This window comes from Miniopterus natalensis, chromosome 6 (genome assembly GCF_054644295.1).
Source record: "Miniopterus natalensis isolate mMinNat1 chromosome 6, mMinNat1.hap1, whole genome shotgun sequence".
Taxonomy (NCBI): domain Eukaryota; kingdom Metazoa; phylum Chordata; class Mammalia; order Chiroptera; family Miniopteridae; genus Miniopterus; species Miniopterus natalensis.
In genome coordinates this window covers 43758272-43830360 of record NC_142086.1, presented here as the reverse complement: position 1 = coordinate 43830360, position 72089 = coordinate 43758272, and the positions used below count along the sequence as shown (strand labels likewise).

The following is a 72089-nucleotide window of genomic DNA, read 5'->3' as shown; positions in this document are numbered from 1 at the left end:
TGAGACCCAGGTTACTCCATAGTTCACAGATGAAAACGTCCCTGCCATCCTTCCCTCCTCTTTTCACCATATCTGTATCTTTCTCCCTCCCAAATAACATTATTTATTCTTCCATTATAACAGTTTCCTCACTGTGTTAAAATGTCACTGCTCATGCCCTGGCTGGGTGATTCAGTTGGTCGGAGCATCGTCCCATATGCTAAAAGGTTGCGGGTTTGATTCCCTGTCAGGGCACATACTTAGGTGGCAGGTTCGATCCCTAGTCGGGGCCCTTATAGGAGGCAACTGGTCGATGTTTTTTTTTTCCTCTCTCTCCCTTCTTCCCTCTTTTTAAAAAAACCCAATAAAAACATATCCTTGAGTAACGATTTAAAAAAATTTTTTTTAAGTGTCACTACTCATATGGCTGTCCTGTCCTGAGTTCCACAACGGCAGGGAACATGTTTCATTCCCCTTTGCATTCCTGGTACAGTAACAGGTCCAGTAAATGTTATTAAAGTTAATATCGGTCAGCTGATTGCTTATAAGCTAGATATTCTGCTAAGAACTTTAAATGTATTACTTCATTTAATCTATACAATAAACATACGAAGTTTTACAGATGAGGAAACTGAGTTTCAGAGGGATTAGGCTGCTCGCTTAGGGACACACAGCTGGTGACCTTAAAGTTTTAGCAGGATATAGAATTGAATCTGTTTGAATTTCTAGCCAATAATGTTATATGACTATCATTAGAATGTCAGGCAGATATCAGCATACCTTTTTTTTTTTTTTTTTACATAGTTTGGCACTTTTTGAGTAAGCGTCTATACTCTGCCCCTTACTAATTGTGTGATCTTGACTAAATTACTAAAACCTCTCTAAACCTCAATTTCCTCATTTTAACATTTAATGGGGGAAAATAACACCTCATTCACATGGTCATGTAAGGATTCCTAGCCCCATCTCTGCTCATCACAGCAACCATTTATTCCTTCCTACTCTGACCCACGCACTTGCTTCACAGTCCTCCATTCACTCCCTCAATCCTTACCCTCTGAAAATTTGAAACTATTAAACCTTCTAACAGATGAGAAACTGAGGCTTAGAGAAGTAAGTAACCTGTCCAAAGATCCTTTAATCTAAGGAAATGTTTTTCCTAAGGTTCCCAGAACTAAATGGGATTCTCAGATCAATACCTAAGTGGGTAAATGAATCACTCTGTCTGTATGTGTGAAAATATAACGAGAGGCATTAAAGAGACTGGGTTTGGATTTTTTTGTTTTTCTTTTTTACTAACTAGCTTTCTGGGCAATCATGAACACTTAGCAAGCCAGAGAATTCTCTTGGAAACAGAATCTTGAGTGAGCCACTGAGCGGTCACATTCACTTTTTTATTCTCTGTGGTCTAAATTCTCCATGTCCCTCAAATTTCCACCTTCCCCATTGAGCCCTCAATCAAGATACAATCCCTCTCCCCAAGTTCCCTTCCTTCCAGCCTGCAGCTGAAGATCTTGGGATCGTGTCCAACCAGCTTGAAGGGAATAAGATAAATGGCCTCTGCCTTAGGATCTGGCAACCTCAGAAAGTGTCTTTCTGGGTCCACACTTTCAAACACCCTTAGCTTCTCTACTAGCTCTCACCTGCCCTGTTCTTTTTAGTTATTCCTTCCCACATGCTGATGCTGTACTTCCTAGGCCAAGGCTTTAAAAAAGACTCACATGCCTGAAGGTTTCTGTCGGGAACTTAAATGAGCAAAGTAGGCCACGTGGGAAGAGGAGAGCTTATATCCCATCGAAAGTCGAGCAGCCTCTGCCAGATTCACCAGTTGTTACCGCGAGGCAGCGATTTTCAACCGCTGTGCTGCAAGAATTTTTAAAAGATGCAATACCTGACTATTTAGTCAGGGGCACTGACTTCTTTTCCCTTAGGTTGTCAAATAAAAAAATGATAACCGCCAACACGATGATAGCCGTCCAATGTGAATGAATCAAAATTATATCATTTTCTGGTATGCCGCAGAATTTTAGTAATTAGTTTACGTGTGCCATGAGAAAAAAGGTTGAAAATTGCTGCCATAAGGGAATGTGGGGCCAGTGTTGCTAGGTATTCTAATTGCCCAGGGGAGGTGGACATCCAAATTGATGTGACTTCTGCAGACTTTTAAAGTATTGACAACTAATTATAAAGTTCTTTTTAAAAATTATTTTTAAAACCTACTGTCTGTCTGCGTACTATTTTTGATTTACTAGCCTTTAGTTTTCAACCTCTACCCCAGAACAACAGCTCCCTAACTCTTATCTTTATTACTCAGTTGCCAGAGCTTGTTTTAGACCCTGACCCAACACAGCTTTCTCCAACTGCACATCTTTCCATTCACACATTTTTCTTGCTACTAAGAGTAATCTGTTCCTCCCCTGATCTCCGTAATATATAATATAACATGCTTGTTTATAGCTTTGGTCTAGAAGCAGACCGGGGTTTGGAATCCTGGCTCTGTTACCAGCTACGTGACCTGGACAAGTCACTTAACATCTCTAAGATTCAGTTTTCACTTGTGGAAAATGGGGGAACAATAATAGTTCCTACCCCTTGGAGTTGTGAGGATTAAATGAAACAATATTCAATATAATATGGTATATCATAACGCCTGCCATATGGTAAGAAATGTTAGCTAGGGGGAAACCTCCTTCCTTAGCAGCTACTAAATAGGATCTCTATCTGATTCATCTGTATTTTCTCAACATTAAATAAAACGTTATTAAGTAAGTTAATAAACAAACAGTCCCCTCCCTTCTACTCCTGATTCATCAAAACCTGGAATATAATATATTCCTAAACCACTCCATTCACAATGATCTCTCTCTCCTCTAAACCTCTGTTGCACAACACGGGCCAGAGGTAAAAACTGGTGGCCTGGGCCAAATCAACCATCCAGATACTGAAGCATTACGTATGTAAAAATCAGGAGATTTCGCCTGTAAGTCTACCTTTCTGACTTCCCTTGAAAAATAAGACTGAGGTGTGCTGGCCCGCACTCCTGCACACAGGACAACGGAGTGGTGACCAGCAGCGTGGCCAAGGTGGAGTCACTGATGGTGTAATGCAGCCCCACCCTTCACATGTCCTGGGGGGATAAACCCGGGCCTGCGTCACTCCCTTGCTATGGGACAGTCTTCCTAGGGGTTCTAGGTTTGCTACTCCTGACTTAGAGTCTGTACCTCACCGCTCGATTATTTTTAACTTGATTTCACCCTGCTTAGCTGAGAGATGTAAATTCACTGTAGACTTAGCAATGTCAGTCAAAGAAAAACGCCTGATTTCTGTAATCTTATCATTTTTGACATATTTGCTCACTGTCTCTTTTCTACGCATTATTTTCTTTCTAATTTCTTTTTTTAAATTTAATATATCTTTATTGATTTCAGAGAGAGGAAAGGAGAGGGAGAGAGAGAGAGACAGAAACATCAGTGATGAGAGAGTCATTGATCAAGGCCTCAACCCAGGCATCGGACCCGCATCGCCTGGATCCTAGGTCGACGCACAACCGCTGAGCCACACCCGGCTGTGCTTTTCTTTCTAATTTCATAGCCTTTGTTTTCTTCTGTAATTGCAGTCATTATCAACTTCATTTTTAGTGTGCTTCACCACTCACCTATTATGAAACATTTAGATTGCTTCTTATTTTTCATTATATTAAATAATGCTGTAATAAACACTTTTGTGCATACTTCTGTTTCCACACCTATTATTATTTTATTATCTAAATTCCTAAATGTGAAATTATTAGAGCAAGAGGAATGAGCATTTTTTTATAAAGAAAAATGGTAGTTTACATATCTTCTAGAATTAGAAATGCAAATTTGAACACATTAACCTTGATGACTAATGAGCAAAAGTGTCTTTATAAATTAAAAGCAGGCATAACAGACATAAATTATCTAAAGTTCAGAAGGCACTCACATGATCACATCTTGCAGGACAGGATTTTATTTTAATGTTTTGGCACCCTACCCTTACAGAAAATATATTTTAGGTGGCTTTCATTTTATTCACCTTCACCGGGCCTGCGCTTCTCTTACCTATACTTAGGAGTTATACTGCAGCAGCTTCTGGGTTACAAGTAAGAATCTGTTTGCTAGAACTGAATCAGAAAAGGCAAAGCTAAAGAAAATTGAGTCTTAATTTAAAACATAGGAATCCATAAATAAGAGGTGTTGGTGAGGATGTGGAGAAAAGGGAACCCTCGTGAACTGTTGGTGGAAATGCTGGTTGGTGCAGCCACTACAGAAGACAGTATGGAGGGTCCTCAAAAAATAAAAAGCGGAGCTGCCTTATGACCTAGCAATTCCACTTCTAAGTATATATTTGAAGAAAGCCAAAACACTAATTCAAAAGAATATATACACCCCTATGTTCATTACAGTGTTATTTACAATAGTCAATATATGGAAGCAACCCAATTGCCCACCAATAGACAAATGGATAAAAAGTGGTGGTACATATATACAATGGAATATTACTCTGCCATAAAAAAGAATGGAATTTTACCATTTGTGACAGCATGGATGGTGGACCTGGAGGGTATTTTACTAAGTGAAGTAACTCAGTCAGAGAAAGACAAATACCAGATGATTTCATTTATATGTGAACTCTAAAAAACAAAATAAATTAACAAACAAAACTAAAACAGACTCATAGACACAGAGAACAGACTGATGGTTGCCAGAGGGGAGAGGGAGGGGGGACTAGGTGAAAAAGGTGAAGGAATTAAGAAGTAAAAATTGGTAGTACAGAATAGCCATGGGAATGTAAAGTACAGCATAGGAAATATAGTCAACAATATTGTAATAACTACGTATGTTGTCAGATGTGTACTGGAAATATTGGGGGGAACACTTTGTAAAGTATATGATAATCTAATCACTGTGCTGTACATCGAAAATGAATACAAAATAATATTGAATGTAAACTGTAATTGAAAAATAAAATTAAAAACAGAGAGAATAGATTTTAAAGAAAAGAATGTGAAGCCTCAAATATTTTATTTCCACAAGATTTTACATTTATTATAAATTCTTATAACCCTCATGGCATTGGTAAGTACTAATAGCCGCATTTTACAAATGGGAGCACTGAAATACAGGAAGTTGGATAGCTTCCCCAAGATGATACTGCTAATAATATGAAACTACTTAATAATTACTTATTATTTGACAGCAGCCTGACTGACTCAATACTCTGGCACTTATTCAAGACACAATACTGTCTACAGACAAATGGAAAACAGCTACCTTTGTGCTCCTGTGGAACCTCACATACTTCACGGTTATAAAAAAATCATCACATTTGAATATTTACCACTAAACTGAGCTCCTTGAGGACAAATCATATTTACTCATCTTTGGTATATTTGTTTTTTATTTTTAAAAATATGGTTCATTGATTTGAGAGAGAGAGAGTAAGGGGGGGAGAGAGAAACATCAATTGTCTGCCTCCCACACACGCTCCCCCCCCTCCGGGAATTGAGTCTGCAGCCCCAGCACGTGCCCCGATCAGTAACAGAACCGGCAACATTTCAATGCAAAGGTCAAAGCCCAACCAACGAAGCCGCACCTGCCAGGGCTTTGGTGTATTTCTAATGCGTGGCACAGTTCCTGGAACAAATGTGCTGAGTGAACTGAAAAAATTACTAGGACATAGAGAAATAGGCAGTGGCCAGAGTGGGTGTTTATTTGTACAGATGCTTCTTAACTTCGATGGGGTTATGTTCTTTTTTTTTTTTTTCTAGTCATTCTGATAGGTGTGTAGTGATATCTCAGTGGCTTTAATTTTAATTCCCATAGTGGCTAATGACACTGAGCATCTTTTCATGTACTTATTTGTCATCTGTACCTACATATCCTCTTTGGAGAAATGTCTTTTTATATCTTTTGCCCATTTTTGAATTGGATCACTTACTTGTTTGTTTACTATTTAATTTGACAAGTTAAAATATATAATTGGTGTTTGTTTAATATCTAATGAGAATGAATTTTTTGGTCATTTGTTTTAGTTTTAAAATTATTAACTGCATTGGATTGCTTTTGTCATTTTATAATTGTTTTATATTCCCAATTTGACTATTAAAAGTACATGCTGTCCATTTCTTCTGTATTCTTCACAGCGCCTTAGATAAAGATTTATTGTTTAGTTGGTTGAAAATAGTTGTAAGATGGGGGTGATGATCTAGGTTTGTCTTTTGGGTATTTACTCCAGGTTTTAGCCCATGGTAGTTTCTGGTTGGTACTAATTGGTTTACTTGATTAAGTAGTCATTCTTTTTATTTTTACTAGGTCCTTTATTAGATCTTTCAGTCAAATCTGATTAATTTGATCCCCTAATATAGAACTGGACATTTGGGTTATTTGGCCAATGACATCCCTGAGACTACAGAAATAAAATTTTAGACTCATTTTGAGTTCAAAGCTTTCTAAGAAAATGCTTTAATACTTCTCCATTTCAATTCTATAGTTTTCTTCCTGCTTATTGAAGTAAATTATAGGTGATGCCCAAAATTTCACTCAGACTTGTTTTCTTCTTTACATCACCAGATTCACCATGGGTTTCATCTCTGAGAAGCCTCGAATGACAACTTTCTATGGTTTAACAAAGCAGAGTGGAATCTGTGTTCATACCAAAACCCCAACATGTAAAATGACAACTGCAAGAATACTTTTCTTCCTGAAATTCTTTCCAAACCAGTTTTGAGTGGAATAAGAAGTATTGACCTTTCTCTCCTGTGTTTAGCTATTAAGTTAAAGGAGACTCCAGGTCCAGCTGACTCAAGTTCTTTCCGTTTGGCTCTTTATGGACAGTGGAGGTGAGTTCGGTCCATTGAGGAAGTCCCCTGTCATCAGCAAATGTCTTGCAGAAGTGGTGTATTTGCTGTCTCTATGTTCTCAGCTCTCTGAGATCTACTCTGCTTAACTGGGAGTGCTCTACAAAGGTCACGGAAAGCCTCAAGACTGACATTTTCAGTCATTCTCCTACTTCGCCTTTCTGCAGAATTTGACCCTGTGACTACCCTCAGCTTTGTGAAACATATTTCTCCTCTTTACTTAGGTAACCTAACCCTTTTTGGACACTCTCCCCTCCCATGTCTGAGACATTTATTCAATTTCTTTCTCTGGCTGTATGTGCTCTTACCAAGGTATTATGCACATTCACCAAATGTATTAGTTTATTAGGGATTGTGGATGAAAAAGGGCACCATAATAAATCTAACGGAAAGTAACCTCACAGAGTGATCTGATCAAAAATTCCTAACTGGGAAGGTCCCAGGCATATAACTTCTTTAGTCAAAGGTTTATCTTTGCCTTAAGCAAATCCTGTCCATTGTTTTAGTGCATCTAGGTTAACATACCATTGAAATGCTACTTTTTCAGATCCTTCAGAAGTGTAATCACCCTCAAGAGAGCACATAATCTTGTTAGCTATCTTGTAATCCAATCTCTGCCTGGTTTTCTCTCACCTGCATATAATCTTCCCTATGTTCCCTCCTTAATTCCAAGTGCATGAAAGAAACTGCAAAACTGTCACTCTTGGGAGCATTTGCGATCTTGCTTCCCAGCGACTGTCGTCAGTTTGGCCCAAATAAACTGACAAAAATTCTCTACAGGTTTGAACATTCTTATGTTGACAGGATGTAATAACAAAGTACCACAAACTGAGTGGCTGAAAGAACAGAAATGTATTGTCTCACAGTTGTGGAAGCCAGAGGTCTGAAATGAAAATATGGGCAGTGGTGATTCCTCCTGAGGGCTGTGAGGGAAGGACCTGTTCCAGGCCTCTTTCTTTGGTTTGTAGATGGCCATCCTCTCCATGTCTGTTCACATCACCTTGCCTCTGCGTGTGTTTCTGTATCCAGATTTCCCCTTCCTTATGGGCACACCAGTTATCTTGGATTAGGGCCCACCCTGATGACCTCATTTGAACGTGATTACCTCCAAACATGATCACATTGTGAGGCACTGGGGGAGTTAAGACCTCAACATGAATCTTGAGGAGACACAATTCAGCCTTTAACACTGAGTCCCTAGAGTCACGTTTTCTGCTGTATCTCATGTGCTCAACGTAGAAGTTTGGTAAATAATATAATTTGTCTTTCCATGGACACACCCTCCTCTTTCTGTCATCTCTCTCCTGCGTTGCTCCAACCTCTGTAGTCCCTCCTTGGTGTCTGTTTTAGACTCTTCATCTTCACCTTAAATATCAAAGTTTAACAGGTTCCATCCTTGGCTTCTTCTCACTCCACCATCTCTCCCTAGTGATCTCCCCCACAACAGGAATTTCAACTATGGGCTGTGCATGTGCTGAAGACTCTTAATGTCTGCGCCAGCCCATACGTGTTTCTTGAGCTTTGTCCTGTATGTTCCCTTGTCTACTGACACATCACCATTCAGCTGTTCCACAGGATCTCAAATTCAGTATGCTAAAAAATGAACTCAACTTCACCCTTCTCTTTCCTCCAGCCCAAACCCAATCTATTTCCTATATAGCCCTCATTTTGTGAAGGATGCCACTGGGTACTTAGATCTCTCCTCCCAAGCTCCACATCTGTCAAAACCAAAATCCTGTCAACTCTAGTGATTAAAAATCTCCTAAATGCATCCTCTCCTCTCTGATCCCACCATAACTGTCCTGGTTTCATGTCCTTAACATACCTCCTTGAATTATTACAATAGTTTTCTAAATAATCTCCTTGTCACCCCAAATCAGTTCTGCACTCTGCTACCAGAGGAATTTTTTAAAGCAAATTTAATCATTATCTTTTCTTGTTAATGACTCTTTGAACTTAGGCTGTGGCTTTAGGATAATCACAACTGGATGCCTGGGCTCTGGTGGCTCCTTGTCCTGGTCCCTCCCAGTTTCTGCCTCATCCTCTTATATTACTATCTGTAAGGCATCTTCTTGCAGCTTTAGTTGCAATTCCCCCCATGCACCCTATTTTGTCTATTTAATTACCCAGACCTTGGGTCTTTAAATCATGTTGACCCCCGCCCCCTATGAAGCCCACAGCTGATGGTCTACAAAAGTATCGGAGTCATCTCTTTTCTCCTGCACTAGCTCTTTGCTCCAGGCTTTACCTCTGTGCCTAACCTGGCCCTTAGCTTCCCTGGCTGCACCCTCCTCTCCAGCATTTGGTTTCCCACTGTGATCAGAGTCATTGCCTTGAGGTGGCTGGCCTTGTACCTGGACTCTGTTTCAGGTCAGCTCCTCTTGGAGCCAGCCTGGGATTGTCCTGACGAGCTCAGAGGGTATTAAACACCTGCTCTAAGAAAACCTTCCTGAATTCTAGTCCTTATTTTGCCTTCAAGTAGTTGTGTGATCTTGGATAAATTACTTTTCCTCTATTTCTAAATCTTAACAGTAACAGTAGTAAAAACAACTAATAATAATTACTGAGTACTTATCAGAACAAGGTTCTAAGCACTTTACACGGATTATCTCATTAAAATCTCACAACCACTTTATGACAAGTCACAACTATCCCCATTATACAGATAAGAAACGGGATTACAATTGTCAAGCAACTCGTCCAAGGTCGTATAGCTACAAGGTGGGAGAATTGGGATCCAAATCTCAGCACTCAGGTTCCAAAGTGTAGCCACTAACCACTACACTGTTCTTCCTCCCAGTGTGCAACTCATACTAGAGCCATGCTATCACATCCGTAAAATAAAGGAATGAGAGCTCTGGTCTCTTCCATATAGAACATTCTGTGAAAACAGGCCTATTATAGGGTCTAGTGAATTATGGGTAAAGTAGGTATAGTTGAAGAGGAGTCAAGAGACAAAAAGTTAAGCATAAAAGGCCAGAGCCCTAACCATGAAATTTTACAAATTATAAGTTATTGGTTTCTTTTCCTTGGATATCTAATTTTTTTTTTCTACAGGCAGATGTAATCCAAGATTAAGAACACAAAGTAGAAAATAGAAAACATCTATATTTCTGATTAACATTGTGTGTATACAGGTATCATGTACAGGGGTGGACAAAAGTAGGTTTATGGTTGTTCATATGGAAAATAATGCAATGATAAATAATAGTACAAGAATAAACTCTGTTTCACAGATTCACAACTGTAAACCTACTTTTGCCCCACCCTGTATAAAAGTACTAGCACTGCATATTCTGCTAAATTTGTTCTTAAGTTAAACGCATCAAAAATTGTTCTACAATAGAATTTTTAATGATTGTATGGTATTCCATTATGGATGTTCCCTAATTAACCTTGTTTAGAAACTCAAGTTGTTCCCAAGAGTTTCCCTATTAGAAACAATGGCAAGAAAAACATCCACATCACTAAAACTTTACAAAAATATGACTATGTCCTTACAATCAATTCCTAAAAGTTGAACCGCTTGACTAAAAGGAAATATATGTTTTAAGGATTTTTGATATGTATCACCAGATTATTGTCCAGAAAGATGTTATAATTTCTCCCTCCTTAGAATCATGTAGGATTTTTGCTTGCTTGCTCTCTTTTTAAACAAAATATTTGCCACTTTGATAAAAGAAAAATAATATTTCACTGTTCTAATTTGCATTTTTAAATTTCAGATAAGACTCAACATTATTTATTGGCCATTTATATTCTAAAATGTCCTGCCCATAATCAGTTTTCGGGCACTTTGAAACAAAGAGGATCTAGACAGTGGCCTGTGGTTCTACAGACATCTGCAGGCAGTATTAACATAATTAAGTGGTACAACTTCTATGGCTCCACAAAAGTAAAAATTCTGAAAAAAAAAAGTGCATACATGTGTCAAAATTCCACTGGAGGGTAAAGGAATCTTTACTTGGAAATTAAATTCTAATCAACCGAAATAAAAGCAGCGAAGCTGTTTCCCAAACCAGTGAGCACTGGGTAGATGAGGGTTGCTTCGATTTTCAAAGAACAGTAGTAAATAATGACTGACCCCAGCTCCCATGAGCCAAGAGAAGGGTGGGCGTGACCCTTCCGGTAAGTGACGGCCATAGGGGACTGCCAGGGCATGGAGAAATCTTGCGGTGTGCAAACAAGCCGCAAGAAAGGTTTTAGCTCTGCTTCTCAGGGGCAGTGTGAGCTTCAGCCTCCTCAGCCAGTTAATCTCATTCATAAAACACAGTGATGATATTATCTGCTTGAGAGTCATAGCAAAGATTAAAATTCAGTAAAATAACAGTAAAATACACAGCACATTAAGCATGCTCAATGCCCAGTAGTTAATTGCATTACTCTACTTTTTCCACCACCTCAGCCTACTTAGACTCTCCCATGGCCTGTTTGTGACTCATTATCTGGCTTCTGGTTTTTTTTGGTGTTTTTTTTTTACAACTCTTCTTCCCCTTCCTTTTCCTTAGCATGTCCCTTTCTATCTTCTCTATCTCATTTTTTATCTCATTCCCCCATCCCCAGGCCAAACTGACCTCGGTGTACACAAAATATGCTCCCTATTATTCGTCACGCCTATTCAGACAGTTTAAAATTTCGTGATTCTTAAAATCAACAACTGCAACATTGAAATATTTGAAAAACAAATTTACAAAATTAACATTAACCACTTTAAAAAAAACCAACAAGCAATACAACTTTGGGCAGCTCGATAATTCCCTCCTTCAACTGGCAGTCAAATGTCTCGGGTAGAGATTTTTTAAAAAGCTTCCCTCCCTTGGAGCTATGGAATCACCCTAGAGTGGATGCTCCAGAAAGGGAAGAATGGTTTTGGAACTTAAGCTACAGTTTCAAAGCATCGACCGTTCTTTCTCCCTGGTGTTTCTACTTTTGGCTTCTGCTTAAATGTGTTCTGAACACATATTAGCATTCTTGGGCAGGAAAGACAGAAAACAACACCATCCTCAACCTCAGCCTGCCGCTGAGGTCACTTGACTCAAAATTGCCTTTCAAAGTCTAATAAGAATGATCACTCACCATCCGAGATCCATCTTGCCTGTGTCCACCGCTGGGCAACGTCTGGGAATGACCCCACTGGTCGGTCTGTCTGTCTGTCTGGGCTAGTCCCTGTTACAGTGGAAGGAGGAGCAATCTCTTCCACCCCTGAGAAAGTCTTCCTTCTCAATGACTGTATATATACCGTGTAACTTTCTTTAATGAAGGCTGTTCCTCTTTTCTGTTTTGTCAGATTCTGCTGACACTTGTGGAAGACATTAACCCTTTCTTTGCATTTGAATCGTTGACCAAGGTCTAAATACATGCTTAAAAAATAACTAGTGGCTTGAGTTCCAGACGCATTAAGATGAGGCAGACTAAAAATATTCCCTCTTGAAATTTCCTCAAAAAGCCTAGAAAATAAGATAATTAAAAAGAGGGGGAGGGGGGAAATCTCTGTATCTATAAAATAGAATAAAAGAACATTCTATAGATTTTGGTAAGACAATAAAAAGTGTGACTTATTATGCATGTGGGTTGGGAGTGAGTAGCTTTCCCTTGGCGATTTCCACCACCAAGATGATGAAAGATTTTAATGAACTTTGAGGGCAAGGAGGTGAGAGCTGCTCAACCAAGGATGGCAAACAAAAGCTACTGCTCTTATTATTTCATTCCTATTATAGCCAAAGATTAAAATCGCCAAAGAGACGATTCCTCAAATAGAAGCCTTAAAAAAGACAGTATCTTAAAATTAAGAGATGTATTTGTGAGAGAAACAAAATTCATGAAGCAGAAACAATTACCAGAAGAAAAGAAATCTCCCCATATGAGCTATAAAAGGGCACTATTAGGGAACTCAGAGGGTTCATATTGTCAAAAAATTTATGAAAATGAATTTTTATTCAGATAAATATTGTGAACATTTAAAATTCCAAAGACAAAAAGAGCTAAAATCAAAATTAAACTGTAGAATGACTGCAGAGAAAGATAAAACAGCTTGGCTTCTTAACTCTATCAGAAAACCACAAAACAATATCTATAGAGCTTTGGGGTAGCATTCTCCACCCAGATAAGATTCCAGTTAAATGTAAAGTCAATAGAAATATGTTACCAAGGGGACATATGAATCTGGGGGCATACAATTCAGTCCACAACAAATACTTTTAGTTTCTATTAAGACTATCTCTCTCTCTCTCTCTCTCTCTCTTTTTTTTTTACAGAGTTTCAGATTTGCAAGATGAAAAGGTTCAGGAAATTGGCACACAACAATGTGAATATACTTCACGTTTCTCAGCTGTACATTTTAAAATGGCTATGGTGGTAAATTTCATGTTATGCATTTTTTATCACAGAAAATAATTAATTAAAAACCTTTTGTGCATCAAAGGATGTAATCAACAGAGTGAAAAGGCACCCCACAGAATGGGTGAAAAAATATATATATATTTTAGGTTCCCAAGCTCTTTACAGGTATTGAATTTTATTTTTTATTATTATTATTTTAAAAGTTTCTTTATCTTTATTGTTGAAAATATTACAGATGTCCCACTGTATGGGAGAACATATTTGCCGATGACATCTGATAAAGGGTTACTATCCAAAATATATAAGGAACTCATACAACTTAATAAAAGGAAGACAAAGAATCCAATTAAAAAATGGGCAAAGTACCTAAATAGACACTTCTCCAAAGAGGACATACAAATGGCTAAGAGACATATGAAAAAATGCTCAACGTTGCTAATCACCAGGGAGATGCAAATTAAAACCACAATGAGGTATCACTTCACACATGTCAGAACGGCTGCCATCAACAAGTAAACGAACTACAAGTGCTGGCGAGGGTGTGGAGAAAGGGGAGCCCTGGTACACTGCTGGTGGGAATGCAGACTGGTGCAGCCACTGTGGAAAACAGTATGGAGGTTCCTCAAAAAGTTAAAAATTGACTTGCCATTTGACCTAGTGATCCCACTTCTAGGAATATATCCTAAGAAACCCAAAACACCAATCACAAAGAACTTATGCACCCCTATGTTCATAGCAGTACAATTTACAATAGCTAAGATCTGGAAACAGCCCAAGTGCCCATCACTAGAGGAGCAGATAAAATAGCTGTGGGATGTTTATACCATGGAATACTACGCAGCTGTAAAAAAGTAGGATCTTTTATCCAGCATGGAGGGAACTGGAGGGTATTATGCTAAGTGAAAGAAGCCAGTCAGAGAAAGACAAGTACCACATGCTCTCACTTATACGTGGAATGTAATAAACAAAATAAACTGATGAACAAAATGGATCCAGAGATATAGAAACATGGAACAGACTAAGGGATTTCAGAGGGAAGGTGGGAAAGGGGGAGTGGGTGGGGAGAGATCAATCAAAGAACTTATATGTTTATAAGCATAACCCATGGACACAGACATTGGTTTGGGGAAGGCCTGGAGGTGGGGTGGATGCGGGGTGGAGGGGACCAATGGGGGGGTAAAACGACTATCTCTTTTTGTTACTTTTTTCCAAAATCTCCAAAAGTCATAGTTATTATTCTTTTTACTTACACTCTGGAGTAATTTTGTTATACTTAAAAATAAGTCTGTCTTTAACTAAGTATGTTAAGAACTCAGTCGCCTGGCCGGGCGTGGCTCAGCGGTTGACCGTCGACCTAGGATCCTAGGCGATCGGGGTTCGATTCCCGGTCAGGGCACATGCCCGGTTGCGGGCTCGATCAATGTCTCTCTCATCATTGCTGTTTCTATCTCTCTCTGTCCACCTCCTTTCCTCTCTCTGAAATCAATAAATATATATTAAAAAAAAAAAAAGAACTCAGTAAATTTTAGAATTGTGCTATTTTCACCATCTATTTTACTTTTACAAGTTATAAGACAATACATTGTTATTATTTTGTTTTAAACAGTTAGTTATCTTTTAGCACAATAGATTTTACTTTCTTTCATTTATTTCATTTCATTTACTCCATTATTCCATTTTAATTTTTGTGTATATCCAATTTTCTGACCTATTTCACATTTTTGTACCTGAAGATTTTTGTTTGTTTGTTTTTACATTTCTTGGAAAGTATGTATACTGGCAGTGAATTTCATAAGTATTTATCTGAAAAAGTATTCTCCATCATTTAGGAAAAATATTTTTGCTGAGCAAAGAATTTGGGTTGACAGTTTTCTTTCAGCACTTTAAATATGTCACTACATTTTCTAATTACTTGTGTGGTTTCTGGGAGGTGGGAAGCCTGCTGTAATTTGTACGCTGATCCTTCTGTATGTAATTTTTTTCTGTGTATATTTTTAAAATTTTCTCTTTTTCTTGTTATTTTCTCTAGCAGTTTGAATATTGGTATGAACTGAATTATGTCCCCCCAAAGTTCATATGTTGAAGTCCCAATCCCAAGTACCTCAGAATGTGACTTATTTGGAGATACAGCCTTTAAAGAGGTGATTAAATTAAAATGAGGCTGTTAAGGTGGCCCCTAATCCAGTATGACTGGTATCCTTATAAGAAGAGGAAGAGACACTGTGTATGACATCCATGGACAGAAGGATGACCATGTGAAGAGACAGCAAGAGGGCAGCCATCTTCGATGCCTCAGAGAAAATCAACCCTGCCAGCACCTTGATCTTTAACTTGCAGTCTTCAAAACTGTGAAATATACATTTCTGCTGTTTAAGCCACCCAGTCTATGGGATTTTGTTATGGTAGCCTTAGCAAACTAATACAAATATGATATGCCTAGGACTAGGGTTATTGTTTTGTTTTGTTTTTTGGTATTTATCCTTCATGATATTTTCTGAGCTTCTTAGATCTGTGGTTTGAGTTATAACATTAATTTTAGAAAATTCTTGGCCATTATCTCTTCAAATATTGTTTCTGTCTCATATTCTTTCTCTCTGCTCCATCTGGGATTCCAATTACATGTATATTATACCATTTGAGATTTTCCATCAGCTTTTGGTTGCTCTGTTCTGTTTTTTTCCACATTTTATTTTTTCTCTTCCTTACCAGTTTATGCAATTTTTATTGACTTATTTTCAAGTTCCATGATTCTTTTGCTGTGTCAAGTCTACTGATGGGCCTCTTTAAGGTATTTTTCATCTCTGTTAGCAAATTTTTTTTGTTAGCATTTCTACTTGATTCTTTCTTATAGTTGACATTTCTCTGCTGAAATTATCTGTCTGATCCTGCATGTTGCCTAACTTTTCCATTAGATCCTTTAACATCTTAATTATAATTATTTTAAATTCCTTGTAAGATAGTTTCAACACCTGTGGCATACTTTTGCCTCATTCTGATCATGCTTTGTCTCTTCAGATTTTTATTTCTGTTGCCATATTGTTGTATGTGACCCCCCCCCTCATATGTTGAGGCCTTTTTGGAGAAGGAGCCTTTGGGAGATAATTGGGTTTAGATGAAGCCATGAGGGTGGGGCCTTCATAATGGGATTAGTGCTCATTTGAGAATAGACACCTAGAGAACTTTATTTCTCTCTCCACCTTATGAAGACTTGAGAAGATCACCATCTGAAAGCCAGGTAGAGAGCTCTCATCAGAACCCAACCATTCTGGCACACTGAAAACACTGATCTTGAACTTCCCAGCCTTCAGAACTATGAGAAATAAACTTATGCTGTTTAAGCCACCCAGTCTATGGTATTTTTTTATGGTAGCCTGAGCAGACTAAGACAATTTCACTATTTTTTGGCCAAAATCAGATGTGTTATAAAAGATAATAGATACTGAGGTAAATATATTTTATCCTTAAAGATAACCATGCCTTTCCTTCTGCTAGGCCTTTAGTAATGTTGGGTATTTGCGTTAATTTTTGTGTGGAGTTGAGTTGGGTTTGAAGTTTCTTGTTGCTATAATTAACCTTAGTGCACCACAGGCTTCAACTTTCTCCAGTGATACCTTGAGTGGACTATTTTTCAGAGTGTTTCTCTCAGTATCTGCTCTACACTTGGCTTCATGTCTCTGCTTTGTTTCTAGTCTTCCCTTTGAACTTCTCCCCAGGAAGAATCTGTCTTTTGAAGCTTCCCTAGCTGTATTTCATTCTTATTTTTACTTGATGGTTATTAGAGTAGTTATGGCAGTGGGGGTGAGGAAGTCATAGTTCTCTGATCTTCTAATTGCTTCAGTTTTAGTCAGATGTTGTCAACCTGCTTCTTGTGGGCCTTTACTAGTGTTCCTACCCCTCCTCCAGATCTGGTGCTGAGCCAGAACTTATTCCCAGGAGTAAATTTTTTTTCTTGATTTCTTCCCATAGTGTCAATGGGCTCACACCAAAGCCCTAAGGGTACAGTTTTTGTTTGTTTCCATTATCCCTGCACATTAGGCTTTTTGTTCCATAGGGGAGATAGAATAGATGGGTTTGGGCAGAGTTCTAGCAGCAACTTTTAGTCCCCCTCAGCCAGCCATCCCTGTGAGGAAAATTCCACAGGATTTTCTCCAATTTCTCCTTGTGAACTCCTGGTGAGGTTCTCACAGAAAAACCCTGCAAAAAGGTGCAAAACCCAAGGGCTGCACTGTATAACACTAGCCCACACTCAGCCTTTAGGAATTCATTACAATATTCCAGTTGATTCTTGTTATTGGATTGTATGGCATCTGGAGGCATCTGCCTCAGGTAACGGAATGCTCTGATCTTGTTTTTCCATATAGGATCTTGCTGTTCCCTAAATTTTGGGTTACATTTTTGTCCTGTGATAGAAATTCTCTTAAGGAGTCAAGAATCTACATTAGTTTGCAGTTTGCCTAGCACTTTCTTATTGTAAGGGTGAGAATAATTCTCTTTATTGCTCTCTACATCTCTGAGGTAAAACCAGAATTAATCTCTATAATTTTTCATATGCAATTTTTGGGACTCAACAAAAATAACCAGACACACAATTTTGTTGAAAAGAAAGTCAACATACAAAATCGACTGAATATCTATATACCAGCCACAAACAATAATAAAAAATTTTAATGATACAATTTACCATCAAACTATATTAATACCTAAAAAGAAAACAATGATGATGTGTGAAATTTTTACCCTGCTCCCCCCAAAACAAAACAAAAAAATTACTGAGAGAAAGTGAAGAATATAAAAATACAAGGAGGTATATACTAAGTTCAAAAATTGGAAGGCTCAATAATATGGAAATGGCAATCCCCCTCCAAATTGATCTATCAATGTAAGGCAATCCTAATTCAGATCCTACCAGATTTTTGTGGAAATTAGCAAGCTGATTATAAAATGTGTGTGGAAATGCAAAAGACTAAGAAAAATCAAGGCATTCTTGAAGAAGAAAATGATGTGGAAGGACTTGCTCTAGTAGATATCAAGACTTGTTATAAAGCTATAATAATTAAATGAGTGTGGTACTTGCAAATGAATAGACCAATGGAAGAGAATAGAAAATCCAGAATCAGATATACACATGGATGTACACTTGACTTTTGGAAAAGCTGACACAGCTGAGTAGAGAAAGCATTTTCTTTCTTTCTTTCTTTTTTTTTTTTTTTAATATATCTTTATTGATTTCAGAGAAAGGAAAGGAGAGGGGGAGAGAAAGATAGAAACATCAATGATGAGAGAGTCATTGATCGAGCCCGCAACCCGGGCATGTGCCCTGACCGGGAATTGAACCCCTATCACCTGAATCCCAGGTCGACGCTCAACTGTTGAGCCATGCCCGGCCCGGCAGGAATTCATTTTCAATAATTGGAATTATGAAAAAAAAGTGAAACTTAACTCTCTATTTCACACCTTAGTTTTATGTGGATTGTAGATCAAATTTGAAAAGGAAAACATAATGCTCCTGGGGGACGATAGAGGAGAATATCTTCATAACCCTAGGGAAGGCAAGTATTCCTTAAATAAAACATTTAAACCTTAAGGATATTAAAGGAAAAGATTATTAACTTAACTTCATATAAATAATGAAAATATCTATTTACCAAACAATATTATTGAAAGAGTAAAAAGGCAAGTCACAAATTGGGAGAAGATATTTTTAACTATATAACCACAAAAAGGGCCACACCCAGAACACATGAGAAACTCCTACAAATCAATAAGAAAAGGATAGGAAACTGAACAGAAAAATAAGCAAAAGATTCCATCGAAGCCAAGAAAAGGGTATCCAGAAGTCCAATTAAGATATGAAAAAGTGTTCAACTTCATTAGTCATCAGAGAAATGCAAATTAAACCACAATGCAATACTGTTACATATCCACCAGTAAAACTATAACTGAAAAGGCTGTCAATTTCAAATATTGCCAAGGATGCAGAACAATTAAAGTTTTCATACACTGTGGTGTGTAGGTAAATTTGGAGAATTTGGTATTTTCTACTAAGGTTGGCCATATGCTTACTATACTGGTAATCTATTGGTGCAAAACGGCAATATTGTTCTAGTGGCTTAAAACCGTAAACATATATTCTCTCACTCTGTGTTATTTGACAGTGGCTTATCTGTATGGTTTTCAGCTCGGGTTCTCTTATGAGTTTACAATCAAGATGTTAGCTCCCCTGAAGACTTGACTACAGTTAGAAAATTTCCTCTCAAGATGGCTCATTCACGTGACTATTGGCAGATATTTCCTTACCATGTGAACCTCTCCATAGGACTGAGTGTCCTCATGATAGTGCAGCTGGCTTCTCCGGAGTGGGCAAGGAAGAAGCTATAATGCCTTTTAGGACCTAATCTCGGAGGTAACACTCTCACTTCTGCTGTTCTGTTCATTACAAGTGAGTCACTAAGTTCAGCCTACACTTGAGGGTCATGGATTTAGATTCCCTCTTTGGAAGGGAAGATGGTGAAAGAACGAATGGACAGATATTAAAATTACCACACTAAGCCTGTTGACCAAGCAACTTGCCACTGAGTTACAGAGGCAAAAATGGGTGGGTGTACGGCTCCTCAGACATTTACAAGGATGTTTAGAGCATCATTATTCATAATAGCCAAAGAGTAGAAACAAATCAAATTTCCATCAACAATAAAATGGATTAATAAATTGAGGTATATTCTAAGGATAGAATACTATTCAGAAATAAAAAAACTAATAAACTATAGATATGCAAAGCCGCAGATTAATTTCACTAATATAATACTGAGCGAAAGAGACAAACTCCAAAACATGTAACACATTATTTCCTCCAAATAAACGTTAAAAGAGGCAAAGTCAGTCTACAATATAAGAAGTCAGGATGGTGGTTACCTTTGGAGAGGAGGAAGGAGGAAATGATTAAGACAGGTTATGAGGGGGAGCTTCTGAATGGCGATACTGTTATATAACTTGCCCAGAGTGGTAATTGCAAAGGTGGGTTTACATCACCGTAGTTTATTGAGTCATACACCTCTGATTTGTACAGACTTTAGAATTATCTTATACTTCAAATTTGGAAAGTTTAGAAAATATACCAAGGAAAGAAAGAAGGTACTCTGTAGACAAAAACAAAACAGGTAATTTGGATTGCAGATAGACAGTTTATAGTATCTGTTGTAGACTACATTGGTAAGTACCATCTTTGGCAGATCTCAAAGCATATGGGTTATGATAGACTTTGTTAGTAGCATAAATCTATTCCTATGGAATTTAGAATTGTCTAATATTGGTTCTGGAAAAGATCTTCTGGGATCATTTGATCCTGTGATTTTTTTAAATCAACCTCTCTGACACAAGGCCACCCCACAGAATGCCAGAGCTTCTTAGAACACAGTATGAAAACCACTGATCTAGTCTAAATTCCTTGTGTTACATACAAATAAAGAAACTGAGACTCAGAGAGGCTGTGTTACTTGTCCTACACAGCTACTTGGTGGTAATGTTCTGAGATTCACTCCTATCCAATGATACCATGAGTATATTATGCTGTCCTGGTGAAGAAGCCAGAAAAGGGAAGCTACACATCTCAGGACCCTGGGCTTTGGAGTAGAAACTCTCCTATTCTATCAAGGCAGTGGCAAAGCTAAGTTACCAAAGAGAAGCTCAGACAGGAAATGTTTTGGAGAATGTTCCACTTAGGGACTACCCTGGGGAATGCCCTATTTGGTAACAAATCCTTTAACTATCTTTTCAACTCTGGCTACACATTAGAACTCCCTGGGAACTTTTAAAAAAATACTGCTTCCTGGGCCTCCCCATAGACTAATTTAATCAGGTCCTCTGGAGTGGGTTGGAAAGAACTGGATATTCTCACTTTACTAAGATGTCCATGGACTGAGTTCACTATCTCAGAGGGGCCTGAACAACAAACTGGATCTTGCCACACGAGGAAGAAACACCAGAGAGAAAAATGAATGCCTGTGGCGGTAGCAGAAGTTGAAGCTCTCTACCTTTGTTTCTATGACCTCTTCTCTATGGCTCTAATCTCAGAATGCAGCCCCCAATTTGTCCCTGCTTTCTCTCCTTATAATAAAATATTGAGAGAACCAGATTCTTAGGCCTTGCATGACAAGTACAATTAAAACAACTTGGTTTCATGCATGACTTTAGCAGAACATGGAGTCTCAGTCAGTTTCCAATTTGACAGATAAAACATTCTTGGCCAAAAGTGGCTTATATAACATCACACTGGATGTCAGTGGAAACCTCCTGGCACAAACACATTTGGTCTGATTCTATACCTACTGCTCACTCTTTTTTGTCTTAAAAGTATTTTTAATTACAAAATATGCCAAAAATACAGAAAAGCACATAAAATAGTATAATTGGCACCACTTAAATTTAACAGATTTTACATTTTTAGTGTATTTGTTTCAGATATTTAAAAAAATAAATAGTACAGATTCAGCTAAAGTCCCTCCTGACCCATTCCTCTCTTCTTTCCTCTCAGAAGTAATGATGCTCTAAGATTGGTGAATCTCATTTCCCAGAATGTTTTTATACTTTGTTCTACATATATATGCATCTTTCATAATACAATATGATACTGTTTTTGTCATAACATTTGACAAATTCCTATAGTCTTTTAACTTTTTTACTCATTATATTTTTAATATTCATTTGTGCTAGAGATCTAGTTAATTCATTTTAACAGTGGCATATTATCTCATTCCATTGATAAGCCCCATGCTATTTTTTTATTCTTCTTGATGGGAAGTTTCCAAGTTTGCACAAATTGTTTTGCAATGAACATCCTTGCTCATGTATCTGCTTGCACAGAGTGAGAATTTCTGCAGAGTGGAGACCTAGAAGGGAAATCACAAGGTCCTAGGATACGTGCACCTTAAATTTTATGAGGTTTTCTCAAATTGTTCTTTAAAGTAGCTGAGCCAATTTACACTTCTCACATCTTTACCAACACTTGGTTAGCTCAGACTTTTACATCTTAACCAATTTGCCAGATGTGAGATAGCATTTATTGTTTTAAATTTCTGATGTCTGATTACTAGTCAAGTTAGGCATCTTTTAGTATGCTTAACAGTAAATCAGATTTTCTTTTATGTGAATTGCCTATTTATCTCCCTTACCATTGGGCTGTCTCCTACTTACTTTTTAGGAGTTTTTAAATTTTTTATGTATATTGGTTATGATTTTTTGCTTTTTAAATGCATAGCAAATATCTTTTCCTAGCTTGTGGCTTGCTTTTTCATCTTGTATATGTTATCTTAAATTTAACATAGTCTTATGTATGTCTTCCTTAATGAATTGTTTTTGTTTTTATTTAAGAATTCACTCTTTTCTTCAAGGTTATATGAGTATTCTACCATATATTCTTCTAAAAGCTTCATATTTTTCATTTTTAACATTTAGATTTTAATCATTTTGGAATTTTGTTTGTGATATAAAGAAAAGGTACAGGCATAATCTCCTTTAATTGTACTTCACTTCATTGTGCTTCACAGATGTTGTGTATTTTATAAACTGAAGGCAAGACTCACCACTAGCAAAAAGATTATGACTCACTTTATTGAAATACTTGCTTTATTGCAGTGGTCTGAAGCCAAACCTGTAATATCTCTGAGGTATACTCATACATCTTATCTTCTAACATAACAAACACTAATTGTCCCAGGATCACTTATTAAATAGTTTATTGTTGTCCCATTGGATTATAATGCCACCTCTGTTATATATCAAGTTCCCATCTATATACATGCCTACTTCTAGAATCTCTTTTATGCTCCACTTATCTGTTTGTCTGTCTATATGCAAATGCCACATTGTTTTAATTGCTCTAGTTTTATCATTTGAAGATGCAAATTTTCCTCTTCCTCCTTATTTTTCTACAATATTAGCTTGGCTATTTAACACCCTATAATTTCCATTCAACTTTAGAAATGGATTATGAAGTTCTGAGATTTTTCATATTTTTGTTAGAAATATATAGAATTTATTGCTTATTTTGGAAAAATTATCATTCTTAGTAATACTGAATATTCTTATCCATGAACATGGTACATCCTCACATTTAAGCCTTTTAAAAATGTTTTCAGTAACTTTTAAAATTTTCTCCAAGAAACTGTTTCATGTGCACTGTTAGGTTTATTTCTAGTTACTCTATAGATTTATTGCTATTATAAATATATATTTTAAAGTCATATCTTCCCAATGGATGTTGCAGGTATATACAAATGCCAGTGACATAAATATATTGAACCTTGTTTCTAGCAACCTCTCTTGTTAGTCTTTATACATAATTATAAGATTCTCTTAAATATTCTGTGTAATCATAATACTGTGAATAACATCTTTATTCTTTATTTTCAGCCTTTTTATCTTTCTTATTGTACTAGCTATAATGTCCAATATAATATTAAATAGAAGTGGTAACAATGAACATATTTGCTACCAAACTCTTTCACTAGATTCCACCACCTCTTGTTTTCAGCTCTACTTTAAGGTTAATTATCTTGTTATATTACACTAATCAAGAAGTAGGTCACCCCAGGACCCTGCTGACCCAGACCTCCTTATATAAGTATGCAGCTCCTACTAACCTCATTCAATTAATTGCACTTAACAAAGTATTCCAACCATCCATAGGCATTTCATTTGGATGGTCCACTATTCTTTCAGGTACAATGTATCTGAAGTGATTAAAAATCTTCCTGTATATTTATGTTCTTTAAAAGCATTACCATCCACCAAGGCTCAATAGTCAGAAACTTACATTTTTTTCTCAATTTCCACATCTAATTTGTCATCAGTCTTGTCAGTTCTAGATTCTAATTATCAGCCAAAGTATTCTCCCCTCTCCATTCCCAACACCAGTGATTGGCTTGAGCCCTCAATATCTACCACTTTGACTACAGTAACAGTTTCCTAATTGTTTTCCCTGACTTTCATCTCAATTTTTGCCTATCATTCTTCTCACTGCTGCCAAGTTTATCTTTCTAAAACACAAGTCTGATCATGTTTGCCAGGTTTAAAACCCTTCACTGGCTTCCCATTGTCTACTGTATAAAGTCTTATTTCTCCAGCTGGTCATGCAAGTCCTTTATTTACGCTAGCTAGCTCTCTAACATACTTTCCTACTGATCCCCACCCTGTGCTATGTCTAGCAAATCTGAAGTGCTTATAGTTCAGCTATGTTATTTACTGGTACCATAATTTTTTTACACATGCTGTTCTCTTTGCTTGGCTTACTCTGACAAAGTCTTATTCATTTTAAACCAAGCTCACAGCTCACTTCCTTCAGGAACTATGGATAAAGAGCTCAATAAACATTTATCAAGCACTACCTATATGCCAGGTACTATGCTAGATGCTAGGCGTACAAAGATGAATAATATATACAGGTGCACCTCAGGAGGATTGGTTTCAGAACCCCCACCCCCCTTCATCCCAGATATTAATATTCGTGGATGCTCAATTCCCTTAATTGACCTTCCATATTTGTGGGGTTTTGTTCGTTGAATCTGCAGATGTGGAACGTTGGATACTGAGGGCTGACTGTATTCCAAATGTTGCAGTATTAGGTAGTACTTTCATTTCCTGCCTCCCTTTAGCTTTAGCTACCTGGGGCATGATTTTTACTTACATGTTTGTTTCTTTTCTTTCTCAATTCTTGATTAATATACATACAGATGAACAAATAACACATTATTCTCAAATACAGATGCACATGTGCATATAGATGCAGTATTCAGAAACATTTATGGACACAATTTCAACTAGCAAGTGTGATTATAAATGATAAGATTATAAACTCAGAACTTTGTGGTTAGACTCTGGACCAGTCAACACAAAGAAGTATAGTATGGTTAGGGTAGTGTATGCTCTGAAGGCAGATGGCCTGTGTTTACATCTCAGCTCTGGTGCTTACAAGTTGGGTGACCCTGAGTAAGTAACTGAACTTCTGTGCCTCAAGTTTTTGAACTGTAAAATGAGGGCCATGACAGTCCCTGCCTCACAGTGTTGTTGAGAGAATTATTGAAGTTAATACAAAAAATGCTTAGAAAACACTTAGCACAACATGTGTTTAATAAATGGTAGTTTCTATTATTGCTTTGTATACGAGTACACTTTGGTTTCAGTCACTATCGCAGGTCAAGTGATTTTTACTTCTATGTATATCAATGGAAGAACTGTTTGTTGTTCTGAGCCAAATGTGTACCCTTATCTAATTTTTAATGAACCAATAGCATATGATGGCACAGAGATTGGACCAGAACTCATGGCAGTGGAATGGAACATCCTTTACGTAAAGCTAAATGACATATGTGGAAAGTAACTGCATTAGCACACACTGATAGAGTCAGTTAGGTGTAAATACAGATCAAGGCATAGATATGTGAGAGTGTATGGTGTAAATAGCTAAGAGCACAAGGTCTGAAATCAGACTACCTCACATAGATTCATAACTCCACCACTTGCTAGTTTTGTGACCTTGGACAAGTTACTTCCTTGTACCTCAGCTTTCACATCTATAAAATATAATTAACACTTATCTTATAAAGCTATTGTGGGAATTTAATGAGATAATACATGTAAAGTACAGAGAACATTGCTCAGTGCATAATACATAAGTGGTGGAGAAAAAAAGATGCATGTAGTAGACAGAGAAACATATAAAGTTAACCATAAAATGTTCACTCCAAGGGAAGCAATGGAGGTAGATGTTCAACTGAATAAGTGATCCACAAGAGAAAATAAAAAAATTTTAATTCTCCTGCACTTGGATAACCTTTGTTAAAGTCACTTTTTGTCTCCAACATATCCCCCCCAATTATGTTTAGTTTAGAACACCAGGATTTCCCAAATTACGTCCCATGAAACATCTACCCTGAGATATGTGTGGGGGGGAAAAAAGGTTTTGTGGTTGAATAATGCTGAGAAATATTCCCTTGGAAATTCAAATGTACACTAGCATGCTAAGGGTTCAACAAGTCCTGAAAAAATGTGTTATTTAGTTTAATCCAGCATTTCTTGAATTTATTTGATCACAGAACCTTTTCCCCATATACTATGTATTAACATTCCACGAAACTACTGTTCCATGAAATAAACATGGGGAAATGCTGGCTTCAATGAATATTAAAATGACCTTTATACCAAAGCAAGGGCTGAGGGGCACTGGGAGGTAGGTGTGGGAAGGAGAGGGTTCGTACTTTTTTAGACTGGGATTGAAAATTTGCCCAGAACAATTCTTCACTAAGCCAGCAACCAAACAAATCCCTCAGTGTCACGAACACTCAAACACATACAATGTTCCTGGATCATGTGCAGGGTCTCTGGAGGGGGTAGGGGAGCACCCTCCCTCACACTGTATCCCGGTGCTGCTGTACTGGGATCCCACCATGGAAGATCTAAAGGCTCCTAAACGTACTGTACCATCTGCCCCTGGCCATGACTTCCTGAATTTACTTCCTATTTTCTGAAAGAGAAGAAGCTACAAGAAAAACATTTAAAGTGGAGAGGACCAATTAGGGAACCAGAAGACAGACCCAGGAGTGGAGGGGAAGAAGGGAAGATGGAGGGAACGGACTATGTTGAGACAATCAATCAGATTAAGGACAAGAATCATCTTCTGGGTGGAGGTGAGATGAGGGACACCAGTAACATCACTGAAGAGGACCCTTCAGAGCAGAGCAGAGCAGAGCAGAGATACACTTAAGAGAAATACTACTGACTTCTAAGGTCAGTGAACAGAATGGAAACTTCCTGAGGCGCAGAGACCATGTTAAACTCATTTTTATAATTCTTTTTTGGAGGAAAAAGATGGTGGCTAGGAGGGAGGAGAATTGTGTTTGTTACAGGGGGGGAGCATGATGAAAAATCCCTGGTAAGGGAGAGGTGTATAAAATGGCTTGCTATTTACATTGACCACTGTATAGGTGATTTTCCAAATTAATGTTGTTGGTTGGTTGGTAGGTTGGTTCCTGAAGGCAAGTGTGCCTTCCTCCTGTTTTTCTTTTCCCTCTCTGTGGGTTCCTGCCAAGGAAGAAGGAGAGACAAATTATTACCCTCAGTGGCCTGCTGTAAGGAGACCTAGAATCTTTGACGTTGGGGGGGCTGAGGTCTGGGAGGGGCTGCTGGGCTGCACGCAGGCTGGGAAATAATAAAAAGGAATATACCAACCTTAACAATACCTAACTATCAGTGTTGGGAGCAAGAATTTTCCTTATTTTCATTAATTTATATTTTCCTAACTTTTCTATAAGAAACATGTGTTACTTTTATAATTGTCGAAAATTAAGTTTATTTCTCTAGTTCATACCCTTTGTCCTTAGTTTCTAGAAAATGTGACTACACATCATGTGTAAACTTCTTATTAAGCGTGTTTTAAGTGGGGGGGGGGGGAGGGAAAGAATGTTTTCCAAGCAGGTATGAGTGAATGGAAACATAACGCAGGAAAAACTCCCGAGAAAGTTGTACTTACCTAATTCTACAAAGAGAGGGGGAGAAACGTTCTAGGGGTAAGCGCTCCTGAGGACTTCAGGAGGAAAATGGTCACGTTCTCCAAAGGCGAGAGGGGCTTTTCCGTCGCGGAGGAGAAACCCGGCAGCCTGCGGAGAGGCGGCGGCAGGTAGGCCAGGTGGCCGCGGCCCGCGGGGCGGGGGCGGGGCAGGAAGCGGCGGCCGGGCCGGGAGGCGGGGCCTCGGGAGCGCCCCAGGTGGGGGATGAGCCGCGCGCACCTGCTGACCGCCCGCGGCCGGCCCGCGCTCCGCGCTCCGCGCTCCGCGCCGGGGAGGGGACCGCGGAGGGATTCTCGGGGGAGCGCTGCGTCCTGGGGCGGCCGCTGATGAAGAAAGTCTGTGTCCCACGGCCCCTGCGCTGAAAGGGGCCCAGAGGGGCCGGCATGGGCCTCGGGTTACCTGCGCCGTGGCTGCTGCTCTTCGCCGGGCTCCCAGCAGGTGAGCCGTGGGGACGTGGGTCCCACGCTGGGCCCGGGGAGGCTGGGAGCCATTGTTGGCCGCCCTGCAGAGCCGGCCGCTCCCGTGGGCCTTGGCACGGGCGCCAGGAGGTGCGCGGACTGGATAGTTTTACCTGTGGGAACCTGTTGTTTTCGTCTTTTATTAGCCCAGGCCCTTCAGAAACAGGTGCAACTGAGAACGAAACCTCTCGGCTCACCCTCCTGCAGTCATCAGGCACTTGTTAGTGTCTAAAGCCGAGTGGATAGATGCGGAACACCACTTTTACAATTCCTAGTTACTTTTTCCTTTCATCTGATGTTTGCTCTTAAGTTTTAGATGTGGTGACAGCCCTGTTGGCCCAGAAATGCATGTATCTCACTCCTGGGAGATGATCATGTGTCCTCAAGTATGTTCGTTGTGACTGGGAATCTGCTTTACAGGACCGCAACATTGAGCCCTTTGCTAGCCTTCGTGGGGTACTTTGCTACTTTTTTTCTGTTCACCTGCTTTCCTAACTTCCCCTTGCTCTTATCTTCCCTTCTGGTGTCCAGTCACCCACTGCTCCTTCATCTTCAGCCTCTAGGGCCAATCCCTTGTCTGCTTTGAAAAGCCTGTTTTTGTGTCTGGTGTTGATCTCGTGGGAATATGACAGAAGTGTGTAGCTGCATGAGTGAAACCAGGTAGGAAAGGACAGCTGAATGTGCAGGCTCTTTCAGCCCTTTCCAGTGAGGATGTAGGTGTGATCTTGCAAACCAGAATGTATCATTTCCCTTCGAAGTTCTGCCCTGTTTGATTTTGTTTTATCTTTTTCTCCCTCTCTTTTAAGAATAACTGCCCTCTTACCTCTTTTTCGGTGGGAGGTCAGCTCAGTTTGCCCACACACCATTTTGAGTCTCATGTTTTTCTGAGGAAAAAGATGTAATATTAAGGCACAGGCAGAATTCCATTTTTACAGGCTTAATAGGACACAAAAATCACTCAGATGTAACAAAAACTCATTCAGACAAGATTCTATAATGACAAAGCTTAATGCTGAGGGAGAGAAGGTTGCAAAAGGGTAGAAAAATTAAAAAAATGGTACTGCTAAGGTCTTCTAGCGTACCACATTTTCTGCAGGATATTGGGCCTACAAATTATCTGAAGCTGACAAGAGGAGATGTTGGACACCCATGATACACAAGAAAATGGACCAAAACTCATTCTAAATGGAAGTGCCTGAAATTCTACCAGGGCAGTCATCAGTTTGGACTAAGAAAGCAAATCATAAAAATGCCAGTTTTGCACAGTTTTCTATGCCTGGTGTGTTCAGCTCAAAGTCCACAGCAGCTAGGGATTTATGAAGCTGCTTGAGCTGCCTTTTTAGGAAAATAGAGGTCTATCCCTCTGCCCCTGGGCACCCCATCCCCAGAATGCTCCTGAGCTGAAAGGGGCCAGAGAGTAGACAGCATGGACTTTGTAGACAGCAGTCATCCAGGTCAATAGGATAAGACAAGAAGCCTTACAGACAAAAATCCCATTAGGGTCTAAACCCCAATCCGTAAATCACCAGCATAGTACTTAAAAGTTATGAAGAATATTGAACAATGAATATTTTTCAAATACCAAAGGATATATTCTTCCATGAAGCAAATTGCTCAATGGACAGGAACTTCAGAAAACGTTGCTCCAGGTGTTCATGAACCAACCATGCAGTGTGAGTAGCCACGATGCTGAAGTAAAATAATGAAAACTGCTGTGCTTGCCTGGCATTCTTTAAATGGAAGTCTACTGCATGGAGTGTTTTAGAACCAGAGAATGCTGAATGTGGAAAGTCCTAAGTGAACATCTAATCTCACTTTTATTTCATAGGTGAGAAATTGAGATTTTAGTTATTTTGACTCCAACACTTTGTGAGGGAAATAGCTCTTTTAGCAGGCATTTTCCCTGAATATGTGCAGGAAATGTAAATAAAGATGCATTTAACTATTTAATGTGCATTTGGATTTTTCACCCATGATGTTGGTCAATTTACTGAACTGCTAAAAGCCTCCAGTAAACTGGATGATTATAGTACATATCTCATAAGGCTTTTGTGAAGATTAAATGAAATGAAGGTTTTAAAGCACTTAATACAGTTCCTGGAACAAAGTGAGGGTTTAATAGATGTCAGCCATGGTGACAATGGCAGTCATGATTTAGATCCATGTAGGATTTTATAAAGCTAACTTTAAAGAAACAATTTAGGCTTCTCTACTCCTCCTTCACCTGCAGCTAAGAAACTGCAATTAATAGTCAAATGACTATCAGGTTGGATTTCAGAATCTGCCTCTTATTAGTTGTAACTTTGAAGGAATAACCCTTCATCTAGAAAACAGGTGAAATTCCTGACAAGCCCTTTTCCTTCCCACTCCCTTCCCTCCCGCCAAAGGGGCAACTCTTGTTGGGTTGTTGAAGATCAAGCACAGTGTCTACAACATGGTCATCACTCAGGAAATACTGGGCCCTTCCCCACTGCCCTCACTTCTTTATTTTTAAATCAAACTTACTAAAATGTCTCTAAGATCAAACTGGTGAAGATCCGCTTCCTCTCTCACTCCCAGTATCTACCAGAGCAGTGTTTTTCAAACTTTTTTTCACAGCACCCAGCAAGAAATATCACTTACATTATGACATGTAAGCATGTATGTAAGATTTATAAAATAGAAACAAAAGGTTCCCACACACACCAACCCTGGTACCGTGTTGGATAAAAGAATAACGAATTGACATAAAATAGTATGTTACTAACATTTAAATTCATAGAAAATATTCCCCAAATTAACAGTATTAAATAGAAAAACCCAATAAGTTGATTTCCCCCAGATCCATTGCAAATTGCAATATAAACCTTGGAAACCCCTATACTAGAGTGTGTTCATTTTGGTCCATCACCTTGTTCACTTCTGTTTCTAAAGAGTCAACCCAATTCTCTGATTAGCATCCAAACTTCTGCAATTGCAAAGTGTGGGACGCTAGTGAAATGATGTCAGATTTGGGTACTCGCTACTTGGTGTGACTTGGGGCCCCTGATAAAGCCTCTGAGGTCAAGGAGTTGTGGGAAGTTACTGTAGTCCCTGTGCTCTGAGCTGTGGAGAGATCAGTTGCCAGAGGTTTTTTTTTTCTTTACGAAGAAATAAATTTTTACCACATAAGTAATACTTGCTTCTTAAAACAAAATATTAAGACAAAGCTAAAGTAAATACCTGCAGTCCTTTATGTTATTGGCTAACAGCTCTGGTTACATTCATCCAACCTCAAAGTTTATCCCTGGAATGAAAGTTTAGTTACCCCCGCAAATTTTAAAAGGGTGTGTCATTTGTGCTTTTGTGAAAAAAACTTTAATATCTTAGAGTGGTGTTAACTTACATATCCACACAGCTATCAACATTTAATATTATTCTTTGAGAAATCAGACAGCTGAATCCTAAGGGACAAGGTTGTTAGTATGTAGAATTTGTAATTTTTACTCAGTGGTGTGAATGAAAGTTAGAATCTTACTGAAGACTTGATGACATCTTGATCCCTGACATAGTAGATAGTGAAATGGAGCTTCTCAGGGTGAGGGACCTATGGGTGGTGGATGGGAGGCTGCTAAATTCGGCAGCTCCCTTGTCCCCATGGGACCCCCTGAAATATCTCCCTAGCATTCCAGTGCTCTGCTGAACATAAGTGGAAGTCACTCCCAGTCCCTGCCTTCCCCTCTTGGTCAGTTTGACAGACGGGGAAACCTGTGTTCAGGGAAGTCACACATCTCAGGTTGACGCAATGGAGTTAGTTTGAGAGCTGAGACCAGAACCTGGCATCCTTACTCTTAGTCCATTGCCCTTTCATCTGTTTCATGCCATGGAGTAGGTTTGTTTTGTCTAATTGAATCCTGGTGTACAGAAATAGAAATAGATTGTCTCCTGGATATCTAACTAAATGCTCCTTATTAAACATCGTCGCCCAACAACAATGCAGAATAAGATGCCAGGTAATTGATATATCATCTGCCTGGGTTTTTTCCAGCCTGATACTTTATTTCCTCATTTGAAGTCCTTGGGGAATAAATAAAATTGTGTGTTTTAAGAATTGGAAAGACACTGATCATGTCATCTTCCTCCAGTCCTTATTTCTATGTCTTCTGATGTGGAAATCTTAGGGCAAGCTAGGGTCAGAGGAAAGCAGTTTTGACACTTTTCCTTTCCCAAATCCAGTTAATCACCGAGTTCTTTTGCTTAATCCCAGGATCTGCCCCTTTTCTATTCCAGGAGACAAATGTTGCACTAGCCTACTTTAAGCATCTTTTAAATTTATCTTTATTGTTGAAAGTATTACAGCTGTCCCTTCCTCCCACCCCCCAACCCTGCTCTCACCCTCCCCCCCAGGCCTATCTCACTATTGTCTGTGTCCATGGGTTATGCATATATGCATATAAGTTTTTTGATTAATCTCTCCCCTCCCCGCCCCTCCTTCCCTCTGAGATTCGTCAGTCTGTTCCCTGCTTCCATATCTCTGGAACTATTTTGTTCATCAGTTTATTTTGTTCATTATATTCCACATCTGAGTGAGATCATGCGATACTTGTCTTCTCCTTGCCTCTAAAGTTGCTACCTCTCTGTCTAGTTTCAACCATTCCTCTACCAAGATGATCAACTTACCTGGGTTATCCTTTCCTACCTTCACTTTAATTCTCCAAGAACCTCCACTAGATCCCCATAGCTTATAAGAGTGGATTCAGGCTCTTTGTGTGGAATTCAAGGCTCATTCTCACCTCACTAACCTGACCAGCCTTGTCCCCACTGATACGAATGCTCTTGTTCTCCCTCTTCCCTCAACATATACTCTTCTTCCTTGATTTTTATTGACCATACTACAACTGGTTAACGTTACCAATTTATTTTCTGTACTTTTAGAGCATTTAAAATTTGTTCCAAGCAGTTTGTCCTGTCTCATTTGAATTTATTGGTTCTTTTACACAGCAAATGTTTAATGCATAACAATGCAGTGGAATGAGATGCTGGGTCATTAACCAGCAGGCTTGCTGGCAAACAAAAGCAGGCATGGCCCTGACCCCATGGTGCTTAAAGTCTAAAGGAAATACGAGCAAATGTAGAAATACAACTATGGCAGGAACCACGAGAAAGAGCTATAAGGTACCACAACAACATATAATAGATGGATTTTACTCATTCAGGAGGCCCTCCCTGAAGAAGTGATGCTTGAGTTGAGAGCTGAGGAATCATCACTTCAAACTAAAGAAGAACATGTGCAAGACTGCTTGATAGGAGCTCAGTGAGTTGGAGGGGGAGTCATGTTAGCATGACTGAGTGGAGGAATTCACAGGGCACATGGTGGAAATGAGACCAGAGAGATGGGTAGGACCAGATGGGCATAGCTTCATGGGTCATGGTAGGAGGCTTTGTGTTTATCCTAAGAGCAATGGACAGCTTTTGGAGATTTTTAAAGAGAAGGAGTTGGGAGACTGAGCAGCGTAGAATCTACGTGGCTGAGAACCAGAGCCTGGGCACGTACCAGTAAAGCGAGGCAGTATCCAGGCTGGAAGTGATGGTAGCTTGTACTAGGGTGGGAGTGAGGATGGATAGAGAGATAGAGAGATTCCAGAAATCCTTAGGAAATAAATAAACCCAATTCGATGATAGAGTATATTATTGTATATGGAGAGCGAGGGAGAAAGAGATGTCAAGGATAATTATAGCTTTCAGTGTTGCTGTTTCACTGAGATGGGAAACATTTTGAAGAGGCCCAGATTTGTATGGAAGGGTGATGACTTAGATTTGGGGCTTGATTTAGACTTTGAAACAACCAAGAAGGGCTATCAGGAGTATTTGGATTTGTGTGCTTATCTTGTCCCTTATTGAATAGTAGCAGGATTTGATATTCAAAGCTCTATCAACTTGTGAGCAAACCTATAAAGCTTAGTCACAAAGTACCTGGCCTATGTGTTTACCTGTTTATTGTTGAGTCTCCCATCAAGAGTATAACTTCCAATAGCGCAGAGGCATTGTTGCTGTACCCGCGTCATCTGGAATGGTGCCTCGCTCATAGTAGGTCTTCTATAAATTGAGTGAGTGACTCTGAAGCCCAGGGCACATAGAAATTTGTCATTCTGGCGAGGCCCAAATTTGCATATTCTCTGAAATTAGCATGTGGGGACATGGATGAGTCACTGATCTGATTGACAGACTTTGGGAAACTCCGAGCATCTGCCTGTGAACCAGGTTTTGTCTTCTACCCCTAAAGGAATACCAAGTTCAGACCACCTGAGTCGCTATTTTTTCACCTGGTAGTTTATGAAAATTTTTAAAAGACTGATATGTTCCCCTGTTGGAAAGACTGTGGTGAAACATGGGACTGCCACACTGCTGATGGGAATACAGATTTCTTTCCTGAAGTTTCTATTAAAATATAAAAGCCTTCTTTGCTTTGACCCAACAATCTCACTTTAAAAAATTTATCGTACTGGAAGACATGCATGTGAAGAGATACTTTATATAAAGACACTCGTTTTAACAATTCATGTCAGCAATGTTTATAATTGTGATAAATCAGAAGCAACCTAAATGCCCATTATTAGGAAATGGGTAAATAAATGTAGTTTGCCCATGTAGTGAATTTTTAGGCAGCCACTATCTTATAAATCATTAGATCTATAAGATAATTAGATCTATAGAATATAATGATAAAGAAAAATCAAAGTTGTAAGTCAATCTACATAATATGATTAATTTTTTTAAAGAGAAGCATAGGAAAAGATGTGGAGGGAAACACACCAAATATCAACAGTGGTACCTCTGGAGAGTGGAATGCATGGTGAGCAAGGAGGAACTTTTACTTTGTACCCTTCTTTATTGTTTGAAGTTTCTTGTTATTTTATACTGCAAAAAAAAAGTAAAAAAGGGTTTCTATACAAAATGGTTAAAATAAATTTGTGAATGTGCCTTAAATATGGGAATATCCCTTAAAGTTTAAACCTCCACTGTTAGAAAAATGTGTCCAGAAGGCAGTTGGTACACTGGAAACAGTGTAAGCTTTTGAATTTTAGAGATATAAATTTAAATCTAGCTCTGCTACTTTCTAGCTGCATGACCTGAAACCAGTTACTTAATCTCCCTGTGGATTTTCCTCACCTATGAAATTGAGATAAAAATAAAGCTTATCTCAGGGGATTTTTGCGAAAGTTAAACGAGATACTATATAATAAAGCACCCAATACCATGTCTAACAGCATATCAGTATATGTTAGTTTCCTCCCAAGGGTAGCCACAAGTTTAGTGCCACCCCAAGCCTAGCACTGTTGAGTAGCACAGGCCAGACCTTTGTTAAATATGTAATATGTAGACATAATTTCTCCCTACCCCAACTCTCTCCTAACCCTCTGGATCCCTTTCGTCTTGTCTGTGCTCATTGCCAGTCCCTCTTCCCCTTTATTTCCACATATTTGCACTGTTATCTAAGGAAATGTAATAAGTACTGATGGCAAATATACTTGGGGAGATTGCTTGCTCTGAGATAAACTCTGATAGGATTAAACCTGTGTACTTTTTGTTAACATGCTTACTAGAGCAGAAGTGCCTGGGTGCCTGAAAAACACTAAGAAATCAAGACCTCCCACCAGCGTCAGCACTAGGCCAAGCCCTTGCCAGGAAAGACCATGCTCTCCCTCCCGGGCTACCATCCCCTTCTAAGTATGACCCTTCATGTGGAAAGGAGGGGAAATGCTACCTCATATTCTGAAAACAGTTTGTGGTTTAAAGAAAAAAAAAGAAAAAGCTTTGCACCTATATCCATATGCTGTATGGATAATATGTTCTAGAAACTGTAAAACATCTTGCCCAGTATGATTGTAGACAGGGAAGACAATGAAAAAATAAATGTACAAAGATATGCATGTATTCCGGAGCACATGGCATTTAGTTGTAAAGATACTCTTCTTTTTCAGTATGTTTTTCTTCCACTTTAATGTCAGATGGTAGTCCCCACTCTGCACAGCAGCTTAGTCTTGGAAAGTACCTCATGGCGGGAAACAGAGAATCCCCTTCCCTTTCCCTTCTTCCCATGAGCTCTGGTATCTCATCTGAAGTTACCTTTCCACTCTTAAATGACAGGTCTCCCTCCCTTCCTCTTTCACAGAGGAGGCAAATTGTGAACAGGTTTGCCAAAGTCTAAAGCAACAAAGCTTTTAAAAGCTTTTAATGCACTAACTCACTTTGCAAAGAGAAGACAGTAGTGAGATTTTGCATTTATATCATTTTAATACTTTCAAAATGCTTTTACATGATGGTCTCAGTTGATCTCAAGATTTTAAGGCAGGCCAGATACATACAAATGATACAAATGATAACTAATGCTTATTGAGTATCTAGTATGTGCCAGGTTCTTTGCTAAATGTTGGACAGGCAAGTATTAGTATCATCACAATTTTGCGTGTAAAGAAACAACTGGAGTTTGGGAATAGCTTGCCAGGTCTTTAGTTGGTGGGACTTGAGGGCAGAATCTGAACTAGGGAAGTCAATCTCTAGAATTAAAGTTTTCAAGGGAAAAATGATAAGAGATGGCTAGGCAATTAGGTGGCAATGAAGCGGGGACAAGGAGATGCCATAGGATGAAGGAAACTTAAGAATAAAAAGATAATTTATGACTTGAAAACTTGTAGTACTAAGTTTAAAAGAGCAGTGATGCAATCTGTAAACAGGGCATTTATCTTTTTGACTCTGTTCATATTTTTAGTCCTGATTTTGCTGCTTTTGGCCTTTCCTTGAAAACCTTATCTTCTTAGTAGTGTGCGTGTCTACTGTGGTTAGTTTTATAGAGAAGTTACAAGCTAAAGGGCAACGAAGATGGGAGGTTTTTGCCTTTGAGATGGACTTGCTACTTCCTTTGCCTTCTTTCCAATCTGAAAAATCCTCCTGCTTTTAGAGAGTCCAGTGCCTGACTTCCACTTGGAAGGTTAAACTTTCCAGCTTGGGAAAGATTGGGTTTAAAAATAAAATAAAAAGATTGGGTTTTGTTGTTAGAAAGCCCCAAATTCAAATCCTGAAGTTGAGAGGGCTTAGATTTCATCCGAACTTTTGCCCACATAGACAAGCAGGGCTTGTCCAGGGGGTTTGTGACGATTAGAGACAACCTATGTACATTGCCCAGCACACAGTAGATGCTGAGATCCAGAGCAACAACTGAGAAGAAGGGAGAAGGGTTTGCTGGTTGCCCATTTACCTTTATCCTGGGACCCTTCTCTACTCTTCATGTGAGGGTTGTGGGGACAAGTGTGTGTGCGTGGGGTGGGGGGGCTAAGAGCTGAACAGGATGCTGTGGGGCTGGCAGACCCCTTAAGGGACTGTGAGTGAGCTCAATTTGGTTAAAACACCTGGGAAGCTGTCATATTTTAAGGCTGGAAGTTCATATAAGGGATGAAATTGAAGAGAGGGTAAAAAGCAGCACAGCCAGTGTTGACGTTGGTAAAGGTGAGTTCTCTGACTCCAGGTGCGGTTTGCCCAGAATAAGGGCATTCATGGAAGCGGAGCTGAATGAAGCTTGATAATGATGGTGATCACCCTTGTCCCTGTCCTCCTGACTCAGAGTGTCAGATTCGGCATTCTTCAGAACAACTTCTGGCTCCAATCAGATTCCCTCCTCTGACTCTCAGCAAGCCTGCCCTCCCCTCTGCAAATGTTCCACCTCTATACAAATAATGTTGAATAGAGTCCTTTCAATAAACTGCTATTTATGTTGAATCACCATTCAGCAAAATAAAGAACATGTAGATTATTGCAGTGTCAGAGTGACCGTTGTCAATTGTATATTAATTATTGCTCACCTAGCCTGGCCCCCTGTTCCAATTCTTGGTGAGCTAATGCATACCAAACATGTTCCTTTATTTCAAGGATGGCCAGGCAAGAGCGTGGCTCAGGGGAAGAATCTCGAATCATATTATCTTAGAAAATGAAGGACCACAGACAAATCATGTTTTTCCCATCTCAGATTTGCTGTGTGTGAAATGGGCACAGCTTCTCTATTCCCAGGGGTCATATTTAGTGTGTAAAAGAAAATATTTGAAAGTGCTCTGTGAACCTAGGGTCTTGTGTAGACTACAAATCAGTGTTTTTCTTATTCCAATCCACGTGTTACTGTACGAAAGAAGCTAGCGTTGACAAATCCATTGTCAGAATCTTAACCTATAGCTCTTCTGTTCAGCACAGCTGTGCCGGGCGAAAGCTCCAAGGTCTATTTCAGGTCAGCTCTGGGAAGAACGCAAAGTGAGGCTGGAGAAGCAAAAACAAAAAGGCAGATTACCATAGAATCCATGTTAGGCTTGAGATGCTGGTCATGGCTCTTCTGTTCTGATTGTGTTGATTTCCAGGAATCCTACAGCTGGTAGAGACAGCAGCTATTTTCCCCCAAACTACTGAAGGCTTGTTTTCAAAATGATGTTCTTTTTGCGTTCACAGCTGAATAAGGAAGTCATCCATTTTCCTAAAAACACCACTGTCACCATATTACTCTTCTTCAGAAAAGCCTTCAGTGATTATCTATTAACTAGAAATAGACATTGGAGTGTGATACAGACACCACTCCATCTCCCTACCTCTGGGTCACCAATACCAGCACCACCTTATTTATCCCCTCTGTCTCCCATGAAGCCACAGGGCCCAGCTAGGTTGGTTCCCTTCAGGTTCCCCAAGTAACTGCCCCTTCCTGCTAAGGCCTGTTGCTCATCTCCCATCCTGAAATAACAAGTTCTGCTGCCCTCTGTTTCTCATGTGTTGTCTTTGTCCTATGTGAGTCTTAGAGTCTAGCTTAAATCTCTTCCTTCCTGATGTTTTCCCCACCACAGGTCTCCCCTGCACTTGTGCAGACCCTGTCCCCTGCTCGGCTGTCACAGGCACATCCTCATTGACAGCCCAACTTGGGAGATGGCTCAGGTCATTTCTGGGGACCAGAGCCTGTCCTGAGCAGCATTCTGCTGTCTCTTCATGGACATGAGAAAAGTGAGAAAAGTGGGCGCAGGTGCCCATCATAAGCCTCAACAGGCTATCTTATGTAGGCTGTGTCCAGAAAGTGAGGCAGGACCCAGAACCAATGGCGTTGGCCATTGAAACAGCCCACCCAGCTGCTCTGTGATGGGTGTCGAGAGTAATTCAGTCAAAATAAAGGCAGCTCCACCTGAGAACTCCAGCTTGAACCCCTTTCTCCTTGGCTCTTGTAATAAGGAGAAAGAGGGAGAGAGAGTCATACACTGACACTGACATAGCAGGGTATGTGCCAGGCACGGTGCCAAGCGCTGGATGTGGATTATGTCATTGAATTCTTGCAAGGACCTGATGAGGTTAGCACTATTATAATCTCCACTTGTAGCTGAGGGAACACAAACTCAATGAGGGTAAATAACTTGTCCAATGTCTAGGTAGGTAGTAAAGTTTGATTTGAACCAAGTCATATCTGAGTCCAAAGCCTAGGTTTTTTGTGTGTTTTTTTAAATCTAGTCTATATCAGTGTTTCTCAAAGTATGGTGCTCAGAGCAGTAGCATCAGCATCTCCTGGAAATTTATTAGAAAGATAAGTCCTTGGGCCCCACCCAAGTCCTACTGAATCAGAAACTCCTGCTGACATCGCTCTGAGCTGTCACAGGTCTTCCTCGTGGCGTATGCTCAAGTTTGAATACTCCTGCTCTATACTACGCTTCCCAGGAGAAGATCCCCTATAATCTGCCTAGAAACCATATTGACATAGGAACATTACAAGATTGCCAATTACGTGTGGCCCTCTGTGCCAAAGACCTACCTGACGTTCCTGTGCCACCTGGTTCCTCATCGAGGCAGACCTGGAGTATGTCTGTGTATTTGGAAGGTAAGAGGAGGGAGTTTTTAAAAAGAAAAAAGAAAAACTTGTAATTCCTTCAAGTCTTTCTTGATAAAATTTGTCACAGTCTGATAATTTTTGTTTCATTTGCTCTATGCTTACGTTGACCTGTGCTGCCAGTATCCACTGGTTAGTGTATTTTTGGTCATTAATTCCATCATTTATTCAACGAACATCTGTTGGTTGCCAAGGAGGTGACAGGCACAACACGAGGGGCTTGTGCTTGAACAGTGAGTTAGAGACAAACCCAATTGACCTTCTTAGAGTCTACAGTAAACAGGCCATCACCAAGAAGCATGAAAAATTGCTCTTTAGGATGAGATGAGGCACTTGGGGGAAACAGAGGGAGGCCCCTCTGCCATATTTGCAGTGAGGAAGGCTTCTTGAGGATGGGAGGGTGCAGCTGAAGACCTAAGGAATAAGCAGACATTAGTCTAGTGCAGGGAGTGGAATGGTGGTCAGTGATATGGAAGTGTGCTCCAGCCAGGAGATCCACGTGTAGGAAGACCTGGTGAAGATGGCGATCCAGCATGGAAAGGACTGATGCAAGTGCAGAGTGGCCAAAGCTCTGAGGGTAAGGTAGGGCGTGAAGGGAGATGAGGCAGGAGAGAAAGGCGGAAGACAGACCTGACTAGCCTTATAGGCCTTGTTGTACAGGTTGAAATTTATCATTAGGGAAATGGGAAAACATTTTTAAAAGAAAGTGGTGTGCAAAAATATAAGTAAGTTCGCTCCGGTACAAATATGGCCTCATTTTAATATGATTGTGTGAAAAAACATATCCTACTAAGTTCACTTCAGTACAAATATGGCCTCATTTTAATATGATTTCTTTATTGTTGTTGCATGTGTTATCACTGTTGATGGACTGTGAGCTCCTTGGGAGTTGTCCTTCATCTTTTTCTCCACTCTCTACCCCATTGTCTGTGCAGTATCCACCCCACATTTTACACAGGCCAAGTAAGAACTCAGACTTCATCTGTGGGCTCCCAACCAGTCAGGCAGTGTGGTGGTTCATTTGCATTGCTTTTATTACCCACAAACCGAAGTAGGTCGTCTCCCAGAGATCTGGTCTGCCTTCAGCATTGTCTCCTGCTCTTGGCTTCAGGGTGCCTGTCCTTGTTGGTGACGGTCCAGCACACAGAGCGCTATGTCACCCTGTTTGCCTCTGTCATCCTCAAATGTGACTACACCACCTCCGCCCAGCTCCAGGACGTGGTAGTGACCTGGCGCTTCAAGTCCTTCTGCAAGGACCCCATCTTTGACTACTACTCTGCGTGTGAGTGCCCTCCCCTTCTGGCTCTGCCCAGGCTGCTTTGCAAAGTATTGCCATTAGGGGGTAGGAATCATTAAAGATCACAAATCCTCATAAGTGGGAAGAAGCCACAAAGAGCACTTAATCCAGTCCCCTCATTTTATAGATACACAAGCTGATCCCAGGCAGATGAAGTCACTTATTGAAGGTCACATACTATTTTATTTATTTTAAAATGTATGTCCCACTTTGTTCTAAAAAGATTCAAGGAAGCTCAGACATTAAGGAAAAGGCAGAGGAAGTTCTGCCTCCCAGTCCATGCCAGGGCACTGAAATGAGGGTGCGGGTCTGCTGCTCTTCACCCCCACCCTTAGAATGCTGACGAGAAGACTCCTGCACTTCCCAGGATGCATGAGGAATGGTCATTTGTGAACCTTTTGGCCACTGCCCTGTTCGATTCTACAGCCAGCCTTCCTAGTGGACAGTCACTCTCCTGCTGACTAAACAGCCACTGATGCAGAGCTCGTGGCCCCCAGGGAGCACACTTGTTTGACATCTCTGAGATGCACAGCTCCCTCTATGTTTAACCAAATCCTGCCTCTTAAGTAACAATTGCCCCACTCATGTCAGTTCTGCTCTCTGGAACCAAAGCTCTTCCTAGCTGCCTACCTTTGCCTCTCTCAAGGGGCAAAGGAACCCAGATACCCAGTGTCAGCCCAGGACCGTTAACTTTGTAGAATTTTTGAACAGATGCAGACACCCTGTTTGTAGGAAGGAAGTGAGCTTCCTGAGATGAGGAAAGGAGGGGGAGGCATCTGCTTTACCTCTTTTAGTTTTACTAATATGAGCCCCCAAACCTAACTGAGTCACCCACAGAGCCTGATGTTGTCCCCAAAAGACCCCTCCCTCTCTAAATTGAGGTATTGTTTCCTGGGGCTTACTCTTAAAATGCCTGGCTTAACTGGGGAGGTAGGAGACACTCGGGCAGTAGCATCTCTTACCCCCAGAAGATTTAACAGCTCTCAAACTTTGTATTTTAAGGGCAGGTGAATGAGCCTTATGGGAGCAGAGCCTGGGGCGACTGAAAATAAGAGAAGTTGAGATGGGGGATGCAGCCAGGATTTGGAAATGATGGCCTATTGGGGGTGAGGGGGTCTGGAGTCTCATGGCTGCAAGAGTAGTTCATTGGTATCCCTTGGGAGCTCATTAGAAATGCAGAATCTCTGCTGCTCACCCCAGACCTACAGAATCAGAATCTTCATGTTAGCAACGTGCCCTGGGGATGCAGAAGTTCACAGTAAGGGCACCTTTCTTGCTGGGAATTCCCCACTGCTGTGTGACTTGGGTGTGTCTTCTTTCCTCAGCGTACCAGGCAGCTTTATCCCTGGGCCAGGACCCTTCCAATGACTGCAACGATAGCCAGCGAGAGGTCCGCATCGTGGCCCAGAGGCGGGGGCAGAATGAGCCCGTACTGGGGGCGGATTACCGGCAGCGCAAGATCACCATCCAGAACCGTGAGTGTGGGGGAGGCGGCAGGGGCTGAAGGTGCAGAAGTGCAGACACCAGGCTGAGTCATTGTGGGGATTTCCCTTTTTCTCTGCTGCCTGATGGTCTGCTTGGTCTCTGCCATTGTTTGAGGAAAATGCCAGATACACAGAATGTTCCACATCATCTGAAGTCACTTCCCTGGAAGTTGGTCTCTGGATGAGCTTTGCCTAAAGGTCTAGGAGGGGATGGTTTCCTTTGTTTCCCAGAGATTCAGGGCTAAGTTGTGGATCGGGCTTCTTTGATCCCTTCCATGAACTGCTCTCAGGGCCTGCTGGAACCCCAGGCTCCTGAGTTTCCCTCTGGCCACGCCTGTTACATATACCTAAGGAAATAGAGCCTCCCAAGTAGATGGCCACCTTGAGACCAGCACCCGTCATTGGTACAGCAAAGACCATTGGGCTTAGAATTCAAAACACCTGGCTGAGTATCCCATTACTTCCACTTGCTGGCTCAGTGACCCGTGACAGTTGTTTTCTCTAGCTGTCTTATCTGAAAGATGGGCGTAATGGTCTGTCTCCCCACACTGAAGGGAGTGTCAAATGTGATATCTGAGAACTATGTTTAAAGCATATCTGTTCTTTGTGGTGATTAGACTCAGGTGTGAGTCCCCGTTCTGCCCTTACAGGGTATGTGAACTTGGGCAAGTCCCTTCAACTTTTTTGCCTCAGTTTCTAGAATGTGAAACTTGCCACAGTACCTGGGGAGTTGTCAGGATTAAGTGAGGTGATATGTAGAAAGCACTTAGCAATCAGAAAGTGTGCAGTGAACTTTAGTTACGATCACTTGGCATACTTTTGGGTGGATGGGTTAGCACCCCCACATCCCTATCTTGTAATCCAGGATTAGTGTGATGGGTTATTGGCACAAAATCCGGAGCTTATTTCAATGAGCTTTGTGTGCTGTGATAAATAAACATTTGCTGGTTCGAAAGAATAAAAGGGTAGGGGAGTATGTTCAAGAGGGCCACCCAGGATACCCATAGCAACAATGTGAAAAAAATCCGTTAATATTCTATGACCATTTAAAGGTAGATCATTAAAAGGGAGCCAGTTCAACAATTGCTTCCAACTCTGCTTCTAGTACTTTGGCTATAATACTTACCTCTGATCCTTTTACATTCAATCTCTGATCTCCCCAAGCAGTGTTTGAACTCTGGGCCTTAAGGTACATCTGCCTTTCTTTTCCAGTCTTCAGGGGCATTCTCAAAGATTCAGAGTGGTTCCACTTTCTCCAGAGCCTACAGAATTAGCTCTGATATGACTCCAAAGTGTAAAGTTTCTTTAATTAAGCCTCCTATAATTTTTGAAGGTTGAAAGTTCCCATAGGTGATAGTCCCTGCTTTTCTGTCTTTTTTTCTAATTTTAAGCAGAGCTGTTGCTACCTCCACTTCCAGCCAGCCACTTTGGATCAGACTCTGCTGTGTGTTACTCCCATGGGAAAGTGATATTTCCCTTTGGTTTTTATTTCGACCTCTGGGCTTGTGACATCTGGAGCCCTTGTTTTCTGATACTTTCATGCCCATGTCTGCATCATTAGATATGACCCTGTCAAAACAGTTCTTGGATCATTTGAAATGTTAACATATTTGAAAGCCCTCATTACTCTGACAGCCCTAAAATAATCTTTGTCTTTAATAAAAAAAAAATTGGGGCAGATTTATAATACACATTAATCTTTAAGGGAGAATTTCCCCAAAGCCTTTTCACCACTCTTCAAAGTCTGTAGTAAGCTTGTTTCTAGGAAAGGTAGTGGGTTTGGAAAATCACGGGTAGGAAAAAAATCATAGGGATTGACATAAAAAGAGGAGGAAACAGAAGTCAAAGTTAGCTCCAGTGTTGTTTGACCTCACATTTTTGTTTCATTTCCTCAAAAAATATTTCTTGAGAAACAAATAATAAAGAATTGCAGATATACAGATGGTTATTAGACTTACTGTGGTGATCACTTCATATGGTGTATAAATGTTGAGTCACTATGTCATATACCTGAAACTAATACAATTTTGTATGCCAACTATCCTTTAATAAAAAAATTTTTAAAAAAGAAAGAATTGCAGATATGACTATCAACTAAGCAGGAGCAAGTCTGTAATGCTAATGTCTTTAAGAATTTGAAGATGTCCCCTGGCACTCACTGTGGCTAAAATAGTGAGGACCTGGAGGCTGCCCTGATGCCTCTGACTGAACTTTAAGCACTTTTAGGACAGAGGTGTGTCTTATTTCTCTTCAGATCTCCCACATTTCCTCTTGAGATCATCCACAGTATCTGACATAGTGCTGGACCCACAAAAGGTCTTTAGAGAGTATGTGTTGCATTTGCTAATCTTGAACATACCATTCATCTATCTTAGTGTAGTAGCACAGCCCTTGGTGCTCACGAGAACTAAAATTCTTTTTTTTTTTTTAAGTAACATTTACTCTTAAAATATTGGCATTTCACCCCTGATTATTCAGGTTCATCTCATAACCTATCCCTTCAAGATCCAGAGGTACCTGTTCACAGCTGGCAAGGGATCCAGGCTGTGGTGTTTTTCCCTAGTTCAGAGAAGATGTTAGAGCTTAGTGGTTAAGAGCACCAGTGGTGAAGGAGGGACATGTGAATTTGAACCTACCCCTGCTAAGCCTCTTGGTTTTCTTATCTGAAATGCAGCTAATAATCATACCCACTGTATTAGGATTACTTTTGCGAGTACGCAGAAGCCCAAAACGTTAGTGACTTAAACAATAAAGTTTATTTCTTCTCATGTATAAATTTGAAAGTAGACAGTCCAGAACTAGTGTAGTGTGGCTCTCTTCCATTAAGTCCTCAGGGACCCAAGCTCCTTCCAGCTCACTAAGAATAGCATCTTTCTCATGGTCCATGATGGCAACCGTCATATTTGCTTTCCAGATAACAGTAGAAGAATAAATGAAGAACAACCCTCGCTGATGTTTCTCAGTGGTTAGAGCATTGTCCCATGCACTGAAGGGTTGCAAATTTCATTCCCAGTCAGGTCTCATACCCAGGGTGCAGGTTCAGTCCTGGTCGGGGAGTGCGCAGGAGGCAACTGATCTATGTTTCTCTCTCACATCAGAGCTTCTCTCTCTCCCTCCCTCTCCCGTCCTCTCTAGAATCAATAAAAAAGAACAGAAAAAACAAAACATATCCTCAGGTGAGGATTAAAAAAAAAGAAATGAAGAGCAAATGGGTAAAGGTGTTCCCAGACTGTTTTTTATTTAGTTAATTCTCACCTGAGGATATTTTTTCCATTGATTTTTTTTTTTTTTTTTTGAGAGAGTGGAAGCAGGGGAGAGAGAGGGACACAGAGAGAACTGATGTACAAATGACAAATCAATTGGTTGCCTCCTGCATGCACCCTGACTGGGGCCAGAGATCAAACCTGCAGCCCAGGTACATGCCCTTGACCGGGAATCGAACCCATATCCCTTCGGTCTGTGGGCCGACGCTTTAACCACTGAGCTACTGGCCAGGGCCCAGACTGTTTTTATGAAAGTTCTTGAGAATCATCATGTAACACTTCTGCTTACATTGTATCCACCAGAACTGAGTCACATGTCCATGTCCATCTGTAAGAGAGAATGGGAAATGTTGACTTCATTCTGGATGGCCACATACATGACCAAAAATTCTATGACCATGAGAGAAAGGATAATATACACTGGGAGACAAGTGGTAACCTCTACCTCACCCACTTGGAGAGTTGTGGTAGGAATTAAATGAGGTGATGTATACAAAGTCCTTTCAAGATACCTCATAGGGCTCGATGAACGATCAGTTCTACCACCATTATCCTGTTTGGAGAAAGGGGAGGGTCTCAAAAGAAGGAGTTGAGGCCTTTCTCTGAACTACGCAGGGCCCACTTGGGATGTGGAAGGACAATGCTAGGGTCTTGAAGCTACGATAGGTTAGAAAGCATTTCCCTCTCCTTTAATCAGTGGCACTTTCTCCCTCCTTTCTTGCAGGAGCAGATCTTGTGATTAATGAAGTGATGTGGTGGGACCATGGAGTGTATTATTGCACCATCGAGGCTCCAGGGGACACATCAGGTGACCCAGATAAGGAGGTGAAGCTCATTGTCCTACGTAAGTGCCATGGGAGCTTTTTATGTGTCCTGCCCACCATGACACTTTTTTCATACATAAAAAAAGCAAAAAAAAACAAAAACAAGCAAGCCCAGGTTATTGTTTTTGGATTGCCAGTCTCTGAAGTTCCCTTACCAAAGCTAAACTTTTTTTTTTTTTTGCAGTATATTGCTCAACCTTCACCTGTAGGTCAAGAGCTGTAATTATTAGACCTCTAGAATGTTGGAGCTGCCCCCATGTATTTAGTTTGACCCCTGCTTGGCTTTTCCCCTGCAGACTGGCTGACGGTGATCTTCATCATCCTGGGAGCCCTCCTCCTGCTCCTGCTGATTGGTGTGTGCTGGTGCCAGTGCTGTCCCCAGTATTGCTGCTGCTATGTCCGATGCCCATGCTGTCCCGCCCGTTGCTGCTGCCCTGAGGAAGGTGAGAGGATGGACACACAGTAGGATGGGGTGCTGCTGGGTCTGGTGCCCCAGACAGATCAGCTTCAAAACCTTTAGCTCTTCCAGGTTCTCCTCCATGACCTTCTTCCATCATAGGCTTGGGGATCTTTGGCCTCAGCCCAGAAAATTATCCTTGGGCAAGCTATGCAGTTGAGTGAGAGACTTCTCCTGTCCTCATTCTAGCCTGCCTAAGACCTTCTTCAAATGGCTCTGCCTACTGATGGCATTTCCTCAGTGGCTCTGATATGCCTGTGCTCTGCTGTTTGCTCCTAGCACTGACCTTGCTTAACATGAGCTGGCTGGAGGGACTGGTTTAAATGCAGCAGTGAGAGAGGAGGCCACTCCTTAGAGAGGACTTGAAAAGCAGATCAGAGGAAAGAGGTGTTAGAGCAGTGATCCTCAAACTTAAGAATTACCTAGAGGGCTTGTTAAGGCTTAATTGTTGGCCCCACCCCCAGAGTTTCTGATTTAATTGGTCTGGGGTGGGCCTGAGAATTTGCATTTCTCAAAAGTTCCCAGATGATATGATGCTGCTGGTCTGGGGGCCACACTTTGAGAATCTCTGTGTTAAAGGAAAGGAAAAGGGAGCAGAATATCTTGCTCTTACTGTGATCTTTCTTTGGGCTGACATTTTACTTTTTAAAACAGAATTATGACATGCCCTAAACAGTTTGGCTGTAGAATGCATGGTGAAGGTAAAAGAATAATAAATTATTCAACAATGATCTTTTCTTAGTAAATGGTTGGAATGGAATCATATTCTTTAAATGGAAGTGGTATTTGTGTTTTTAAAATAACATTTCCTTTTCCTGATATAAGTAAAGTATTACATTTGAGAAAATTTGAGAAATTCTAGAGTATGTAAAGACTAATCTTAGCACCCAGAGATAACCACACTTATCATTTTGGTTCATTTGAAAGGGAATTTTTTTAAAGGGAAAAATAAGGAATTGTTCCTTAAAATGGAAACAAAACCTAATCTACAATGTTGAGAAGGTCAGCGGTCTGAGTCTGGTTTCAGGCCTGTGTTCCGAGGTTGCTGTCTTACAGGAAAAGAGAACTAACTTTTATTGGATGTTTGCTCTGTGTAGGCCCTTTGCATATATTTCCCCATTGAATCTTCACAACCCTAGAAGGCAGGAATCATCGCTGTTTAACAGATGAGGAGACTGAAGGTCAGAGAAATCACACAACTAGTAAGTTGCAGTGGTAGTGCAGTGTTGAATCCATGTTCATCTCACTGATAGAGCCTGAATTTCCCACAGTAGAAGCTCCCTACCATTAAGGAGCCTCTCGGAGAGACATCGTGGAGAAGTCACTGTCACCTGAGTAGTAATATGCAGGAAGAGATGAGAAAAAAACCCTCTCAAGGAGCCTTCCGAGAATCCCTAGGTCAGTGGGACACTCAAAACAGGCAGGACTGGGGACAAACCCAGCATAAACGATAAATGTATCCACTGTCAGTCAGCTAATAAACCGGTTCTGGGGGAGAGTAGTTCCTCCTAAGTTGTTAGAGTTCATTTAGAAGAACTGGTAAAGTCAAGAAATGCAAATAAAGGTCCCTAGACTTGAGCAGATGACATCACTTCCAAAGTGAGTCACTAGGGCAGACTATCCTGGGAAGTTTGGTGACAAGAGGAGGTTATCCGGAGGGGGCAGAAGTTGTTAAGGAAAGCTCTTGGATAGAGAAAGGTGTGTGTGTGTGTGTGTGACAGTTTTTTGTTTGTTTTGTTTTTAGAATAAGATAATCTTGAACATATTTGTAGGCAAAGAACCAAGGCCTATGGAAAATAAGTAAAGTAAGGTGATCACTGAGGGGAGATGGAGCCAGTGGGAGTGACACGAGGCTTACAGTGAAATGACTACCTTTAGAAAGGAAAGGAAAGGCAGCCTGCCCTCTGAAGAGAGAGAGGAAGTCATTATAATATGGGCAGTGATTAAAGTATAAGGGAGGAAGCTAGGGAGCTCACATTTAACAAATCAAAATTCTAGGCACAGAAGGGAGCTTCAAGAATGATGTCAGTGGTTCTTGAATTTCTCTGACCACAGCGAACCTCCCTCTGCTCCCACTTTCTAGTGAGAGTTACTAGAGGAGCAGAGAGGAGAAAAATGAAAATGACACCACATTTCAGTAACTTGACAATTTGTTTAGCACTAGTAGAACTTAGCACTAGTAGAACCAACCACAGTAGAACTTAAAGATGAAAGTTGGTGAAACTGAACCTTATTTTTTTTCTGGGAGAACTGGAGAAGCAAGTTTCATCCCTAGATTGTTTACTGGCCCCCCTGCCCACAGAACCCCTGGGCACACCCTCCAGTAGGCCACAGGCTGCGCTGGGAATCTCTGCTCTATGCCACGCTCCTCCTCATCCTCCTGGGTGAGGGATGTGAGGCCTCGTGAGACTTTTTCACAAGTACACACAGTTTGTTAGTGGTGGAGCCTGGACTAGAACTAGGTCTCTTAATTCATTGCCCAGGGCAGGTTCCTCTTCCTCAACAAAGATGATGCCATCCGCTGAAAGTTCATGAGGAGGGGAAGACATGAGAAGTGGGGTATATTGAAATTGCTGCTCTAGAGGTGGGAAGCAAGGTCGGCAGATCATCAGTCAGGGAAAGTCAGGTTGGGAGGAGGGCTCTTTGAGGTCAGTTGCCCGACAGTGCAGCCAGCTCTGGCGGTGTGGGGCTAGGAAGTATGTCCTGGTGGTTCCCTAAAGCTGAGATGGTAAGAGTTCAAAGGGTGTGGGATTCTAGAAAGGTCCTGAGGATGTTACTGAAATGACTGGCCAGTCAAGTTGTACGGGACTGGTAGTATGGGAAAAAGTGAAAGGACTGCGTGACCATGGGTCAAAAGAAGGCAAAGAATGAGTTCTGGAAAGGTGGAGAGGGGGTGGTAAGGAATGGTGAACAGTTATGAGCAAGTGCAGTTGGAGATCTTCAGGGACACCACCGATGATGCCCACAGATGATGCTGATTCAGAGGTCAAGCAGCACAGGTCTCTGGAGGAGGGGGAAGGGCTGAGTGTCATTTCTGTCAGGAAGGAGGCATCTTAAAGAACATGCCCCAGATTTTCTTCAAAAATGAAGATGAATGTGCCTTTGGTGGTTCAGTTTCCAAATATGTACTTTCATTTTCTATGACATCTAAGGCAAAAGAAGCAACATATAACAATTTATTAAAACAATGAGAACCTCTGTCTATCGACTGTCATACATTAGGCACTTCTTGAGTATTACCTCATTTAACCTCAACAATCTCATGAAATAGGTATTATTCTCTTCTCACAGATGAAGAGACTCGGCTCAGACCCTCTGAAAACTCAAAATCACACAGCTGGCACATGCTGGGATGCCAGTTGAAGTCCATCGGATCCTCAAAGCCCATGTTTAAAGAAACGTATCCCTGAGGGTCATATTTCTCCAAAGGTCATTTAGGATCCTCAGTAGTCAACTCCAATTTGACTCTCTGCATTAGAATCAGGGAGCTTGTTGAAAACACAGATTTTCTTGCCTTGCATTAGACTGAGGGAGAGTTTCTGGGGATTGGGATCCAGGAGTCTATATTTTTAACCAGCTCATTAAAGGTGTCCAGGGCAGACTTTACTCCATTGAGGTTCAGAGATAACGTTCTAGGCGTCTTTTGCAGCTTTGTTACTTTCTCCGTGTTTCTTATTTTATTGCCTGATTCCCCATTAGGTGAGCAGCAGAAAACCCTGATAGTCTAGACATCCCCATGGGGCTGTTTCCAGAGACAGGATGGCAAGGGAGAAGCTCAGAGGCTGTTTCCCATTCTCATCTCATTAGCTCCAGTGCGTCAGGGAAGGAAGGAACCTTGAGGAAAAGGTGATAGCAGTTAAGAAGGGAGCAGGTAGGTGAATCTCTGGAGTATGTAAAAATCTGACAAGGGAGCTCATAGAGGATCTGGAAGGATCTCTAGGGAGTTATTTTTGCAGGGGGTCCCATTAACTTAAAAAGTCATTTGGAGAGCAAGAAATAAGCCTAACTCTCCCTTTCTTTCCTGTTTGGGGAATAGGAGAAGAAAGTGGGCAAAGGGGGAATGGTACCATTTGGAGGAAGCCAGGAGTCAATTAGAGGGGCAGGGGATGTACAGGGTTGTTCCCAATGGAATCAGATGTCCCTAGACCTTGGAGGCAGAGACTAGTCTGAAGTGGGTTTTCAAAGATGTGGAGCTGAGTTGGAGAGAAATCATGTGAGGAGGTATCACTGGGGAAGGGTTTTTTTGTTTTTTTTTCACAGAAATGAATGTAGGGACTCGATGGTTTGCAGAAAGAGTACAGGCTTGGGTGTCAGACACAGGGTCACACTGTCCCTGCCAGTCACCTGCTGTTGGACTGTGGGCTGGGAGGGGATAACCTCTGAAAGCCCAACTTCCTCATCAGATTCCACACTGAAGATTTCTCTGAGGACTAGTTAGCTTATGTAGAGTGGCACGTATTAAGCAGGGCATTATGTGTACTGATCGTGGGATATATAGGGATCTGGGGGAGGCATCTGTTAGCAAAGGGGAAAGGAAAATGCTGAGCATGTGGACTGGTCTTTGGAGGGTCTGGAGTGCTGTCCCTTGGCTTGAAGGTTTGACAGCTGGGCTAGCTGCTATGTTTGCATCTGATTTTCTCCAGGCTGGGCTGTGACTCACCATCAGGGCTAGAGCTCCAGACATTTTGCAGGGCTCTGCTGCAACCACTTCCTGTTGTGCTGGAAGTTTGTTTCACACTGGAGCCATTGGGTAGCTGTCCAGGGGGCCCCTTAGCTGCTGGCCTCACCAAATCCCTCACCCTGTGCAGCTGGGTCCAGAGGGCCTGCCTCCCCCCCCCCCCCCCCCCCATGGCAGGAGGAAGCCTCAGGCAGAGCCTGTTGCATTAGGGGTGGCCACAGGTCTTGGGGAACCAGGGAGGAGGTGAGAGTGCGCTGGGGGCCTGAGGCAGGTACTTCCTGCACTTAAACACACAAGCACATATCCTACATGCATGTATAGACAGGGGCTTTGGGAGACGTGGCACTCATCAAAATTACTTGAAAATAGAAACTCATGAACAAAAACAACTAAATGCTTTTGTTTTTAACACGCACTCACTGTGGGTTATGAACATCAGACCAGCTGCACCTAGGGGACTGGAGTGACATTTCCCTGGATCCCTTGTGCCGCTTTTTAATATTATTTTCTTAGCCTTGAAAGGAAATGGTATTTCCCTTCTCCCTTCTTTGCCTCCATCCCACCCCTTAGAGATTCCCCGTACTAGAGAAAACACCTACACTTAATAAAGTGAGGAGAAGAATACGAAAGGTCCACTGGATCCACTTCAGCTTTTTGCATTCTCTTGCCTTCCTCCCACTGGTTTCCTGCCACCAGGTCCAGCATACCAACTAGAAATGCTCGTTACCAGTAGTTCTGCCCATTGACCTCAGCACCTACCTCCTTCTCTTTTTCTTTTTCCACTCTGAGCAGGCAGCCCAGCTTCCCTGGCCGCCCCTGACTCACAGCCTTCTCTAAACTCTTTGCATGTGTACCTTCTGTATTTGGCCTGTGGCTAAAGACCTTGTTGGCTTGTGGCCTGAGATTTTACTGCCTGCTGATTACCCGTTTACATCCCTGCATATTAGAGGTGATCTTGGGCAGGGTGATGAGATGTTTTTGAGATTAGGAAGTCAGTTTGAAGAGTATACTATCCCAGGGTGAGGAAGTCACAGTCTTGCCTAGGAAATTTATTCCCAGCGCCTTCCCAGAGAAGCAGTTGATTTGCTAGTCCCTTACCTCTTACTCCCAGGCAAGAGGAGAGAAACTCGCCTCTTGGCAAGGCCACTAGGTGGAGACAAGTGAAGTGGGAGGTGTGGGCCTTGCCCTGGCTGAGGGTCTGCATTTCTCCTTTTTCCCCTGCAGCCCTGGCCCGCCACCGCTACATGAAGCAGGCTCAGGCCCTAGGCCCTCAGATGATGGAAAAACCCCTGTACTGGGGGGCGGACAGGAGCTCCCAGTTTTCATCTTACCCAATGAACCAACTGCTGCAGCGAGGTAAACCTTGCCAGAGACTTAGGGTGGGAAAGGGCAGAGGGTAAGAGTAGGAGCACGGGCTGCCTCTGGGCCTTGCTGACCAGTATGGTGGGTGTCTTTATGAATGAGGATGGGAGGGGATGCATGCATGCTAATAATGTGGCATTTTGGTGCCCCGATTCTGAGGAGCATGTTATGGGCCAGTTTTTCTGCATGTTCTTTTCCTTGTTTCTATACAGATTGGTCCCTGCGATCCAGCCTCCCACAGATGCCAATGACCCAGACCACCACTCAACCTCCCATCACCAACGGAGTCCTAGAGTATTTGGAGAAAGAACTGCGGAACCTCAACCCGGCCCAGCCCCTGCCCCCTGACCTCAAAGCCATGTCTGGCCAGCCCCGCAGTATGCTGTCCTCCCTGGGCTCAGAGGTCGTGGAACGCAGAATCATCCGCCTGCCCCCGCTGATGAGAGACCTGCCGTCTTCTCGGAGGACCAGCAACTCCTCCCACCAGCAGTGGCTCACCCCAATTCCTCCTGGACCCTGGGATCTGAGGGGGGACAGAAGGCAGCACCACCACTCTGATTTCCACCGGGAGCTACAGGACTGGGAGCCTAAGCTCTGGGCCCTGGAGCGAAGGGACCTGGACCAACTTCGCAGTGGAAGGCACCGCAGCACCAGGCTGAACGCGTCACCCATGCCTTGGTCAGACAGGGACAGCCTCAGCGATGTCCCTTCGTCCAGCGAGGACCGCTGGAGGTTCAACCACCTGCCTCTCAGGAGCCGCTACCCAGAGAGACCCCGCAGGCCCAGCCCCCGGGAGAGCGCCCACAGGCACCAGAGGCGCAGACACCGCAGCTACTCCCCTCCCCTGCCCTCAGGCCTCAGTTCTTGGAGCTCTGAGGAGGAGAAGGAGAGGCAACCCCGGGGCCGGGGGGCCCACCGCCGCCGCTCCCACTCCCCAAACTGGCCTGAGGAGAAGCCACCCAGCTACCGCTCACTGGATGTCATCCCAGGCAAGAATGGCAGGAAAAAAGGGAATGTGGAGAGGCGCTCGGTGAGCCTGGGGCATCCTGCTGAGGGTAGGGCATGGGCAGAAAGGACCCTTCAGCCAGTCTTGGCCGCAGCGGACACAGGCCACCTCACATGCCACCGCTGAGGGTACCTCTTCCCTGTTTTGCACAGCTAGCCCTGTGGGCTTGGTGAGACACGTCTTATAGAGCTAGAAGGGACCTAGTGAGTGCAGAGGGCAAGGAGGTGCTGGATGCTTACCAAGGCCTATCTCATCCTTTCACAGATGAGGAAGTGAGGCTCAGAATAAGTAAGTACTAAGAGTATAGTAGAGCTGGGACTTGAACACTGGTCTTAATGGCTAAGGCTTTACTTCCTGTCACAGCTGTTTTGCTTTACTTAGCAACATATTTCCATACCCCAAATTAGAACACGTGGCCTGACAGAGGATGTATGTGCCACTTTGGGTGCAGCAAGTCAGTGTGCAAGACCCTGTCATATTCAAGGATCAGGTCCTCTGAGCCTCTCCCCCGCCCTTCTTTTCCTGGGAAAGGATCACTGATTTTTTTTAAAGACCAAATATGGGTCAGTACTTTAGGATTCAGTGAACAGGCAAAGTTGCCACTGGGTGGGAGTCAGCTTGCCAACCTAAAAGGGATGCTAAGAGGGATGTAGGCTTCTTGGGCCTGTGAATATAGACCATTTTTTAAAAAAGATCTGACTTTTAAAAATCATTTTATAATTAATATACCCAAATGATAGTATTCTCTTAATGTTGTTACTTTGCAAAGTTAGGCTGTCATTGCTCAAAAAATATTCATGAACTGCCTTCAGAGCCAACTTAGAAGCTATCCACAAAAATATATTTCTCTATTTGACCAGAGTCTTTTTCTGTTTCAGTTCTGTTGAGGTAAAGGGATGTGTAGTCAGCTTGGAGAGAAGTTCCTAGAGTAGAAGGATATATTATAGGAACAAGAATATTAGTATCTGACACACTTTGAAGGATACAGCTCTCATTTGGAAATGCAGATTCTGCTGTAATTTGTTTAAAAACCAGTCACATGCATGGTGTGCGCAAAGGAACAGGCACAGCGCTGGTCTTTCTAGGGAGGAACTTTGGTGAGAGAGTGATTTGTGAAGAAGGTAGTGAAGGCCTGCAGGCATTTCTGAAATAATCAATGACATATCATATTCTTACAGATGTCCCATGAGAGAGGCAAAGACCCATAATAATGAAGATCAGTAGTATCCTAAGTGATGCTGAGCTATGGATATTTATGCTACATCTCACTTAGTCCTTACAACACCCTGTGAGATTTGTACTATTGTCTTCATTTTACAGTGGATATAACTCTTTCTTCCATGTTACCAGTAAGAAAATTACATCCTGAAAGAAAACACAGAATCAGTTAGAGCTGGGACAACTACTGTTTCTTTAATTATATAGTGACTAACCTGTCTCAACTTCATTTTAGCAGAGAAATGCAATTTAAAAGCCAGTTTTGGGCCCCAAATCCAAGCCCTTTTTTCTTTTAAGTTTCTTCTTGTCTTTATTTTCTTCTCTTTAAGTTAAATTATGAGGTTTCTTGTAAGTTAGAGAAGGGCGAAAGGAACACCAATTATGTTCCAGACACTGGGGTAAGCCCTTTTCAAGGCTTATTTCATATAACCCTTTCAAAGCCCTGTGAGGCTCAGTGAGATTAAGGAACACGTCCAAAGTCATACCTCCGATAGGAAGTAAAGCCAGAATTTGAACAGTCTTCTGACTCAGACCTGTGCCCTTTTCAATCATGCTGTGTGGGGAAATGATGTTTTCTGGTGACTTTATGTCTCCATTTTCTGAAAGCTTCCTTTATCATCCAGATGTACATACCAATTATTCTACCACAAACAAACTGTATTTTTGATTGTAAAGTTGCTGGTGAGAGGCAAAGATTTCACTGAAGATAATTTTAAAAGCCTTCATTGTTTTGTATGTCTCTGAGCTTATCTCCCAAAGAGCTATCACTTTACTTTAATCACATTCCACTGTCCACTCATATTCTGAGTGACCAGAGGCCCAGGACTAAAACTTGATTTGGAAGATTGGTTGGTCTGAAGGGCACAGTGTTTTGTGTGTAACTTGAATTTTGAATGCCTTTAGTGGGGCCAAAGTCTCCAGGGCCAAAGTATTACTCTTTTCTCTGCTTGGTAGGGCTGGATGCTTTCCACATACCTCCTTAGACTCTGAAGTCTTTGGAGTGTGCGGCTAACTTCAGAAGCTCTAATACAGTTGGGCCACTAGATGGTGATCTTTGATTATGTGTAATGTGAAGTTAGTTTACTCCTTGAGTTGAAAAGATTTACTACTATTGTCTAATATCAGGCTTTCAGCAGTTATAGCTTTACCATAACTTCTTTTTTTCTTTTTTTTTTTTTTTTTACGAAACTCTTATTAAAAACACTGTTAAATATTCAGAGCAATATGAATTAATCAAAAAATCTTTTGGCTCACATGGAATCTTCTCTCTCAAGAATAATGCTTAACAAGTAGATACCAATAAACAAGGGCTTCCATGTAAATGATCTCATGGGAATGCAAAATAGATAAGAACTGTTCTCTGCCCAATACCCAAGAGAAAATGGAAGTTCTGTTGTGGAATCTCCCATTTGAATTCAGAACTAGGACACTGACCGAGACCTTCTCATTTTAGGCCTGCTGGTCTTTTTACTCCACCAAAGGCTGCAACCTCAGAAATAATAAGCAGCAATAGTAACATCAAGCTTTAAACCCCAGTGGTTTCAGACTGAGTGGCCCCTGTGTTTCTGGCTCCTTCAAATTGAATATCTTTCCAATCATGTACTATCAGAAAGGGCTCCTCAAGGCATTCCAGTTTGTTCCAAGCTTGGCCTGTACATACTTATTCTAAATACCTGTTCTAAGAGACAACTTCTGCATTCCTTCCTCTCCAAGCTAAATTCAAACTTTCTGTAGAGAATCTAGGGTTGCTGTTGTTTCTCTTTTTTCTCAACTCTTTGACTTAATAAAATTTTTTTTTTTTTTTTTAGAGCAGGATACTTCATCTTCTCCTTTCAATAAAATGTCTATTCCTCGATAACGTCTAGGTTTTTCTTCGGCAAGCCCTGGACAAGTTCCTTTTCCCCCATTTTGTTGCTTTCCTTTGTGTCAGAGAGCATTCATCCCATAGCTTTTTTATTAGAAACCATGTGCCTAAAACTCACTTTCCTGATAAAATGGAAACACAAAATTTCTAAAAGCAGCAACATGAATATACATACATACATGAAGCATTTTGAACAATATGTTTTAGGACAGATATTCTATCTTGCCATTTCAAATAAGATAAGAAAGGTCACATTCATGGACTACAGCTGTAGATATTCAAAACCTAAATAAAACAATCCCCTACAATACAAAGTTAGAGAAATATGAGGACTGTAAACCAGAGCCAAAGTATTACTCTTTTCTCCTCTGCTTGGTGGGGCTGGGTGCCCTCATAGAGCAAGTTGAAAAAGCCAAAAGACCAAGTGAAGTAATGTCTGAAGAAAAGCCACTGGGTTCGGTCAGGAAGAGGTAATTAGTGATCTTTGAAAAATAACTTCAGAGAAATACTAAAATATGAAGCTAAACTTTTTAGACAAGGACCGAGAAGGAATAGTTCCAGAGAACATAAATAGGACAAGGAGAGCTGGCCATGTCTTCATGAACGAATGGTAGAGAGACTGATGAATGGAACAGGGTACCTTTTTTTTTTCCAATGTAAGGGGGGTTTGAAGATGGTAAAAATCAGCAAAAGGCAGACTGAATGAAACTGTAAGAAATTTTCAGAAATTAAAGATGTTTGGGGGAGGCTCCAGAGAGGTAGGAAGGAAGAAAAACCTAACCCAGGAGGAGAGACTGGCTTCATGAAGAATTAAGAAATATTTTTTGTTTGTTTGTTTTATTTTATTTTATTTTTGTTTAAAATACTACAGATATCCCTTTTTCTCCCCAATGATCCATTCCACCCCATCCCATCCCCCTCCCCAGTCCCTCTCCCCACCATTGTCCTTGTCCTTGGGTTGTGCGTATATGCATATAAATTCTTTTGTTAATCTCTCCCCCTTCATCCCCCCCACCCTCCTTCATCCCTCTGACATTCGTCAGTCTGATCTATGCTTCCATATCATTGAATCTATTCTGTTCATCAGTTTATTAAGTTCTTTAGATTCCACGTATAAGCAAGATCATGTGATGTTTTTATTTCTCCGCCTGGCTTATTGCACTTAGCATAATTTTCTCTAGGTCCATCCATACTGTCCCAAAGGGTATGAGATTTTTCTTCTTTACAGCTGCATAGTATTCCATGGTGTAAATGTCCCACAGTTTTTTTATCCACTCATCTACTGATGGGCACTTGGGCTGTTTCCAGATCTTAGCTATTGTAAACTGTGCTGCTATGAACATCGGGGTACATATATTCTTTCTGACTAGTGTTTCAGGATTCTTAGGATACATTCCTAGGAGTGGAATCACTGGGTCAAAAGGCAGCTCCATTTTTAATTTTTTGAGGAACCTCCATACTGTTTTCCATAGTGGTTGCACCAGTCTGCATTCCCACCAGCAGTGTACTAGGGCTCCCCTTTCTCCACACCCTCGCCAGCACATGTCATTTGTTGATTTGTTGATGGCAGCCATTCTGACAGGTGTGAAGTGATACCTCATTGTTTTAATTTGCATCTCTCTGATGATTTAATTGGTTTTAATTTGCATCTCTCTGATGATTAGCGACACTGAGCATTTTCTCATGTGTCTCTTGGCCATCTGTCTGTCCTCTTTGGAGAAGTGTCTATTCAGATTCTTTGCCCATTTCTTAATTGGGTTGTTTGTCTTCCTCTTGCTGAGTAGTATGAGTTCTTTGTACACTTTGGAAATTAGCCCCTTATCAGATACATCCTTGGCAAATATGTTTTCCCAGACCGTGGGGTTCCTTTGTATTTTGAGGCGGTTTTCTTTTGCTGTGCAGAAGCTTTTTAGTTTGATGTAGTCCCATATGTTTATTTTTTCTTTTGTTTCTCTTGCCCTAGGAGATGTATCAGTGAAAAGTCCACTACGTGGGATGTCTGTGACTTTATTGCCTATGTTTTCTTCCAGGATTTTTACGGTTTCATGACTTACATTTAAGTCTTTTATCCATTTTGAGTTTATTTTTGTGTATGGTGAAAGTTGGTGGTCTAGTTTCATTTTTTTGCATGTATCTGTCCACTTTTCCCAGCACCACTTATGGAAGAGACTGTCTTTACTCCGTTGGATGCTCTTGCCTCCTTTGTCAAGTATTAACTGACCATAATGGTGTGGGTCTGTTTCTGGGGTCTCTGTTCTGTTCCATTGATCTATATGCCTGTTGTTGTACCAATACCAGGCTGTTTTGATTACAATGGCTTTGTAATACAGTTTTAAATCCAGTAATGTGATCCCTCCCACTCTGTTCTTTTTTCTCAAGATGGCTGCAGCTATTCGGGGTCTTTTTTGGTTCCATATAAATTTTTGAAATAGTTGTCTTATGTCTGTGAAATATGCTATTGGTATATTAATAGGAATTGCATTGAATTTATAAATTGCTTTGGGTAGTATGGACATTTTAATGATATTAACTCTTCCAATCCATGAGCATGGTATATTCTTCCACTTATTTAAATCTTCCTCTATTTCTTTTTTCAGTGTCACGTAGTTTTCCGAGTACAGGTCTTTTACATCCTTGGTTAAGTTTATTCCTAGGTATCTTATTTTTTTAGTTGCAATGGTGAATGATACTATTTTTTTAGTTTCTCTCTCTGAAAGTTCATTGTTGGTGTATATGAATGCCATCGATTTCTGGATGTTGATTTTGTATCCAGCTACCTTGCCAAATTTGTTTATCAAATCTAGTAGTACTTTGATTGAGTCTTTAGGGTTTTCTATGTACAATATCATTTCATCTGCAAATAATGACAGTTTTACTTCCTCCTTTCCAATTTGGATACCTTTTATGTTTTTTTCCTGTCTGATGGCTGTGGCTAGGACTTCCAGTACTATGTTGAATAAGAGTAGTGAAAGTAGACATCCCTGTCTTGTTCCTGTATGTAATGGAAATGGTTTTAGTTTTTGCCCATTAAGTATGATGTTGGCTGTAGGTCTGTCATATATGGCCTTTATTATGTTGAGGTATGTTCCCTCTATCCCCACTTTGCTGAGAGTTTTTATCAGAAATGGGTGCTGGATTTTGTTGAATGCTTTTTCTGCGTAAGAAATATTTTTTGGATTCAGATCTGCTCTCCCAGCAGCTACCATTCTCCTAGGATTTGTGCCTGAATAAAAAACAACTTGTGTTTTGTATGCATAGATAACAGAGCAAAGCTGACTAGATTTTTTTGTGTTCTTCTGTCCCCCAGGAGAGAGACAGCTCCCATAGTGGAAGGAGTGTGGTCATTTAGTCACCGGGCGCAGCACTACTTCGGTGGCCACTTCTCAGTTCCCGCATGTCATCAGCATCACCTACGCTTCCAGGTGACTTGGGAAGGACACGGCAAGCCTGTATCTAACAAATTTAGATTCTGAGAATCAAATAGAAGAGTTTTAAAACAAGAGTTTAGGAATTAATGACTTAGTTTTAGCCTTGGTTCACACTCTGAATATTTAGATAGTCTCTGACTTGTACTGGACCCAAATGAGATGTGATTCCTCAAGAACTTAGTAGCCTGAGTCCTCAACTAGGTTACACTGCTCAGAACCGTGGCCATTCTCACACTGAGAACTCGGGAATCTTTAAGAAAAAAATCAAACATGTTTCAGGAGCAGGAAATCTATGGGGTAACTGTAGGGTAATCTCCGTGGGAACTTATCTCACTCTATAGCATATCTAGGGGGTCCCTCCCACCTTGCTGCCCATGTACCTGGTCCCGAGTACTCCTGAGGGCCCAGTGAGAGCTGGCACAGGAAATATTCCAACAGTGTTCTCTCTTATGAGCCATTTATTGCGAGTGAAGAAAATCAGAGAAGCAGTTTTGCACCAGCCTTACTCCTGTCCCTTGTTTTCCTCGTTCTTTTTATGTTTTTGCTTATATCTAATTTATATTTTTGTATATGGTATGTATCCATTAAAATCATTTAAAATGTTTCTTGAGAACAACAGAGTATATAAATAAGAAGGAAATAAAATGTACTGGTGTGAGGATTCTGCTCCAAATAAATACCTCCTTCAGTGCATTTGACTTAAGCCTTCTTCTCCACTGCAGCTCAGAGAAGAGCTAGGCCATCCTGGGTAGTTCTGGAGCTGCCTTTCTTCTGGCACTACTCAGCCTTCACAAGCAGAAGCTTCCAGGCAGGTTTTGCCACTCAGAGCCCCAGAAGGAGGGGGCTGTGCCTTCCCTGTAATAAGCTCTGCTACTCCCTCCTATTTTCCCCAGCTCCTTCGGAGGCTTCATGAATCCATTTGTGCTTGATGTAGAGACCCTCCTTGAGAAGAGTAGGAGATAGCCTGTGAGAAGGTGTCTTGTGTGTGTGTATGTGTGTATATGTGTGTGCTCCTCATCACTATCTTTATGTATATGGCCCCAAGCTCAATTTAGATCCTATTGTGCTGACATATCCAATCCCCCCCCCCCCCGGTCTCATTAATTATATGTTGGGGGAAAAAATAGGTTAAATGCCTGCTTTGGACAAAGGTGTCTTTGGGGTTTCTTATTTCCATAATGTAGCTGAGACTAAATTAGCAGGAAAAAATTAAAATTGTAATGGATAACGAGTACATCAAATTTAGTAGGTGAGGGACTTCTGGTCAGGGCAAGATGACATAGACCTTGTTCCCTGCTCCTCCTTGCTAAGCACAGCTTTATAATTCCTGGAAGTGGCACAAGAAATAAGCAAAGGAAAACTCTGAAGGGTGCTAAAAAGAAGGAAAGCTGGTTTGGAAACCCAGGACCAGAAGAACAACACAGAGGCAGGTCATTTTGCGTATCTCAATCAATAGAAGGTGGCCACCAAGACCTGGCATTTTTCTGACTTTTCATCTAGTAATAATAGAAGGTATCCCGGTAGCTCATTCTTCCCCCCTGGATCTAGTGGGAGTCCCTCTGACAGTCTCAGATGAGGGGAACCAGCTGGGAGCCTTGCCAAAAATAAGGGGATGCATTTACCTTCCCTGCTGGGCCTGAGAATCCTCTTTTTCCATGGAGAGATAACTGAGGTAGGTAGGAGGAACCAGTAAAAGGGACCCCAGGGAAAGCAGCTGGCCCAACTAGGAAAGTCTTTGTTCCCAAGGGCTGGAGACTTTCTTCCCCTGCTCAGAGACACTAGGCTGATTGGTGGAAACAGAAAAAAGCACCTGTCAGCTAGCAGCCCTGTAGCTAGCAGCCTGGTCCCAGAAGCCACTTTATCTCCATGGAACTGAGACACTCCTCCCTGGTTCAGAGAAACCTGTGTAGCTGGAGGGTACCAACAGAAGGATTTCTCCACACCCCTCCCTCGCCAAGAAATACCTGGCAGTCCAGCCAGAGAAAATTCCTCCCACACACTCATTAACAGAGACCAGTGCAAACTCTAGCAGCACTGGATACATCAAACAGACCAAAATAACACCACAAAGACATTGGAAATCAAACTGCCATTGGGCTGTACAAAAGTAGGCTAATAATCATATGCTAAATCTAAGTAAAGTAACTCCCTGTAAAATAAAATATTTAAGTAGGACCCAGAGTGTCCTAACATGATAGACAAAATGTCCAGATACAAACCAAGAAAATCACAACTTGAATAAAAATTGAAATCAACTGATGCCAACACTAAGATAAATCAAATGTTGGAGTTATCTGATAAGAATTTTAAGGCCGACATTATAAAAATGCTACAATAATGATAAATTTTCTTAAAACAAATTAAAAAAAATAGAAAATCTCCAAAAAGAAATAGTAGTTATGAAAAAGAAATAGGAATGAAAAATACAATAGAAATAACTAGCTGGATGGGCTCAATAGTAATACGGAGATGATGGAGGATAGAATTAATGAACTTGAGGACAGAACAATAGATTTCACCCAATCTGAACAATAGAGAGAAAATAGACTAGAAAAAGAAAAGAACAGAGCCTCAGGACCTCTGGGACAATTAAAAAATATCCAACATTCATATCATTGGAATCTTAGAAAGTAGAGAAGAAAGAATGGGGATGAATGAGCATTTGAAGAAATAATGGCTGAAAACTTCCCAAGTTTGATGAATGACATCAACCCAGAGATCCAAGAAGTGGAATGAACTCTAAACATGATAAACTCAATCCATGCCAATTCATCATAAAATTTTGAAAACTGAAGACTAAGAAAACACCTGAAAGCAGCCAGAGAAAAACAATGAACTCCTTGTAGGGAACCACCAACTTGGATGGATTTCTTATGTGAAACCATGAAGAAGGAAATGGCAAAATATTTTTAAGTTCTAAATGAAAAGAACTGTTGACCCATAGTTCTATATCTGGCAAAACTGTCTTTCAGAAATGAAGGGAAAATAAAAACACTCACAGGTGAATGAAAACTAAAAGATTTCGTGACTAGCCAAAGTATCCTTGAAAGACTGGCTAAAGGAAATTCTTCAAACAGAAAGGAAATGGTAAAAGAAGGAAACTTTGAGTATCAGGAAGCAAAAGGGAACAAGAGAAAGAGCAGAAACATGAGTCCATACGGTAGACAATTCTTTTCCTTATGGGTTTTATAAGTCATATTTGATTATTGAAACAAAAATTATAATATCACCTAATAGTCTAAACAATGATATTTAAAGGTAGGGAATATAAAGGGACCTAAATGGAAGTGAGGTTCCCATACTTCATCTGAAGTGGTAAATGTAGATACCAGTACATAGTTATAAGTAGCACCCAGAGCAATCACTATGAAAACTATAAAAATTCAAAAGTGCTATAAAAAAAAAATCAAGTAATCTGTATAAGTAATCTGCAGAAAGATGAAGAAAGAACAGAGCAACAAAAGCCAGAAGAAACATATAGAAAATAAATAATAAAATAGCATCCTAACGTGCAAGCATATCAATAATTAACTTAAATGTAAATGATCTAAATACACCAATCAAAAGACAGAGATTGGCAGAGTGGATTTTAAAATAACCCCACCCAACTATATGCTGCATATAAGAAACTCATTTCAAATTCAAACACTGGTAGGTTGAAAGTAAAAGGGTGGGTAAAGATATAACATGTACAGATTAATAATTTAATTAAAAGAACAGTGGAAACATTAATATTTCATAAAGTAGACTTCAAAGAAAATTACCAGAGACCAAAAGGGATAGTATCTGCTGAATAAAAAAGACCAATATGCTAGGAAGACACAATATACTAATGTGTACAAATTAAACCACAAAGCCTCAAACACATACAGCAACAACTGATAAAGCTGAATAAGAGAGAGATCTATGATCATCGTCAGAAATGTCAACACCTCTTCCATCCAGCAACTGATAGAACTATTAGGCAAAACATCACAAGGATATAGATGATCTGAATGACAAAATCAATCAACAGGATCCAATTGACATGTATGTAACAGGTCATCCAACAATAGCAGAATACATTTTTTCTCAATTGCCTGTGGAACATTTACCAAATAGGAAAAAACCATAAAACAAACCCTGACAAATGTAAAATAATTGAAATCATACAGAGTGTGAGCTTTGACTATAATGGAATCAAACTAGAAATCTATAACAAAGGCAACAGGAAACCTTCAGAACACTTGGAAACTAAGCAACACACATAAATAATTATGGGTCAAAGAAATCTCAAAAGAAAAAAGTACATAGAAATAAATGCAAATGAAAGCACAACATATCAAAGTTTGTAGGATGCACTAAAGCATTGCTGAGAGGGAAATTTATAGCACTAAATGTCTATATTAAAAATGAGGAAAGGTGTCATATCAATAACTTAAGTACTTAACCACAAGAAACTAGCAAAGTAAGCCAAAGGAATGAAATAATAAAGATAAGAGCAGAAAATAAAATTGGAAATAGAAAAACTAAAAAAACAAGAAACAAGGAAATAAGAAGCTGGTTCTTCAAAACATCAGTAAAATTGATAAAGCTCTAGCAAGACTGACAAAAAGAGAACACAAATCACCAATATTAGGAATGAAATAGGAGATCTCATTCCAGATACTGCAGCCATTAAAAAAAAGGGAGGGAATACTACTACAAACAACTGTATGCTGATAAATATGAAAACTTACAAGAAATGGAACAATTCCTTAAGTACCAAAAACTGTCAAATTTAACTAAGTTAAAGTAGACAGTCTGAATAGTCCTATAATCATTAAGGAAATGGAATTTTTATTTATTTAATTTAATTTAAGAAAATGGAATTTTTAATTAAGAAGCTCTCCAAAATGAAATCTCAAGGCCCCTATAGTCTCACTAGAGAAGCCTACCAACTCTTTAAAGGGTAATTAACACTAACTTTACATAATCTCTTCCATAAAATACAAGAGGAGGAAATACTTCCCGAATCATTTGGGAAGCCAGTGCAAATCCAGACAGAGACATTACAAAAAAACAAAACTACAAACATCCCTCCTGAACATAGATGCAAAAATCCTTAACAGAATACTACCAGTATTTTAATATATAAAAATAATTATACACCATGAATAAGTAGGATTTATTTCAGGTATGCAAGGCTGGTCCTCAGAATAGTCAAAACAGTCTTGAAAATTTAAATCGGAGGATTTATACCTTCCAATTTTAAAATGTACTATAAAGCTACAGAAATTAAGACTGTGGTACTGACATAAGAATAGACATATTGATCAATGCAACAGAGTTGAGAGTTCAGAAATAAGTCCTTATATTTATGGTAAATAGACTTTTGACAAAGGTGTTTAGGCAGTTCAATGGGGGAAAGATAATTTTTTCTACAAATGGTGCTGAGCCATTGGATAGCCATATGCAAAAAGATGGATTTAGACCCTACCATTCACAAACAACTCAAAATGGATAATAGACTTAAACGTAAGAGACTTAAACTGTAAAATGTAGAGAAAAGGGTAGAAGAAAACCTTTGTGTTCTTGGATTAGGTAAAGAGTTACCAATAGCATAATCCTTAAAAGAAAAAAACTATATATTAGAATTCATCAAAATTTAAAACTTGCACTCCAAAAGTCACCATTAAGGAAATGAAAACACAAGCCACAAATCATATTTTGGTAAAATACTTATAACCAGAATATATAAGGAAATCTTACAACTCAGTAAGACAACTCAATTTTTAAAAATAGGCAAGATTTGAATAGAGATCCCACCAAAGAAAACATAAAGATGGCTAATAAGAACATGAAAAGATGCCTTATGTCATTAGTCATTAGGAAAATACAAATTAAAATCACAATAAGATGTCACTCTACACCAACTAGAAATGATGACAAAAGAGACAGAAAATAGTAACTAGTGGCATAGCTGTGGAGAAATGGGAATCCTCATAATTGCTGATGAAAATGTAAAATGATGAAAATGTGAAATGATGAAAATGTAAAATGTAAAATGATGTTTTCATTTTACATTTGAAAAGCCTGTGGCAATTAAAAAAAATTAAACATAAATTTACCATATGACCAAGGAATTTTACTCTCTTGTATCTACCCAAGAGGAATAATGTATGCACATAAAGACTTGTACATGAATGTTTATAGAAGCCTTATTCATAACAACTAAAAAAAGTAGGGGGGAAAAAATCCAAATTTCCATCAATTGGTAAGTGGATGAACAAAATGTGGTATATCTATACATTGGCATTATATTCAGTAATAAAAAAGAACAAATTACTGATACATGCTACAATGTGGATGAACTTCACAAACATGCTAAGAAGCCAGATGTAATAGACCATATCTTATGTGATCCCATTTATATGAAATGTCTAGAAAAGGCAAATCTAAAGAGACAGAAAGTAGATTAGTGCTTGCCTGGGGCTGGGGTGGGAGCAGGAATTCACTGCAAATGGGTAAGAGGTGATGGAAATTTTAAAAAATTGGATTATGGTGATGGTTGCACAACTTTGTATATTTACTAAAAATCATTAAATTGTACACTTATGAGTGTATTATATGATACATCTACTATACCTCAATAAAAATCTTAAATATACTAGATGAACATCATTCCTAAATGTATTCTGTGCATTACATATATAATGAGTGATAGAAATCCTTTTAAAATGTGTTTTTATGAATTCTAGTTTTAATTAAAACAGTTTTTTCCATTTGACTTTAACATAAAGGAAATTGAAGTAAAACTAAAATTTTAAACTTCAAATCTTTCAAGAGATTTTGTTTTTTACAAGAACCCTCCTGGACTATGAAAAAAGGCAAAGGAAAACATTGAGCAGTTGGAGTTACTGTGCTTTAAAACCCCAGGCTTCAAATGGACTTCCTAGTAAAAAAAAAAAGAGAGAGAGAGAATAATAGAAACCCTCACATTTCCTGCACTCTTTCTGCTCCTCACCTCCCAACTTAGTCTTATTGTCAAAGTAAACAAACTTTACAGTATATTTATTTTTGAAAACCTGAAAAAGACATAATTTTTACTCAAGATTATTTCCCAACATCTGCAGAAGGGATACAAAGACTTCTAACAGCCACCTTAAAAATCAAAATGTGTTCTGGTCTTTCATAATTCTGTAGAGGAAAATGGTGTGTTTTTCTTGGGATAGAGTTCCTGGAGGATGGGGCTCATAGAATTCATTTTAAGCTCAGATACATCGAGATGCGAACTAGCCAGGCCTTGGACTTCTTTTCATTATCGCAAACATTTTTCACAATTTTTGACAAACAAAAAGATTTACATTTTAGATGAGTCACTAGACTGTTTGATGGCACAAGAGCCTTAATTTCTTTACCTTGAATAACAGGAAACTACAGCAAAGAAAGTGTAGGTAAGATAGAATGCAGATGAGTTTTGTGTTACTGGAGACCTCGTCTGAGCCTGAATTAGTAAATGTGGCCTTCTTGGTAGGGTACGGTACATTCGCGCTGGTCATGAATGTACTGCACCCTATAGATTTTATTATCAGAAAAAAGTGGTTTACAGTATAGTGTCTAAATAAAAAAAGTACTTTTAGGACCTGTTATCAATTTTGTCCAGTTTCTTTTTAAGTTAAAGTTGATGATGCCCTTGTTAAAGGGAGGCTCAAATTTTGGTTTTCATATTTTATTCTTTATAGATGAGACATATTATGCTGCTTATGCGTACGTAAGTATTATTATTTAAAATTTTTTTATTTATCTTTACTGATTTCAGAGAGAGGAAAGGAGAGGGAGAGAGAGAGATAGAAACACCCATGATGAGAGAGTCATTGGGGATCGAGCCCACAACCGGGACATGTGCCCTGACCGGGAATCGAACCTCAATCTCCTGGATCTTAGGTTGACACTCAACTGCTGAGCCACGCCCTGCTGGGCCATAAGTATTATTATATCAGACTTTCTATTTATAATGTGCTTTACAATCACATTCTCATAATTAGTCACTATGGGTTTTATATCTAACGCAGTTTCTTCATTACCAAGTTATTTTTATTCATCTCTTCGTATCTAGATTTCATTATCACTTAGCTTCTGCAAGAGGTTCTCATAAAGGCAATTTTCCTTGAGTTTGTTCATGTTTATGAAAGCTGTCAGTTGCCCTAAAATTTCAACCACATTTTGGCATAATTTTTGCTTCATTATCTTTCGGTATTAAATGTTGCTGTGGAAAAGACTGAGGATACAGTCTGTGGGGATTTTTTCCCACTTCTCTGTAGATCAGTGGTTCTTAAAGCATGGTCCCTGGATCATCAGCATCAATATCACCTGGGAATTTGTTCAGATGCAAATTCTCAGGTCCCATTTTACAGCTACTGAATTAGGAACATCAGGCATAGAATACAGGTGCTTCTCATGCACACTAAAGTTTGATATCTGATTAAATATTAAATATTTACTTTTTCTTCCTGAATACTTGAAGATTTTTTATTTTGAAATTCAGTGACCTAATCCAGGATATTTTAGAATTGACAGCTCTCTATCAAAATCTGGATTCATCTTTCAATGTGCTCTCTGGCTAGTTAAGGATGCATAGCAAACAAAATCATTTGGCTCTCATGACTGGATGACCATACATCTCGAGGTAGTTTTAATTTATGCCTGTGGTCCCAGAATATTTACTCCTAAGTACCTCCTTTTAATCTCAAGACTGTCCTAGTTTGGATGCTAGATTATATGGTCACCCTACTTATGACCATTGAGTCCAATGGTTTGAAAAATATCTATGACTGATCAAGATGCTGTATGAACTCTGTGGAATTCCTGATAAGAGATTTCAGAATAGAGACCCATATGGTTTTGGAGAAAAATCATGCCAGTTTTGAAAAGTAATTATCCTCATTTTGAGAGAGAGCTCTTGGCTTATTATTGGGCTGTGGTAAAGACTGAACACTTACTTGACTAGAATACCAGCTGCCCCATGTGACTTGGATGTCTGATCTAACAAGCCATTGACTCGGGCAGGCCAAGCAACACTCCTCTGTCATGTGGTATATTTGGGACTGGGCATAAGCAAGCGTAAACTGGATGAGTGGGTGGCTTTCACTCCTGGTGTGCCTACTCCCCTTGCACTGCCATTCTGCCCTCGTTCCATACTTAAGCCACATAGAGTGTTCTCTAAGGCCGGCTGTCTGATAAAGACATCTGCGCCTAATTTATAGACAGTTTTGCAAGACAGCTGGAGATGACTTATTCAGTGGAGCAGCCCTGTGGAGGAGTGGCCCTGCAGTAAAGAATAAGGAATTCCTTCCAGTGGGCAGAATTATAAACAGGACATCTCATTGCTCATTTTGCCAATAGGAAAGCTGGCCCATGGAGCAGCTCTGTAACAAGACATGGATCGGGGGTAATGATTTGGCAGGATAGTCAAGGACACAAAAGGGATAAGATGAGGTTTGGAGTTATGTGAAGCGATCTCTAAGAATGATCTCATAGTGTCAGAATATTTGTGTCTTGTGTAAATGCTCACCTCAGGGCCTTTACTTCACATAAAGTTTTCTTTATCCAGATAAACATAATGACCCTCCTACTTCAGCACTAGGGACCCTACGATCAATTATTCAATGCCAGCTGTTCCAATAGCCCTGTTGTCTCTAGGAATTTGGCGCTATTTATTATTCTCCACCTCCCTGAGATGTCATTAGCCTTATTGACATCATGGAAGCTACTTTAATATCAGTATTTTCCACCTTCATCTCTGACCTACAGAAGACAGCCACTGTGGTGCTTTTAAAATCTGTTGGTACTCCCTTCATTAATACATTTCTCAATGTTCTATGATAGGCATGTCCTTGGAGCTAGGGATGGCTAAGTAGGTAATACATAACAAATCCACTCTAACATCCTCATCTCCCTAAATCTTTTTATTCCTTTATAAGGGATTTCTGGCATCTCAACTCAGCATAGGCCAGAAGTGAATCCAATTTTCAGTCTACCAACAACAAAAAGAGAAAATAATTAGAACTCCACCAACTGTGTGTGATAGCACATTGATTCCAGAATCTCTGGTAAGTGCACCTATATAATGATGCCAGCCTAACTGAAGTTTATTTTCTTCCATCTCTGGTCTAATACACTCATAATTCAGTTCCATGCTTATCAGGTTCTTGCTGATAAGTATTAGTGCAATTTTGCCATTCTTGCCATGCAGGCCTCTTGCTCCCCAGTTCGCCTTGGCAATTGACCCCATGGACATTTTAGGATCTTTCTACAGTTATAGATATGGAGGCAATGAAAGAAAGTGGAGTAGGGCATGAAGAGAATTGGCACTCATTTGCCAGGAAAGCATCTCAAGTGGGGTCACTGCAGGGTCTTCAAACAAGGCAGGATCATCATCAATCAGGGAGGGTAAAGGGGCTGCTTCTGCTGGTAACAGAGGCTCTATAGTGTTTGCAGTTAGCAGATACTTGAAGTCATCTGAATCCTTCCAGGGTGACCATCCTAATTCTTGAGTACCATTCTTTTTTTCCCATTTGATATCCTGTCCCCTTATCTTCCTCACTTTTCCCTGAATGTCTGTTCTCTTGTCTGTTTTTGTCTCTTTGTTGCTTTTTTTGTCTTTTAAGCCGTGTCCTCACAGTTCAGCTTTTCTCTCTGTATTTGCTCATCTATCCTTTCTTCTGACCACCTTGTTTTATAGGATTCTAATTTCACCCCAGTGTAACTTTTGCTTGCACAAAGTTGCACAAAGTTGCCATGGTGCCAACACCTCTACACCCAGCAACCTACACACCCTTCAGTTTAAGTGCCCTATGCCATCTGACTGACCCTCTGAACCTTTGTCTCAATTCTAAATTCTTGAGAGACTCTGATGGTCCCACTTGTGCCAAAGTCCACCCTTGGTCCAATCTCTAAGGATGACAGAGTTACTTAGTATCTAGGGTTTCCCCTTTTCTGGTTTGTGGCTGGAGATTTTCTCTAAGAGAAGGATTTGGGTAGGGAGGGCCCTGTGGAGAATGTAAAAGAAATATAAAATATGGTCCTTATCTTTAAGGAATGTAATACCACACAGGCTTAGGGCTTGCTGTGCTTCATTATTAAAATTCTAGCTGCTTTTGTGTTTTTGTAGTTGAATATT

At 40.4% G+C, this 72089-nt stretch overlaps 1 protein-coding gene across 1 annotated transcript; it reads left to right on the top strand.

Moving 5' to 3' along the window:
* The first annotated feature begins 27786 nt into the window (after positions 1 to 27786).
* Positions 27787 to 60870, top strand: ILDR1 (immunoglobulin like domain containing receptor 1). The gene is made up of 10 exons (XM_087817808.1): positions 27787 to 27866; positions 28531 to 28600; positions 39900 to 40059; positions 41027 to 41350; positions 42691 to 42840; positions 46837 to 46956; positions 47233 to 47379; positions 53296 to 53427; positions 53646 to 54463; positions 60829 to 60870. Exons 1-10 carry the CDS (start codon positions 27787 to 27789, stop codon positions 60868 to 60870), a joined length of 2043 nt encoding a protein of 680 aa, XP_087673934.1.
* Positions 60871 to 72089: the final 11219 nt, after the last annotated feature.

Bases quoted from the DNA above. Each gene is read 5' to 3' on its own strand.
- ILDR1 (XM_087817808.1), top strand. From the start codon at position 27,787: ATGGTCACGTTCTCCAAAGGCGAGAGGGGCTTTTCCGTCGCGGAGGAG. The intron at 42,841-46,836 runs GTGAGTGTGGGG...CCTTTCTTGCAG, and splicing joins CAAGATCACCATCCAGAACC to GAGCAGATCTTGTGATTAAT. The intron at 47,380-53,295 runs GTGAGAGGATGG...TTTCCCCTGCAG, and splicing joins TTGCTGCTGCCCTGAGGAAG to CCCTGGCCCGCCACCGCTAC.